Below are 52,851 nucleotides of genomic sequence, written 5' to 3'. Positions count from 1 at the left end.
CAGTGCCTGTCAGAAACCTGCGAGACCTTCACTTCCAGCTGTCCCATTGGGCATTTTCAAGGTGAAATGACCTTCAACAGGGCTGATGTTGATTTTAGGGAGGCCGATTAGTGCCGTGCCCTGACCACCCTGATCAGTGCCGTGCCTTGACCACCCTGATCAGTGCCGTGCCTTGACCACCCTGTTTAGTGTCGTGCCCTGACCACCCTGATTAGTGCCGTGCCCTAACTACAATGATTAGTGCCGTGCCCTGACCACCCTGATCAGTGCCGTGCCTTGACCACCCTGATCAGTGCCGTGCCTTGACCACCCTGTTTAGTGTCGTGCCCTGACTTCCCTGATTAGTGTCGTGCCCCGACTTCCCTGATTAGTGTCGTGCCCCGACTTCCATGATTAGTGCCGTGCCCAGACCACCCTGATTAGTGCCGTGCCCTGACCACCCTGATTAGTGCTGTGCCCTGACCACCCTGATTAGTGCCGTGCCCTGACCACCCTGATTAGTGTCGTGCCCTGACCACCCTGATTAGTGCTGTGCCCAGACCACCCTGATTAGTGCCGTGCCCCGACCACCCTGATTAGTGCCGTGCCCCGACCACCCTGATTAGTGCCGTGCCCTGACTTCCCTGTTTAGTGCCGTGCCCTGACCACCCTGATTCGTGTCATGCCCTGACCACCCTGATTAGTCGTGTGCCCTGACCACCCTGATTAGTCCTGTGCCCTGACCACCCTGATAGTGTCGTGCCCTGACCACCCTGATTAGTCCTGTGCCCTGACCACCCTGATAGTGTCGTGCCCTGACCACCCTGATTAGTGTCGTGCCCTGACCACCCTGATTAGTCCTGTGCCCTGACCACCCTGATAGTGTCGTGCCCTGACCACCCTGATTAGTCCTGTGCCCTGACCACCCTGATAGTGTCGTGCCCTGACCACCCTGATAGTGTCGTGCCCTGACCACCCTGATTAGTCCTGTGCCCTGACCACCCTGATTAGTCCTGTGCCCTGACCACCCTGATTAGTGCCGTGCCCTGACCACCCTGATTAGTGTCGTGCCCTGACCACCCTGATTAGTGCCGTGCCCTGACTTCCCTGTTTAGTGCCGTGCCCAGACCACCCTGATTCGTGTCGTGCCCTGACCACCCTGATTAGTGTCGTGCCCTGACCACCCTGATTAGTCCTGTGCCCTGACCACCCTGATAGTGTCGTGCCCTGACCACCCTGATTAGTCCTGTGCCCTGACCACCCTCATTAGTGTCGTGCCCAGACCACCCTGATTAGTCCTGTGCCCTGACCACCCTGATAGTGTCGTGCCCTGACCACCCTGATTAGTGTCGTGCCCTGACCACCCTGATTAGTCCTGTGCCCTGACCACCCTGATAGTGTCGTGCCCTGACCACCCTGATTAGTCCTGTGCCCTGACCACCCTGATAGTGTCGTGCCCTGACCACCCTGATTAGTCCTGTGCCCTGACCACCCTCATTAGTGCCGTGCCCAGACCACCCTGATAGTGCCGTGCCCTGACCACCCTGATTAGTGTCGTGCCCTGACCACCCTGATAGTGCCGTGCCCTGACCACCCTGATTAGTCCTGTGCCCTGACCACCCTGATAGTGTCGTGCCCTGACCACCCTGATTAGTCCTGTGCCCTGACCACCCTCATTAGTGTTGTGCCCAGACCACCCTGATTAGTCCTGTGCCCTGACCACCCTGATTAGTGTCGTGCCCAGACCACCCTGATAGTGCCGTGCCCTGACCACCCTGATTAGTGCCGTGCCCTGACCACCCTGATTAGTGCTTTGCCCAGACCACCCTGATTAGTGCCGTGCCCTGGACACCCAGATTAGTGCCGTTCCCTGACCACCCTGATTAGTGCTTTGCCCAGACCACCCTGATTAGTGCCGTGCCCTGACCACCCTGATTAGTGCTTTGCCCAGACCACTCTGATTAGTGCCGTGCCCTGGACACCCAGATTAGTGCCGTGCCCCGACCACCCTGATAGTGTCATGCCCTGACCATCCTGATTAGTGCCGTGCCCAGACCATCCTGATTAGTGCCGTGCCCAGACCATCCAGATTAGTGCCGTGCCCCGACCACCCTGATAGTGTCATGCCCTGACCATCCTGATTAGTGCCGTGCCCAGACCATCCTGATTAGTGCCGTGCCCAGACCATCCTGATTAGTGCCGTGCCCAGACCATCCTGATTAGTGCCGTGCCCCGACCACCCTGATAGTGCCGTGCCCTGACCACCCTGATTAGTGTCGTGCCCAGACCACCCTGATTAGTGCCGTGCCCTGGACACCCAGATTAGTGCCGTTCCCTGACCACCCTGATTAGTGCTTTGCCCAGACCACCCTGATTAGTGCCGTGCCCTGACCACCCTGATTAGTGTCGTGCCCAGACCACCCTGATTAGTGCCGTGCCCTGGACACCCAGATTAGTGCCGTTCCCTGACCACCCTGATTAGTGCTTTGCCCAGACCACCCTGATTAGTGCCGTGCCCTGACCACCCTGATTAGTGCCGTGACCACCCTGATTAGTGTCGTGCCCAGACCACCCTGATTAGTGCCGTGCCCCGACCACCCTGATAGTGTCATGCCCTGACCATCCTGATTAGTGCCGTGCCCAGACCATCCTGATTAGTGCCGTGCCCAGACCATCCTGATTAGTGCCGTGCCCCGACCACCCTGATAGTGTCATGCCCTGACCACCCTGATTAGTGCTTTGCCCAGACCACCCTGATTAGTGCTTTGCCCAGACCATCCTGATTAGTGCTTTGCCCAGACCACCCTGATTAGTGCTTTGCCCTGACCACCCTGATTAGTGCTTTGCCCAGACCATCCTGATTAGTGCCGTGCCCCGACCACCCTGATAGTGTCATGCCCTGACCATCCTGATTAGTGCCGTGCCCTGACCACCCTGATTAGTGCCGTGCCCTGACCACCCTGATTAATGCCGTGCCCAGACCACCCTGATTCGGGTCGTGCCCTGACCACCCTGATTGGTGCTGTCCCCTGACCACCCAGCTTCTTTCCTCTCCCACCCACCACCAACCGCACAACCAAGTCCTGTGGTAAAGAGGCTCTGCAATTTTCAAGGCCCTGGTTGCGAGTGATTTTGGCAGGTGGGCTTTGAACACCAGCTCGGATTCCCAGTGCAGCTCGGTGCTTTGCAGCTTCAGGAACGTTATTTGGCTGGGACAGCAGCAGAGAGCTCGGCCAGGGGCTGACCAACAGCTGCTCACATTGTATTTGTGGAGCGAAGAGGAGAATTCCTGCTCCTTCAAGCTCCTCGAAACAATTACCCACACTGGGGGGAGGAAAGACACTGTCAAATAATCGGACGGAGCCTCCCATCCCCTCCATAGGTCCTGATAAATGCTGGTAACCACTTAGTGCCAGCAGTTAGCCCCACCGTGTGGCTGTCATTAAACCTTACCTCTCTCCATGAATTTAATACAGCTGTAAACCAGCACTGGCCAGGGTGGGGGAGGGAGAGAGAGAGGGGGCAAGAGAGAGATAGTTGAGGAGAGAAAGGGGAGAGAGGGGAAAGAGATAGAGATGGGGGAAAGAGATAGAGATGGGGGAAAGAGATAGAGTGAAGAGGGAGAGAGGGGTGGAGAGATAGAGAGGGGGAGGAGAGAGATAGATACAGAGAGGAAAGAGATGGACAGAGAGAGAGAGGGAGAGAGAGGGATGCAGGGCGGGAGAGAGAGGGATGCAGGGCAGGAGAGAGAGAGAGTGAGAGAGGAGAGAGATGGGAAAAGACAGGAGACAGAAGTGAGAGAGAGGAGACAGACACAGAGAGGGAAGAGAGATTGACACAGAGTTGGGAGAGAGCGAGGAGAGAAAAAGATCAATATCACTCCTGACAGATGATCATCTATCCGGAATACTCCACATCCCTACAAGTGTGCGGGCAGACGTTGACTACTTGTGCAAGCAAAAACAATGCCAGTATTGCACTAAATCAGTGTTCAACATAGTGACGGGAAAGTAAGTTCATAAATTAGTCTTATTCAAAGCTGGTTCACAAAAATGCACATTTTTTGCTGTTTTGATTAACAGCAAGATAAATTTCTAATGCTTTTATCTTTCTGAAATTTGCTCACAAGCCCCCCATGTTGGATGAAAATTGTCATGTAGCCCCCTCCACATGAAAAGGTTGGACACCCCCAAGATAAAGGGAATAGAATGAGCACATGATTCTTAAGACAACTGTTCAGTTGGAGAATAAACATGGACTGGTTGGGCCGCACGACCTGTTTCCCTGTTGTAAAACTGATGTTATTCTGCGTTTGCTGTCAGTGTAATGGTTCTGGATCCCGTTGAAGACTTTTCTTTTGACAAGATATTTAATTTTTGGGGTCTTAGCAACATTATACAACTACCTGAAGGGGTGGTAGAGGCAGGAACCCTCACAACATTTAAGCAGTATTTAGATGAGCACTTGAAATGCCATAGCATACAAGGCTACGGGCCAAGTGCTGGAAAATGGGATTAAAATAGATAGGTGCTTGATGGCCGGCACAGACACGATGGGCTGTATAACTCTATGACTCTACTTAAAACTGCTCTGACATGACAGGTTTTGATTTGTGTCAATTTAAGATACGATGTTTTAATTATAGTGACAAAGGATTAAAACTTGATACAATAAACAAACTGCACAATCTGAATTGGTATCAGTAATATCCAGATTGCAGCAATAAATCTCACACCTGTGCCAAATCAGACTTCTACTAACACCACCCATAGTGGTGGCTTTACAGTGACATTTCTGATAAACTGGAACATTAATAATCTGGACTTGTATTTTTTTATTCATTCACGGGATGTAAGCGTCACTGGCAAGGCCAGCATTTATTGCCCATCCCTAATTGCCCTTGAGAAGGTGGTGGTGAACCGCCTTCTTGAACCGCTGCAGTCCGTCTGCTGTAGGTACACCCACAATGCTGGAGGGAGTTCCAGGATTTTGACCCAGTGATCGTGAAGGAACAGTGCTATAGTTCAAAGTCAGGATGATGGGTGACTTGGAAGGGAACTTGGAGATGGTTATGTTCCCATGTGTCTGTTGCCCTTATCCTTTTTTGGTCAGAGGTTCTCAAACTTTTTTGAAAGACCTCTTTTCAAACGGATTAATAATCATTGACCCCTCAAGTAAATAATAATACTATATAACATATGCAGCTGCCTGCAATGAATTTGGCCTAACCATCAGCCTCAAGAAAACGAACATCATGGGACAGGACGTCAGAAATGCTCCATCCATTAATATCAGTGACCACGCTCTGGAAGTGGTTCAAGAGTTCACCTACCTAGGCTCAACTATCACCAGTAACCTGTCTCTCGATGCAGAAATCAACAAGCTCAAGGGAAAGGCTTCCACCGCTATGTCCAGACTGGCCAAGAGAGTGTGGGAAAATGACGCACTGACACGGAACACAAAAGTCCGAGTGTATCAAGCCCGTGTCCTCAGTACCTTGCTCTATGGCAGCGAGGCCTGGACAACATTTGTCAGCCAAGAGCGACGTCTCAATTCATTCCATCTTCGCTACCTCCGGAGAATCCTTGGCATCAGGTGGTAGGACCGCATCTCCAACACAGTAGTCCTCGAGGCGGCCAACATCCCCAGCTTATACACACTACTGAGTCAGCGGCGCTTGAGATGGCTTGGCCATGTGAGCCACATGGAAGATGGCAGGATCCCCAAGGACACATTGTACAGCGAGCTCGCCACTGGTATCAGACCTACCGGCCGTCCATGTCTCTGCTTTAAAGACGTCTGCAAATGCGACATGAAGTCCTGTGACATTGATCACAAGTCATGGGAGTCAATTGCCAGCGATCGCCAGAGCTGTCGGGCAGCCATAAAGGCGGGGCTAAAGTGTGACAAGTCGAAGAGACTTAGCAGTTGGCAGGAAAAAAGACAGAAGCGCAAGGGGAGAGCCAACTGTGTAACAGCCCCGACAACCAATTTTATCTGCAGCACCTGTGGAAGAGTCTGTCACTCTAGAATTGACCTTTATAGCCACTCCAGGCGCTGCTTCACAAACCACTGACCACCTCCAGGCGCTTACCCATTGTCTCCCGAGACAAGGAGGCCAAAGAAGAAGAAGATAACGCCCATGAGAGTGCTGCATGTAAAGAGAGTTTTAATAATGCTTTTAAGCAAACAGCTAAATACTTAAAGTAGCAATTTGAGGACTATTTCACTGATGTAGACAGTGATGAGACACCAGACAAACCAGAGATAAAGGATAAGTGTGATTCCACTAACATTCTAGTGCACACCAGCTGAGCTGCTTTGAATGTGGTCTTACATCCCCAATCAGTTCACAGATCACATCCAATGAGGGAGATGTGGAAGTGTTTTTGGTGTCCTTTGAAAAACTGGCAAGACAGTTAATGTGACCAGCTGAGGCTTGGACTCTGCTGTTACAGAGCAAATTAGTAGGAAAAGCCCATGAGGTTTATTCCCTTTTGCCTGATGAGAGTTCATCAGATTATGAACTGACAAAAAATGCTATCCTCAGGGCGTATGAATTAGTACCCAAAACCGATTGCCAAAAGTTTAGAACCCTCAAGAAGCAAACTAATCAAACTTACCTGGAGTTTGAGAGAAGTAAGCAGCTGGCTTTTGACCAGTGGCTGAGGGCTCTTAAAGTACAGCTCAGCTAGGAAAATCTCAGGGAAGTAATTTTGTTAGCAGAATTTAAAATCTCTCTCCTGCTCTGCATAAAGACGCACGTAGAGGAACAGAAGACTCATAAAGCCCGGCAGGCAGCAGTCCTGGCCAATGAGTTTGCTCTCATTTATAAGTCAGTTTCCCAGGGGAAAACCTTTCCTAATCACTCCCACAAATCTGAAAAAGACAAAGGGTGGGAATGTGATAGAAGCCCCATCAGTCCTGGGAGGGGAAGAAAAGCAGGCGACACAGGGGGACCCTCCTCCGGCCAAAAAGGAAGGTGCTATGAGTAGGAGTGAGACCCAGAGAGCTGTGTGCTTCCATTGTCATAAAACAGGGCATTTAAGAGATGACTGCTGGAAACTAAAGGGAAAACCTGTAGGGTTAATCAGGGCACACCCATTCAGTGACGGCAGGACCCTGATGGAAAGCACAGTAGAACAAGCTGTGGCTTTAACTGCAGTAAGAGTGAGACCCAGGAAGCTTAATGCAGCAAGTGCAGGAAAATTTAATAGGATTCCTGAAGGTTATCAGGGTTCTGTGTCTGAAGAGAGAGTAACCCCATACCCCTCAAGTGGGGCGGGCAAGCCCATAGAAATCCTTCGGGACACAGGACCACTAAATCCCTTTTACTAGGAAAAGGCCTGACCTTTCCCCCAGAGAGTGCAGTAAACTCCAGAATGGTGTGAATGGTACTGGGGGGCAGTGTATGCCTGTACCTGTACACTGGGTGTACATGGAGTGCAACCTAGTTTCGGGAATGGTAACCGTTGGGATTGTCCTTAGTTTGCATGTGGACATACAAACATATGAATTTGGAGCAGGAGTAGGCCACTCGACCCATCGAATCTGCTCTGCCATTCAATAAGTTCATGGCTGAACTGATTACTCCACATTTCCACCTACCCCCGATAACCTTTCACCCCCTTACTTATAAAGAATTTAACTACCTCTGCCTTAAAAATATTCAAGGACTCTGCTTCCACTGCCTTTTGAGGAAGAGAATTCCAAAGACTCATGACCCTCTGAGAGAAAACATTTCTCCTCATCTCTGACTTAAATGGCGACCCTTTATTTTTAAACAGCGAGCCCTAGTTCTAGATTCTCCCACTAGAGGAAACATCCTTTCCACATCCACCCTGTCAAGACCCCTCAGGATCTTATATGTTTCAATCAAGTCACCTCTTACTCTTCTAAATTCCAGCAGATACAAGCCTCGCCTTATCCAATCTTTTCTCATAAAACAGGCCGCCCATTCCAGGTGTTAGTCTAGTAAAGCTTCTCTGTACAGCTTCCAATGCATTTACATCCTCCCTTATATAAGGAGACCAATACTGTACACAGTGTTCCAGATGTGGTCTCACCAATGTCCTGTATAGCTGAAGCATAACCTCTCTACTTTTGTATTCAATTCCCCCTCATGATAAACGATAACATTCTATTAGCTTTCCTAATTACTTGCTGTACCTGCATACTAACCTTTTGCCATTTATGCACTAAGACACCTAGATCCCTCTGCATCTCAGAGCTCTGCAATCTCTCACCATTTAGATAATATGCTTCTTTTTTATTCTGCCAAAGTGGACAATTTCCCACATTATACTCCATTTGCCAGGTCTTTGCCCACTCACTTAACCTATCCATATCCCTTTGCAGCCTCCTTATGTCCTCTTCACAAGTTATTTTCCTACCTATCTTTGTATCATCAGGAAATTTAGCAACCATACCTTCGGTCCCTTCATCTAAGTCATTTATATAAATTGTAAAAAATTGAGACCCTAGCACTGATCCCTGTTGTACACCACTTGTTACATCTTGCCAACCAGAAAATGACCCATTTATGCCTACAGTTTCCTGTTAGCTAACCAATCTTCTATCCATGCCAATATGTTATCCCCTACGGTGTTGACATGCTCCAAGGTAATGATCTGGCGGGGATGAAGGTGGTAGCTTCTCCAGTCATGAAAGAAAGACTGCAGGAGGTCAGTGAGACAGGGCAGTGGCAGGAGATGGTGCCCTGCAGTTTCCCCTGAATTCGTAATGAATGAGGCCATGATCAAACCAGCTCCCCCAGGGGAGACCGAATTGGCATTGCAGGCAGATGACCATGAGGTCTGTCTGTCTGAGACTTTCTTTGGAAAGTTAAAAGACCCAGAGAATGAATTAAATGAATTTTCCCTAGCTGAGGCTCTGTGAGCTGATCCAGTATTGAGAGAGTTAGCACAGTCTGCCCAATCTGAAAATGAAGCAGAGGGAGTCCCTGATTGCTACTATTTAAAGAATGAGGTACTGATGAGGAAATGGAGTTCTCCTCACAGACCTGAGTAAGGAGTAGACAGTGGTTCATCAGTTAGTGGTGCCGCAGAGGTACCGGAGAGAAACAGTAAGAATGGCCCATGACGTTACTGTTGCTGTACATGTTGGTATATGAAAAACCAAAGCCAGCATGAGACAGCAGTTTGACTGGCCAAAGTTCCACAAAAGTGTGATGGAGTACTGTAGGAGTTGCCACATGTGCCAGGTTGAGGGGAAACCCCAACTTACAGTGAAATCTGTAAGTCCTGTATCGGTGTTTGGAGGACCCTCCAGCAGAGGGCTGGTGAACTGTAAGGAACTCCTGCCGAGAACAAAAGGGGACAGACAGGCACAAGACTGGCAAAAGGTTAGAAAAGAAAGGGGAAAAAGGGACCAAAAGGGCAGGTTAAAGGAAGTCTGGGAAGAATCCCAGATGAAAACCCCTACTGTCTGGTGAGCCAACCCTGGAATGTTTAAAAAGTTAGACCCCACAACCTCCTATGTAAATGTAGACACTAGAAGCACCCCATCAGAGTTGCTAACAGCATTTACGGGCACCTGCAGAGATAAGGAAAGTCATCAAGAGGGCAGAGAAACCGTGAGGGTGATGCTTCACCTAGTCGAAGTGCTGAAGGGGCATGCAGCAGAATCTGGACAAATACTTGCAAGCAGGAGTGTCCCAGAGGACAAAGGGAAGATTAGCAAATAGAATCCTCCCCCACAGTCAGGTAAAAAGAGAACCAGCAATCTCCTGCAGCAAAAAGCCCTTGCATGACTGATCAAAGCACTAAGAGTTCAGAGGGCCACTGCCGCCGTCCCTGAGCAGAACTCCCACCTAGAGCTAATTAAACCTAACCCTCCCCCTGTGGACCTCAACAAGAACAAATTCCCCTAGGCAGTCATGGAAATGTGCAAACTGAAAAAACTTCCCCAAAAACCACATGTCTATTGGGATGCCAAAAAGGGCCGTTTAAAGCAGCACTGCTACCAAGAAAAGACAGGCTATAACAATTGTTCAGGGTTCTGAATGAATGAGAGATGCATTTGTGTGTTACTATCCTTATCTTCTCTGTTTTCCCTTTTAGTGAAATGGGTGTGGAGATGTCATGCAGACCTCCACCTGCCAAGAATGAGGCATATTAATTTTGTCCTATGAACATTGATTTTAAACTGTTGCTGGAGTGAAGAAATGACTTGTTTGAAGATCACCAGACACTGGATTGGAAGGACATTTGCATACTAAGAGACACTGCTTGTGGAGACAAAGGACTATTCCCTGCTCCAATGAACCCCAAATGGATTTTAATCACCAGACGTTGAAGGTGTAAGAAAGCGCATTCCAGGCCCTGCTAAGATGATACAACCCACAGAGCCAGGACTGGTTAAACCAGCTGGTCACATGACTAACTGGCTGGACCAGGTTTTTTGAACTAGCCACAGGACAGTTTAAATTCAGAAGGCAGTGTGCAACTCAAGCTGGAACAAGGAAGTCTCTCGCCTGGCTGTCTCTCTCTCTCTCTCTCTCTAGCATGCTCCCAAGCCACTGGATCCATGGAAGACACGTAAACCTCAAGAGAGAAGAGTCTAACATCGGAACAAGTTGAAGCGTGAACTGGGCCCCAACGAATTGCAAGACTTACCAGCAACCAAAGATTCCACATTGAACTTAAAGGACTGTAATTACCAGATATTGCTTCAAACTTTTCCCCTTTATTCCTTTTACTTTTTTCTGTCTCTATCTGCGTGTGTGTTTATCGCGTATGCATGCTGGCGTGGTCGCGTCACATATTTGTAGTTGTTAACTGGACTAGAGTTTAAGATTAATAAACTTCTACCTTTCATGTTTAAATCTAAGGAAACCTGTTTGATTTCTTTGCCTGACAATTGGAGCAGTGTACAAGGATTCACTAAGGGGAAGCTAAAAACACGGTGTTTTAAAATTAAACCCTGTTACAGCTAAACTAGGCAAAGGCTGAGAGGGAACCCCTGGACCCTCTCCTACCTGGTCGTAACAATACTCACATGAATGTGGCATTTTTAGGAATATTTTACATGGCTGTGCAAATCCAGCCCAGTTTCTCAGTGTTATTTAACAATGCAAGGAATTTACATTATTGCAACACTGTGGAAGACGTAAGTAAGTCAAACTGACAGCATTTCCACGATTTCAAGGATCAAACCAGCAAGAGATTAATATCAACAGAAAATGCTGGTAATACACAATGGGCCAGGCAGCATTATAATGGCACTTCCTCACTGTCGGAGTCCAAATTAAATGAACCCGAGTATGACAGTAGCAACTGGCCTCTCACCACCCTGCCCACCAAAAGGAAATGAGAGACTCACTGCTGAAAATCACAGCAGCCAAGGTGCCCATGACAGGGAAGACAACCGCGTATTCAGGAGCATTCTTGTCAGCTACTCATTTAGGACTAACACTAACTACCATTAACTTATACAAAGCAGGCAGCTTGCCTTTCCTTTTCCCCCTTGTGCTTCTCTCTCTCTCTTGCCTGCTAGATATATTCTGCAGATCCCCCGGCAAGTCTCTATGGACCCCCATAGGGCTGTGGACACCAGTTCTAGGTAGTTGAGGTTATGGGTTTGGGAGGTGCTGCCAAAGAAGTCTTGGCAGGTTGCATCCTGTTGATGGTACACACTGCAGAAACAGGGTGCCAGTTGTGGAAGGAGTGACTGTTTAAGGTGGTGGATGGGGTGCCAATCAAATTGGCTGCTTTGTCCTGGATAGTGTTGAGCTTCTTGGGTGTTATTAGAGGTGCGTTCATCCTGGTAAGTAGAGAGTACTCCAACACCTTCCTGACTTGTGCCTTGCAGATTGAGGAATCAGATAAGTCAGTTGCCACTGATCAATAAGCCTCTGAGCTGCTCTTGTAGCCAGTATTTTTTTTGTGTGTGTTTTCATGGGATGTAGGCATTGCTGGCAAGGCAATGTTGTGCCTTGCGCAACCCTAATTGCCCTCGAGAAGGTGGTGGTGAGCTGCCTTCTTGAACCACTGTAGTGCATCTGGTCTGGGTACACCCACACTGCTGGTAGGGAGGGAATTCCAGGATTTTTATTCAGCACCAGTGAAGGAATGGCAATATAGTTTTAAGTCAGGATGGTGTGTGACTTGGAGGGAAACTTGCAGATGGTGGTGTTCCCTGCTGCCCTGGAAAAGGTCACAGGTTTGGAGTGCTGGTGCTGTCAAAGGAGCCTTAGTGAGTTGCTGCAGTGCATCTTGTAGATGGTACATACTACTGCCACTGTGTGTCGGTACTGAATGGCGATGGATGGGGTGTCGATCAAGCAGGCTGCTTTGTCCTGGATGGTGGTGTGCTTATTGAGTGCTGTTAGTGCCACACTCATCCAGGCAAGTGGAGAGTATTCCTTCCCACTCCTGACTTGCGCCTTGTAGATGGGTTACTTGCCACAGAAATCCCAGACTCTGACCTGCTCTTGTAGTCACAGTATTGCTACGACTAGGTGAGAAAGAGGTTTAGGGTTCCCTTTCAGCCTTCACCTGGTCTTAACAGAGTTTAATTTTAAACACACCTGTGTTTTTAACTCCCCCTTGATAAATACTTGTTCACCATTTTCCAATTATAAGGCAAAGAAAACAGCACAAACAGGCCTTCTTAGGCTGAAAGTAGAAATTTATTAAACTTAAACTCTAATTCAGTTAACGCCTACGGATATGTCACACGCTTCACACTAGCATGCATACGTGATACACACCCGCAAATAGAGACAGAAAAGGGAAGAAAAATAAAGTGGAAAAGTTTGAGGCAATATCTGAAGAGTTGTTGTTACGGTTCTTAGAGTTCACTGTAGAGTCCTTGTTTGTAGGTTAATCTTGCTTTTCGTTGGGGCCCAGTATTCTTCTTAAACCTTGTTCGCTGTTGGAGACCTTTCTCTCTTGGGGTTCATGTGTCTTCAGTGGATTGTGAGACAGAGATGGTAGTAGACATAAGAGATCTTCTCAGTCCAGGAACAAACCGCTTTCTTCCCAAACTACAAATTTTAAAAACTCAGGTTTCCCAGCAGGTTCGGCATGTGACTAGCTGGTGCAACCATGTCCATTTGTGTATTCAGCCATCGTAGCAGTCAACCTGGAATGTGAGCTCCCTCACCTTCAACTTTTGGTGATCTGAAGTCCATTGTTGAATGTGGTAGGAGATGGCTGCTTTGTTTTCCAAACAGTCTGTTAATATCCAAATATCTTTTCCAGCCACAGCTAATCTGTTTAACACATCCTTTCTTCACTCCATTGAGAGTTAAAAACTCATTGTTCATGACAAAATTAATGCGCCTCATTCTTGGCTGGTGGGGGCCAAGCATGACAGTATCTATGTAGCTGGTCCAGTTAAGTTTCTGGTCGATGATGACCCCAGGATGTTGATAGGAGATTTAATGATGGTAATGCAATTGAATGTCAAGGGGAGATGGTTAGACTCTTGACGATGATCATTACCTGGCACTTGTCTGGTGCAAATCATACTTGCCAATTATCAGCCCAATCCTGAATATTGTCCAGGTCTTGCTGCATGTGGACACGGAGTGCTTCACCATGCATAGCTAAGGCCTACAAAACAGGCAAGGAACAAACTTCTATAATATTCAAACCTGCTGCTGGCAGTGCAAGAACGATCAGGTGATGAGTCACCCTGTGAATCTGTCCCCCTCAAAAGGAAGGAACCTGGCTTCTGCTCAGTCCTCTTTTCACTAAACTGTTGAGTTCAAAAACTCAGCAAAGTAAGGGAATTATCTCAAACAATGCATTGCTGCTCTATGTATTGCTTTTCATATTTAACACATCCGATGAAATGTTGCATCCTCTATACTACGCAAGCATGGACATAATGGGCCAATGAAGTATGTTGACAAACTCTATTTATGATAATCCACATTTCACTCAAATAGCATTATGTAACTGGAATTAAATGAAGAGGAAATCCTTACCTTTGAAAGTTTACATAAACATTAATTTCTTGAGTAAAATATTACAGACAGAATGGTTACATTTAATCAAACAAATAATGAACTCAAGCTCATCTTATTTAAGCTCTCTCTATTACAACCTCCTAACTCTGGCTAAAATAGTTTTGGGTGCACAGACTGCGTGTTGTCGTTATACACTGAACTCAATGCAATAATTACACTGACAAGAAAGATGGGCAGGAAAAGATGAGCAGCTGCATCAAGGCTGCCCCACCCTTGAAAGCTGCAGCATTTATGACTAAATATTTTCCATCTCCCTGTGTAATCGTCCAGAAGAGGCAAGAAAACTGAAAAAAACCCCAGGGCCATTAGGAAAAAAAACTCTGGAAAATTCCTCTCTGACCCCTCAGGTGACCAACAGCAGTTCAGAAAACATGGACAGAGCATTATCTGAAAACACACTTAACTAAGTAGAGTTTACATTATATTGCTATACTTCTAGACAAATCATCACTAATATCGCATCCTAAATCTTCACTGACTGTAGCTGTGAATTTCCCATTCATCAGACTTCATTCCTAACTATAACCCTTCATTGTATGGTGCTAATATACAAAACACATGCAGGTATGAGTAATTCAGAGTTCATTACTCACACTGAGGTAGATTTTTGGTTTAAAGCTTTTTATTGCATACCACAGCCACAAACGAGATAGCGTAATGATTAAAAACAACAGCTTACTGCAGAGGTTTGAAATACTATCTTATCTATAACACAGTCCAGTTCAAAAGAGAGGCGCTGATCATTTTCTCACTCAATGGGACTGTGGTAGAACACCTTGGTTCAAAAAATTCCCCATAACAGCTGGCTTTCAGGCACATATATGCAAGACCTATTTCAGCAAGGCTCTAACAGAACTCTAATAACTCCACGGAAGTGCCCAATAACGTACTGGTACAGTTGCCTCTCAGTGTTTCATACTAAAACTCCCAGCTTTGAGATGGGCTGTTTTGTGTAGAACATTTCTTTGTGGCACTATGATGTCCCACTCCAGGGACATTAAGAATGGGATCAGGTGGGTCAAGGCCAACTCTTCCCCCATTCCCATCATGTGGAAATATTCACTGTTTCCTGTGAATGATGCTTTTGTTAACTATGATTTCAGTTTGGGCAAATGTTTGTGCAAAGCTTTCCCGTGGACCACACAGGTTTCTCCTCTCAACATGCCATCACACATATGGTTTAATTCTATTTAAAATACATTTCCCAGTGTTTATGTTTTTTTTATTTTTGGTACAGGTCAGCAGTTTAAAAAATTATCTTTGCAGCTTTCCCACACAATAAAGCAATGTGACACTAATATATGCTGGTCCTTCTAGAGTGCAATGAGATAGAAATCACCACAAACATCGCCTCTTCAAGAGCACAAACAAAATTTCATTAAACAAAGGCACTAGTTTGGTTCCCAATTCTCGACCCTCTTTCCTCTCATTTATACAGCTGTTAGGAAATGCAGCACTTTCAATTTCTTGCACTCTTTGGTTTATAAGTAGCTGTATAAAGGGGCTTCTTTTGGACCCGTGATCATTGCTGGTCTGCAGAAGCTGTTAATCAGCTGGATCCAAGACAATGAAAATGTCTCCAATCCGAGCACAGTGCGAGATGGAATAAAGGGGCAAGACACTGAATGGCACAGGCTTGGCTCTGAAATTAGGCATGTATCCTGCTGGAAAAATCCAGTTAAAATGATTTGAATGAGTCTTTTTATACTTTGAATTCATTCCAGTTAAGAAAATTTGAATTAGAGAATTCAGAAAACCAGTCGCCAGTAGTTTGGTCCATCTTCAACACTTGCTTCAACTGCTGGTGCCAGTCTTGCCAGTGCAAATACTAGAAACTATCAGATACAGGATTAGAAATTATACTGCAGACAGGAGGATTAAACAGTCAGTATCTGTCCTGAATTTGACATGTTAAAAAACAGTTCTTCCCTAGAGAATAAAAAACATAAATTTAGATTGTTTGATTTCACTGCCTCTGGGGTTTTTGGAGGGAAGGTTAGTTAGTATGGTATATAAAAGACTGAGCTATTGGAATACTATTCATTTGACTCTTTTGGAATGGAGCTCAGTTGTCTACATTAAGTTGCATTGCATTAGTTGTTTTCGAATTTGGAGTAAGAATTTGGTTCCTTGAATAGACCTGAAATAAAAAGCAAAATCAAGGTTAAGATTCATGATTCTGACTTGCACTTTCCATAAGTCAACTGAAGTCCAATTTTACTTCCCAAAAAACTAGCATATGCGAACGGGCTCCCCAGATAGTTGCTTACAGTGGGTGATGGAGCTGAAAAGGAGTCCTTGCAGATGATATTTTCTGCCCATTAATTGAAATGGACGCTAAATCAGAAACCCATAATTTCCTGAGCAATGCTTCCATTCACAAATGCCCAATTTGGGAAATCAGCTCTACAAAGACAGGCATTTTTCTATTACACAGATACCAATCTAGCAAGTATTTAGTTGGCTGGGCTGCATGCCTTAGAAACTTGGTTGTGTCTACTTCTCTCTCTAGCAGGCCTATATGCTCCCCTTGACATCCTCTCCTCCTCCCCTCAGCCATTTGTACCCACTTCTACATCCTTCCTTGGGTATCTAGGCTCCTGTGTCTCTTCATCTTTTGAAGTCCAATTGCTATGTGTTCAAGATATTAAGTTAACCTCCCATTCATACCATCTTGCAGGTAAATATATAGATAGACTGTAGCATCACACACCCACTGTAGTTACTTTTACAATGTAGACAAAATATATAACACACAGTAGGACTGGAAACCATTATACCATTAGAACTGGATATATGAGAAAGCTAGATAAGTACATGAGGAAGAATGGAATGGAAGGATATGCTGATAGGGGTAGATGAAGTGGAGTGGGACGAGGCTCGTGTGGAGCATAAACACCAGCGGAGACCAGCTGGACCAAATGGCCTATTTCTATACTGTAAAATTCTATGTAATTTTATTCATCTGCCTCCCCAAATATCACTAGCATGACAGCATTAGTGGCACAATTCAGTGACTGTAGCATAGCCAAGCACAGCCATAGTCTGGTTTAATATTTTGTTGTTGAAGGAAACAATGAAAAACAATTTTAAAATACACTTCCTCACCATATTTCTTCCTGATTTCATCATGCCTGATTTTCATTTCACTTTTCCTGAAAGATAAACAAAAGGAAGCTTGAAATAATGCCAAGTGATTAGAGGTTGAGAAGACTGAAAAGTGCAGTATAGCAGTAACATGAGATTCCACAGCAGTGAGGGGTAGGTTCAGTTTTATTTTCCCTTAGGCTGCAGAGGATTGGCAATGCACTATGTCCCAGACTAGTCTTGTCCACTCTTGCCATCCTGAGCAACCGAGCAGATAAGCCAAGAGATTTAGGAAGCCATTAGATTTTGCAACAGATAAGCACGGGCAATGCATTGATGACAAAGGTATCAGTTATTCTCCCTCAGAAATCATAACTGGGGCAGAAAGTGAAGCCTAACTAGAAATCATTAAGTTTCCCCTTTGGCTAAGCAGATCGGTAGATGAACCACATTCCAGGACCATGGAGAGTGGGCAAGTGAATACATCGCCTCAAAATTGCTGAGAATGAATGGCTGACATGTACAGGACACAGTGAATGAAGTCCATGGGATCACCTGGCTCATAGGGAGAGCATTACAAGGCTGGAAAGATATCCAAAAACTCTGGCGACCCAACTCAAACAATTACCAACTAGTTTTCCTTTCGATTCAGTTTTTCTGCTTCCTACCTTTCTTCTTGCCGCATTTTCCGCTGTTCTCTTTCTCTTTCCATTTTCTGGTCTATTATATCGGGTCTAAACGAGTCAAACAAATAGACTTTTAAAAAGACATGCCTCAAAAGAAGTTCTGAAAGCTCATTACTTACACACACACACTGAACAGAACAAGTTAAAAATGTTAGTTTTTTTGGCAACCTATTTCACTTCGCACCAGACTTTTCTGGACACCTACTAATGTGGCCCAAGATCACTTTTGTTCCAGTTTACTGCAGTAATCATATATTCTCCAGAGTGACAAAATATACTGATCCAATGAAGTCTTCCCCCATTACAATGGGACAGTTTAGGCCACTGCTCTCAGAATGCCAGCAGATTAGGTTAGTATGGGGCTCCTCCACAAATGTTCTAATTCTTGTACTCCAATTAGCCAATAGGATGGCAGCTCCTGCAAAGTGGTAATGCTCTACAATTGGTACCATCTCTTATTTCCAGAATAATCCAGAGGACTGGACTAATGATCTGGAGATGAGTTCAAATCCCACTATAGCAGCAGAGGAATTTAATTTCAGTTAATTAAATAAATTTGGAATAAAAAGCTAGTCTCAGTAATGGTGACCATGAAACCTGCCATCCTTACCCAATCTGGTCTACATGTGACTCCAGACCACAGCAATGTGGTCGATTCTTAACTACCCTCTGCAATGACTGAGCAAGTAACTCAGTTGCACCAAACCACTACGACAAAGGACTGCAGTGGTCCAAGGCAGTAGCTCACCACTACCTTCTCAAGGGCAATTTAGGGACGGCCAATAAATGCTGCCCTTGCCAGTGACACCCAAAACCTGTGAATGAATAAAAAAACAGAAACTACACTAAACACAACAGTCTCTCTCATCCAACAAAAACAGAAAATGCTGGAAATACTCAGCAGGTCAGGCGTTAATGTTAACTGTTTTTCTCTCCACAGATGCACCCTGACTGGCTGAATATATCCAGCATTTGTTTTTTAGATTTCCAGAATCTGCAGTATTTTGCTTTCGTATGAGTCTCTCTCATCCCTTTACCACCCCACCCCCCCACCAAAACTACAAAAATAAAGTGTGCCTATCAGTTTTGCATGCTCACATTAGAGGATTCCTCTTATCTGACAGTTCCTGCTAGATTTAAACTTCCCCCAAAGTGCAATGAATTTCCAGTTCCTTCTTTCGCCACGCTACTCCTCCACTGCTTTCTCTCTCATCCCAAACCCTCCTCCCTAAAAAAAAATGCTAGCGCTCTCCGCTGCCTCTGTACAGTCAGGCAATTTAATCTGGGAGCCCAAAATGTGGATGCTTGTGCCACAGTGTGCAAGTTATATCAGTATTTCAGGGGGAAGAGATATACAGGAGAAGCACAGCTTCAGACCTGCCTTAGAACCTGTTCTAGAGTCATCCAACCCCAGTAAACCAAGCAGATGAGCTGGGACAGGGGGAGTTGGGCGATGTTATGGAGGTGGAAATAGGCAGTCTTAATGATGACACAGTTGGGTGGTTGGAAACTCATCTCGGGGTCAAATATGACACCAAGGCTATGAACAAGGTAATCTCAGACAACTGCAAGGGACAGGGATTGTCACAGAACCGTATTTATTTTCTCCTCATATTAAAACAGTATGTCTTTAAGACTCTGTTAAAAACAGTGCACCTTTAAGACAGAGAGAAGCTTTTGGATTTCTGTGGCAGTGTGCCAGCTGCACTTGTTACCTAGGCCACAGCAGGAGAGATCACATGGTGTACTGTAACAATTTAACTGTATGTAAAAACTGGCTGAAACCAGTTTTGAGAGACTCACCAACGAAGCGTGCTAAGAGCTATTTCTCTCAGCAAAAATCCTACATGGAGCTACAAGTTAATTGCCTAAGGAGGAAATAACCCTTTGAAGAGACCGTTTGTATTGCTGAAGTAAAGTTGACAGAAAGACTGTCGATTTTAAAATTCAAGTTGACCTATTGCTGTGCTCATCGTTGAAAGAATGGTTTGATGCCTGCTGCAGCTGAAGTGTTTTGAATGCCTAAAAGACTATTTCATCGAATTCACGTGGAGACTTCGAGTGGCATTTGATTATTTTCTCATTAGAATACCTCACCCATCAGGAACGCAACCCACAAAGACATATGCCAGTTATTTATCTATTCTTAAAAAACAGCTAATTTTTAAAACATAATCACGGTTAACCGTGACTTTTGAGTGTGTGCGCGAGAATGGGGGAGTTAGGTTAAAAGAAGTTAGAAGGTCTTTAGACATAGATTTATCTTAATAGTGTTTAAGATTTCGTTTTAATAAATAATTAATTTGTTGTTGTCTAAAGATACCTGGTTTGGTCTGTTTTATTCTGGGGGTTACTGGAGGGTTTAATTTGGCTGTTTTCTGGTTGGGTGGGAAAACTTTAATAATATGCTGCGACCTGTGGAGTGATGGGACTGAACTGACAGTGCGTTGCGCCCGCCTCAGTCGTAACAGGATGAAGTAGCTAGGGAACGGAGTTTGGAGAGGAGTCCGAAGACAATGACTTCACTCTTCACAATGCGTAACTGGAGGACATTTCTGTTCATCCATTACTGGATGTCAAATAAGCACTCTGACAATCTAGAGACAGTGGAGGATTCATGAGAGGTGGTGGTGAGGTAGAGCTGGCTGTTGTCAGCGGCATGTGAAAACTAATGCTGTGTTTTCGGATGATGTCACCAAGGGGAAGTATGTAGATGAGAAACAGGAGGGGGTCAAGAATAGATCTTTGAGGGACATCAGAGGTAACAATGTGGGAGCAGGAAGAGAAGCCAAGTGATACGCTGGCTACGATTAGATAGATGAAAATGGAACCAGGCAAGCGCAGTCTCACCCAACTGGATGACAGTGGAGACATGTTGGAGGAGGATGGTGTGGTCAACCATGTCAAAAGCTGCAAACAGATCGAGGAGGGAATGTTTAGCTTTGTCACAGTCACACAGAATGCAATTTTGACTTTGGTAACAGAAATTTCAGTACTGTGGCAGGGTCAGAAATCTGATTGCAGGGATTCAAACATGGAGTTCCTAAAAAGATTTGGAGACGACAATACGTTCAAAGGCTTGAGAGAACAGGGAGGTTGGAGATGGGACAGTAATTTGCAAGGATGGTGGGGTCAAGGGTGTGTTTTGAGGAGAGGAGTGATGATGGCAGGTTTAAAGGAGAGAGGGACAGTACCTGAAGTGAGAGTACTGTTAACAATATCAGCTAACATGGGGACCAGGAAGGGAAGTTGGGTGATCAGTAGTGGGAATAGGGTGGAGGAAAAAGGAGGTGGGTCTCATGGACAAGATGAGCTTGAAGAAAGCATGAAGAGGTAGAGAAACTAGAGAAAGATGCGATTTCAGGGAATCTTGTAGCCATCACAGGGCTTAGTAGCAGCTTAAAAGCTGAAATAAAGTCACCCTCCAACCCAAGTTTTGCAATGGGGCCATTCCAAAATGCCTAGGCTAATTTTTCATGATTGGAGCCACCCAAGGAAGAAAACCCAAAGGCTTTATATAGAATTTATAGCACAGCTATTCAGCCCAATTAGGTCTATTGCTGGTGCTCCACTTACATCATCTCACCCTATCAACATGTCCTTCCAGTCTTTACTTCACATACTTATCTAGCTTCCCCTTCGACGTATCTATGCTATTTGTCTCAACCACTCTAGCGTGTTCCACATTCTCAGTTGTGAGTGAAGACATTTCACCTGAATTCTCTATTAAATTTATTAATGACTATCTTATACTTAAGGTCCCTAGTTTTCAACTCCCCTACATATTGTAACATCTTCTCTATATCTACCCTATCGAACCCCTTCATAATTTTAAGAATCGCAATCAGGTCACTTCTCAGCCTTCTCTCTTCTAGAAAAAAAAGAGCCCCCAGCCTGTTCAGTCTTACTTGCCCTGAGCTGAGCATCAAAATTAAAGTTTAGAAAATATTTGTTGAGTATAATTTTCTTTTTACAAAAAGGGTACCTACTCTAAACAAAATATATACTCCCAGTTTCCTTCTTCTCAAAGTGAAACATTATAGGTGCAGCACCACAAGAAGCTACAATGGAAGCAAGGACTATGCAGTGCTGACTGACTAACACCTGGTATTAAGATAGAAGACTGAACACTTACTGCTTTCTCTTTCGGCTCCTGCAGCAGCAATAGCAGCAGATGCACAGCGACAAGATTAGAACTCCACCGACCACTGACATGGCAATGATCAAAGCTTCAAAGTTCACTACAAAAGAAACAAAAGATTTTTAAACATTCAATACATTTGAAATGTATATGGTATATAACCTTTAAACCACATTCTAGCAAACTGGAAGAGAACAGCACACTCATATTTTCACCCATCAGCATGCAGCAAAAAAAATCACAGGCATGTTACTGATGAAGGAGCAATATCTCCCCTATGGGCATGGACTCAGAAAATCAACTCATGTATAAATTCAAAACACCTGTCAAGACAAGCTGGCAGCAGGAGGCAGGCAAAGGCAAACTTTATAACATTCTGACTTGGAAATCCAGCTCAATTAACTAGGAAGCAGGCTTGAGCGAGTACTGACAGGACTCATTATTTTAAATTCATGAAAGGTTACCTCCATGTGCTAGAATTTCAGTAGGTTGGAGACAGTGGGTTATAGCACTGCTTGGCCCCAAGTCAAATGCAGCAAGATTGATGGGATAAAGCCTCACCTCCGCCAGCAGCTATGTTGAAATTAGTTTGGATGTTTGCATTTTCATAGGTCATATTCTTACTTTCCCTGGAAACTTCCCTCACTCAATATTCCTTTCTGGAGAGGTTGATTTATGATGACAGTGGCCTCCTCCAGTAGCTTCTTTTACTTGACTGGACTGATCAACCACTCACACCAACTAAGCCAACAGACAGTTCTCAAACTTTCTTTCAAGTCTGTCTCCGATTTGAAGAGCTTGTATTTTAGCTAACACAGAACTTTGTCGAGTTGATGCGTCCCCAAACCAGTCAAGTATTTGTCCTTTTTTCCTTTGATTCACCTGCTGGTTCAGTAGCGCTACAAGCTAACTGATTGTAAGTTGCTTTAAATGCCTCAACTAGATTAGCAGCAACCGTACTTGCACCAAAACTGAATCCTTGTGACTGCATTTTTAGTTTTCATTGTATAAAACACAATTATGTACATCAGGAGCTGTGAAAATGACACTGAACTAACTGGGAAAATTGATAGTCTATTCCCAACCTCAATGCTGAGTAAGGAACCAAGTTAAAATAAAATCTTAATAGAACATGAATGACATAGTCTAGCTGCTGAAACAATGGGGCATTTATTTTAAGTGTGCACAGAGCCCAGCAGACCTCATGCTACATGGAGCAACATACAAGTTTCAATCAAGTATCAATCCAACAATTCAGCATACCAGTTGTTTTACAGCTATTGCGCTTCAAGTTGACATTACCAGCCAATCAAATTTTAACCTGCTTTTCTACATTCATTTGTATTGAGGTTGAACAGTTGATCAAGATTAGATTACCACGTGCAGTGACTCTCATACTTTGAATGTACTTTAAGCTCCCCATTGAAAACTTCTTGCCTTGGCCTCTCTATTCTCTGGCCTGCAACTGTCTCTTTTTGTGAACATTTAACTTTTCCATTAAATCAACTCAATCTTTTTGCTGTTTCCTTTTAAAGCAAGATACAAAGAAACTTATGTGAACAACAGAATACTTTTGCCAACACCTTTACTTTTGTTATCTCTTGCCCCACCCCCGCTTTATTTGCTTAAAACGTATTACATTTCCAATCTTTGCCAGTTCTGATGAAGGGTCACTGACCTGAAACATTAACTCTGCTTCTCTCTCCACAGATGCTGCCAGATCTGCTGAGCATTTCCAGCATTTCTTGTTTTTATGATGTGTTAGTTTGATGTTTAGTGCTATTAGTTCAGAACAATGGGGAAGTTATGCCCATATTGCTAGAGAAGCTCATATAAGCATGAGCCTTTAATTCTGCCATTGTGGCATGGAAGCTGATTTTGACAACGTAAACATGGACAGCCAGTGTACAGATTCAGTTTCTTGGGGTCCAAACTACAGAAATATAAAAGTGCCTCTGAAAAGAAGGGTGACACAACCGGTTTACATGATGGGTTATTCATTTGTATGTACGCACTGGACCAGCTTCAAAGAATGAGGAAGAACATATCTGGAAATGTAAACTCGTTTTATCAACCAAACGGCATCATCTTCATTGTTTGAATGGTAACAACTTTGGCATTCCATGTGCCGTAACACACCCAGTCTACCTGCTCCTCCTGGTCTGAAAGTTGTGTGGTTTCATGCCTCTCCCACACCACTAATCTCTTGATTTCGATCACATTGCTGTGGGAAGGCGCCTACTACGTGCCTTCTACTGGAGGATGAGAGCAGTATGTGGGTTGGGGCGGGGGGGTGGTGGTGGTGGAGAGAAGGGGGAAGAGAAAACAACAACTCCTAGGCCATGTGGTCCCACGTGTAGACCAAGATAACCAAGAACCAAGTTGGAGCAAGAGTACCTTTGCCCAGCTCCTGCAGATTTAGACTAATTGTATTTGAACCAGTTATGTTAACTAAATTGTGAATTTAACATAACCATTAACCCAAAAGTTGAAATTGTGATTTTTTTTTTTCTTATGCTCTACCCACCTCAGCAATCTCCAAAACCATTCCACTATTCATAGATCATAGATTATAGAGAGATACAGCACTGAAACAGGCTCTTCGGCCCACCAAGTCTGTGCCGACCAACAACCACCCATTTATACCAATCCTACATTTAATCCCATATTCCCTCAATTCTCCTACCACCTACCTACACTAGGGGCAATTTACAATGGTCAATTTACCTATCAACCTGCAAGTCTTTGGCTGTGGGAGGAAACTGGAATACCCGGCGGAAACCCACGCGGTCACAGGGAGAACTTGCAAACTCCGCACAGATATATTCACCCATCTCTAATTCAAATGACCTCAACATTTAAAATCTAGGCTGACATCCCAGGCAGGATCGAGGGAGGTGCTGTCTTTTGGATGAGATTATTAAATCAAAGTCCCGGCTCCTCCCTCAGGTAAACGTAAAAGATCCCACAGCATTATTTTGAAGAACAGCAGGAGAGCTCATAGTGTCCTGCCCAATATTTATCCCTCAACCAAAACCCAACAATGTGATCAATGTCACATTGCTGTTTATGGGAACTTGCTATGCAGAAATTGGCTGCCATGTTTCCTACATTACAACAGTGACTACATTTCAAATAAAATATATGATTGGGTGTTAAATGCCCTGGGATTTCAAGGTCATAAGGAAGTGCAAGTTTTTCTTTAATTGAGAATTATACAACTGGCTTGGCATCTGTGGGTAAGCAGGTCTGTATTATGATTGCAACAGCATAACTCAAACTATATCTCACAGTTAACCAGTAGTTTGTATGAAATGATCCCTATGCCCACATTGCTATTAAGCCACAAAAATTAACATACTCATTATGACAAGTGGTTCAGCCAGCAGCAGTGGCAGAAAATCTTCAGGATATTACCGGAGTTAATGTCTTCATGAGTATGGGCATTTTTAACAATGCTCAATCAGGGAGAACATCACACCTGATCCTGTCCTCCTCTCGCACCACACAGAAAGCACTTCAGAGGTTGCCGATCAGGAGCTTGAGGTCAAGTGTAGCGCCTGCACTGGCATCTAATCCTACATTAGGTAGCTCCACAGAGACCGGAGAATCAAACCTGAAAACCTTCCTCCCAATGTTTAACGGGAGGGAATTGCAGCTCATGCAAAACTAGATTTTAGATAATCTGGCTGACAACAGAGATGGTGGAGAGGTAGAGCGGGGTGCATCAGCATACAGACAAAAGCTGACCCAGTTGCCATGGCGTAATATGAAGATGAGAAAGTGGACGGGGCCAAGGACAGATCCTTGGGGAACATGGATGAAATAGTGCAGGGCTCAAAAGAGATGCCATTGGTGGAAATACTTTGGCCACAACTGGATAGCTAGAAGTGGAAACAAATGAGAGCAGTCCCACTAATTTAGATAATGGAGGAGAGTCATTGGAGAAGGATGGTGTTGGTTGACCATGTCAAAGCTGCTGCGAGGTCGAGGAGCACCAGACATGGAGGATGTCATTCAAAACTTTGGTTAGGGTCATTTCAGTGATGCGACAACAGCAGAAACCTGACTGGAGAGATTCAAATAAGGAGCTGTGGGAGAGGAAGGGAAACATTAAACAAAAGGAAGTTGGAGATCGGACAGTAGTTTACAAGAACAAGAGTGGTCGAGGGTAAGTTTTATTTTGAGAAGCAGGGTGATAAAGGCATTTTTGGAAAGGAGGGAAACAGTACCATGGACAGGGAACCATTTACAAGGTAAGCTAGCATTAAGGAGAGCAATGGAAGTTTGGTAGTCAACAGCTTAGTAGGAATAAGGTCAAGGGAGCAAGACATGGGTCTCATGAACAAAATGAACTTACAGAGGAGAAAGAAACTAGAAGAGGATGTGGAATCAGGGCAAGAGGAACAAAGCAGCAGAGGCAGCTGAACAAGTGGCCTCAATCTTTGTGCCCAAGATGTTCATGAGCTCCTCACACTGACTGTTCGATGGGACAGAGGAGAAAGACTTAGTGAGATGTTGGTAATAGTGAAAACAAGCAGTCATCAGGTTAGGCAGAGGAGAATGAGGCCCGATAGTGCTTGATGTAAATCTAGCAGCTAAACCAGTTGTGCCTTCGAGATAGCTTGAATTCTACGGGGAGGTGATGGCATAGTGGTATTGTCACTGGACTAGTAACCCAGAGACCTAGGGTATTGCTCAGGGAACATGGGTTTGAATCCCACAACAGCAGAAGGTGGAATTTGAATTTAATTAATAAATCTGGAATTAAAAAAGCTAGTCTAATGATGGCCATGAAACCACTGTCAATTGTCATAAAAACCCATCTGGTTCACTATTGTTCTTTAGGGAAGGAAATCTGCTGTCCTTACCTGGTCTGGCCTACGTGTGACTCCAGACCCACAGCAATGTGGTTGACATTTAAATGTCCTCTGAAATGGCCTCAGTTGGAACTAACCGCTACGAAGTCAATAAAGAATGAAACCAGATGGACCTAGGCACTGGAAACGACAACAGCAAACCTAGCCCGGTCAACCCTGCAAAGTCCTCCTGACTAACATCTGGTAGCTTGTGCCAGAGTTGGGAGAGCTGTCCCACAGACTAGTCAAGCAACAGTCTGACATAGTCATACTCACAGAATCATACCTTACAATGCCCCAGACACCACCACCACAATCTGTAACTCATGGCACGGTTTTATTCCCCACTCTACCATTACCATCAAGCCGGGAGACCAACCCTGGTTAAATGAAGAGTGCAGGAGGGCATGCCATGAGCAGCACCAGGCATACCTCAAAATGAGGTGTCAACCAGGCAATGCTACAACCCAGGACTACTTGCATGCCAAAATGTGTAAGCAGCATGCAGTAGACAGAGCTAAGTGATTCCATAAGCAACGGATCAGATCTAAGCTCTATAGTCCTGCCACGTCCAGCTGTGAATGATGGTGGACAATTAGACAACAGGAGAAGGTGGCTCCACAAACATCTCCATCCTCAAAGATGGGGAAGCCCACTGCAGTAGATTAGGCTGAAGCATTTGCAACAATCTTCAGCCAGAAGTGCTGAGTTGATGATCCATCTCAGCCTCCTCCTGAAGTCCCCAGCATCACAGATGCCAGACTTCAGCTAATTCGATTCACTCCACGTGATATCAAGAAATGGATGCTACAAAGGCTATGGGCCATGACAATATTCCGGCAACATGAAGATCTGTGCTCCACAACATGCCACACCCCTAGCCAAGCTGTTCCAGTATAGCTACACTGGCATCTACCCAGCAATGTGGAGAATTGCCCAGGTATGTCCTGTACACAAAAAGCAGGAAAAGTCCAACCGGGGCAATTACCGCCCCATCAGTCTACTCTCAATCATGAGTAAAGTGATGGAAGGTATCAACAACAGTGCTATCAAGTGGGACTTGCTTAGGAATAACCTGCTCAGTGACACTCAGTTTGGGTTCCGTCAGGGCCACTTAGCTCCTAACCTCATTATAGCCTTGGTTCAAACAGGGACAAAAGAGCTGAATTCAAGAGGTGAGCTGAGAGCGACTGCCCTTGACATCAAGGCAGCATTTGACAGAGTATGGCCTAGCAAACAGCCCTAGCAAAACTGGAGTCAATGGGAATCAGGGGGAAAACACGCCACTGGTTGGAGTCGTACCTAGCGCAAAGGAAGATGACTGTGGTTGTTGGAGGCCAATCATCTGAGCTCCAGGTCATCACTGCAGGAGTTCCTCAGGGTAGTGTCCTAGGCCCAACCATCTTCAGCTGCTTCATCAATGACCTTCCTTCAATCATAAGATCAGAAGTGGGGATGTTCACTGATGATTGCACAATGTTCAGCAGCATTCGCGACTCCTCAGATACCGAAGAGTCCGTGTAGAAATACAGCAAGACCTGGACAATATCCAGGCTTGGGCAGATAAGTGGCAAGTAACATTTACGCCACACAAGTGCCAGGCAATGACCATCTCCAACAAGAGAGAATCTAACCATCTCCCCTTGACATTCAATAGCATTAAAATCGCTGACGCCCCCACTATCACCATTCTGGGGGTTACCATTGACCAGAAACTGAACTGGAATACCCATATAAATACCATGGCTACAAAAGCAGGTCAGAGACTAGGAATCCTGCGATGAGTAACTCACTTCCTGACTCTCCAAAGCCTGTCCACCATCTACAAGGCACAAGTCAAGAGCGTGATGGAATACTCTCCACTTGCCTGGATGGGTGCATCTCCAACAACACTCAAGAAGCTCGACACCATCCAGGACAAAGCAGCCCGCTTGACTGGCACCCCATCCACAAACATTCATTCCCTCCACCACCGACACACAGTGGCAGCAGTGTATACCATCTACTTGATGCACTGCAGCAACGCACCAAGGCTTCTGAGACAGCATCTTCCAATCACGCGACCTCTACTACCTAGAAGGGCAGCAGATGTATAGGAACACCACCACCTACAAGTTTCCCTCCAAGTCACACACCATCCTGACTTGGAACTGCATCGCCGTTCCTTCACTGTCACTGGGTCAAAATGCTGGAACTCCCTTCCTAACAGCACTGTGGGTGTACATACCCCACATGGACTGCACTAGTTCAAGAAGGCAGCTCACCACCACCCTCTCATGGGCAATTAGGGATGGGCAATAAATGCTGGCCTAGCCAGCGATGCCCACATCCCATTAATGAATAAAAACAAAGGTCTGCACACCCTTTAGAATTCAGGGAACAAAGATGGGGGCTATACTGGGGAAATAACCAGAGAGTAAAAGTTTTATTGCCTCAGGTGAGAGGGGCACAAATGGCAAGGAGAGGCAGCAGTTGAATAAATCCAGAGCTGCAGAAGTATCAGAGGAAATGCAAGGTCAATGACTCAGCAGTTTCCAGATTCGAAATGCACCTGGAAGTTAGCAACGGAGCGGGGCAGGGTAGGAAATAAGAGTTCTGCCTCCCCTTGCCAAACACGGAAGGGAGTGGGTCGGAGGATGTTTCAGGGGGGTGCAAAAGCAAATGGAGTTGGCCTTGTTTATTGTCGAGATCCTGGGATTAAAGAGGTAACATTAAAGTAATATGAGTAATAGACTGAAGTAATATGAGAACTCATATGCAGTCAGGGATTTAGGGAGGACAGGAGGATAGTAAAATCAGAGGAGACGAGGAGAAAGGAGTTGGGATGAAGATTGAAATCAATGAGAATGAGGAACTGCTCAGCACAGGGGCCAAGGGCAATAAGGCCAGGATATATTGCCTTATGGAAGATATATTAGCACTTCACTAGGTGCTTTATCCAAGAAATATTGAATAAAGAGGTATTTCACAAGATTGAAAATAAGTGAAGATGATAAATAAATTCTAGGCCACTTACCCCAGCAGACTCCCCATCGTGCATCAGACAGTGGGCACACAGACTTGGGAGGCAGGATTTTCTTCACTGGGTAGTCAACACATTTATGATTGGCATTACACCAGAGACACTGCAACGTAAAAGCAAACCACTTAAAACATGCATGCACGGATACACGCAAGCACACGGAGCAACTCACACTGATTTGGTAGGTAGGTATGTGTCACTGAACTGAGAAAACACGTTGCACATTTCAGTAACTGGTTTAGTGTGACTCCATTAAGACTTGGCAGTTCTCTACTTTAAACTGAAAAGTTTGCTCACTGCTCAAAACAAATAAAAGAGCTGCGGTGTATGAGCTTTCTAATTTAAAATCCAGTTAAATGTGCTTATGCTAAACATTCTGTAAAAATAGCTGTTGCTGCTATTGAGTGTTTCAAACAGGCTCACTGAAGTTTCATTTTGCCTTGTTCTAGGGAAACAACCTAGACAATCTAAAATCATTGATAATGGTGATATATAATTTGGCTGGTTAACACAGATCAGTTTAGTTTAGTTTAGAGATACAGCACTGAAACAGGCCCTTCGGCCCACCGAGTCTGTGCCGACCATCAACCACCCATTTATACTAATCCTACACTAATCCCATATTCCTACCACATCCCCACCTGTCCCTATATTTCCCTACCACCTACCTATACTAGGGGCAATTTATAATAGCCAATTTACCTATCAACCTGCAAGTCTTTGGCATGTGGGAGGAAACCGGAGCACCCGGAGGAAACCCACGCAGACACAGGGAGAACTTGCAAACTCCACACAGGCAGTACCCAGAATTGAACCCGGGTCGCTGGAGCTGTGAGGCTGCAGTGCTAACCACTGCGCCACTGTGCCGCCCCAAATTTGTTTGTTTTACTCAGCAATTAAGGTGATTATTTTACAGTTCATGAAAACAGAAACACCTTACAGTATCGCACCTGAGTACTGTGAACAGTTCGGGTTTCCACACTGCAAAAATATAGAAACTCTGGAGAAAGTACAAAAAAAGATTTACAAGGATGATACCAGAACTGAGGGGGTTACAGGAAAGGGTGAACAAGCTGGGCTCTTTTCTCTAGAAAAGAGCAGGGAGAGGCGACGTGATAGAAGTCACTAAAATTATGAAGGGATTCAAGAAGGTAGATTTAGAGAGGATGTTTTCACGTAGTGGAGTCCAAAACTAAGGTTCAGAAATATAAAATAGTCACTAATAAATCCAATTAAGAATTCAGGTGAAACTTCTTTACCCAGACAGTGGTGAGGATGTGGAATTTGTTGCTACCTTAGGCAGTGGTTGAGGTGAATAGCATAGATGCCTTCAAAGGTCAGCTAAATAAGTAAAAGGGAGAAAGGAATAGAAGGATATATTGATAGGGTTAGATTAAGTAAATAGAGTGGGAAGAGGCTCATGTGCCATATAAGCACTTGCATAGACCAGTTAAGCCAAGTGGCCTGCTTCTATGCAATATATATGCACAAGCAACAGTGCGGTACATTGTGTGCACACACATTGCTGATAAAGTACGTGAACACATGCCAGGATGGTTTTGAAATTTCACAGATCTCTCAATGCAAACACCAATATCGATAATACTACAAACTCTAAACCCCTGCCCTCTAGATGTGAAAGGTTTACCCTCAATAGTTTTAATTTGTCTGGCTTTACAAATGAGATCCTCTTTAGGAAAACATCTCATTGCAGTTTAACTGCTCAGTCTCTGCTGTGTCCAACTTCTAAACACAACAGCAGAGATTAACAAAATCACTAAATTAACATTACCAAGAGAATGAAGAGTTGAAAAATTTCTCAACAGAGAGGGGGTAACTGGAACATAGAAAGATTTGTCACAGTGATTGATTGAGTCATTGTATATCTTTGGATAAATATTTGAAGCAGAGGAAGATGCAAGGTATGGGGGTAGAAAGCAGGGCAGTGCTATCAGTTTTAGATTTCTCTACACGGACACAACAGACAAAATAATCCCTCTCCGGTCTAACGTTAGTGGGTCAATGGTAATTCTTTGGCATATTACATCAGCCCAACTGCTCTATGCCAGTGCTTATGTTCCACACCAGTCTCCTCCCACCTTACTTCATCTCACCCGAATGATATACCCTTCTATTCCTTTCTCCTGCCAGTTGTACCAACCATACTTGATATCAGACCCATCTAGTAAAATGGGCTATGGGAATGCAACAATTAATTATGTTACTCACCGAAACATTCCTCAGACATTGTTCACAATTATCGTTACTGGAAGCTGAGCAACCTGAAAGAGGGATACATATTTAATACTTTTTTAAAAAATTCAGAATGGAAGAAATGTTTCATCTGCAAAGCATTAAACTATACAAAGAATCACAGAATTGTTACAATGCAGAAAGAGGCCACTTGGCCCATCGTCTCCACACCGGCTCTCCTAAAGAGCAATTCACTCAGTTCCATTCCCCCACCTTCTCCCCGTAACCCTGCAAATTCTTCCTTTTCATATAACAGTCTAATTCCCTTTAGAATGCTTCAATTGAACCTGCATCCACCACGTTCTCAGGCAGCACATTCCAGACCTTAACCACTCACTGCGTGAAAAAGATTTTCCTCATGTCACTTTTGCTTCTCTTATCAAATACTTTAAATCTGTGCCCTCTCATTCTTGATCCTCTCACAAGTGGGAACAGTTTCTCTCTATCTACTCTGTCCAGACCCATGGTTTGAATACGAGACATGCAAAGTACACCCTTCCTCCTCCTCACTCCTTCCCCCAAACCATAAGCATTTTTTTTCTCTTAGTCCATCTCCATGCAGCTCTCATTAACTATGCATATAATCTTCAGCTTTTTTTTTTTAAATTCACTCACGGGATAAGGCCAGCATTTAGTGCCCATGCGTAACTGCCCTTGAGATGATGGTGGTAAGTCATCTTCTTGAAGACAACAGATTAAAATGGCCTAGCAAGCTAGAGAGCAGTTAAAAGTGAACAACACTGCTGTGGCTTTGGAGTCACATTTAGGCCAGACCAGGTAAGAATGGAAGATTTCCTTCCCGAAAGGACATCAGTGAACCAGATGGGTTTTTAATGACAATCCTGTAGTTTCATGGTCACCATTACTGATATTAGCTTTTTGTTCCAGATTTATTTATTTAATCGAGAGCAAAAGCAAGAAGGACGAGTGCGGAGGGAGAGAGAAAGGTGAGAACGGAGGGGCGGGCAGGTAGGAATTGGACTTAGACTTAACTGTAACATTCTCTCATCAACTAGATTTGCAAATTAATTCAGGCCATTGGGCAACATTCCGGAGAAACCCGTAACACTGAGCACTTTGTAATACCATGAAAATCATAACTATGGATTGCCCCAAGCAGAATGGTGCAGTTTAAATTCACCTTCTCAAAGGTCAATGCACCAAATACATTTTTGAAACCACTGCCCCACTATAACTTCTGAATTATGACACCAAACTCACAGCTACAATTACAGTTCATACACTTTAAAAATAAACTTTACACACACAGACTATGCTCACAATGGTACTAAGCAGACTCTGTGCCACAAATTTCTGCCAATAACTAACTCTAAATATCAGCGAGAGTGCGGATTATGGATTGGTAAACACGATGTACGCTTACAAAGGTCACACTCAGATACAGCACACCCAATAACATTTAGCAAACAGGCAGCATGACAAAAGAATTTCCAAACACCAGTGCCTACCTCACAAATACTTCAAACTAAAGAAGTTACTTTGATCCAAACATTAACCTGTTGAGATATTCTATCTTCACTCATGAGTTCAATGCAAATTCACAGTTTTCCTTTCCTAAACACATGTATTCATCAAAAAATCCACAGTAGTTTATTTTTCAATAAACCTACATTAATGACCAACATTATTATAACTCGCAAACATTATGCATCATGTTATACCTACTCCCAGAATCCACATAGACAAAGTAGGACCTTACATTTTACGTGCTCAAGTCCTGGAGTGGGGCTTGACTGAATCCGCAATCTTCCTTCCTCGAGTGCTATTAAATGAGCCAAGTTAACCCATAACTAAGGCCTAGCAACCACCCAAGCCTTACTATAGCTCAGCGATGTATAGGAAGAGACAACTCAGTTGCACAACAGTGAGAGAACTCATATAACACAGTTCAACTACATTCACACAGATGATCCCTCAGGATAGGGCAGCACAGTGGCGCAGTGGTTTGCACCGCAGCCTCACAGCTCCAGCGACCCGGGTTCAATTCTGGGTACTGCCTGTGTGGAGTTTGCAAGATCTCCCTGCGTCAGCGTGGGTTTCCTCAGGGTGCTCCGGTTTCCTCCCACATGCCAAAGGCTTGCAGGTTGATAGGTAAATTGGCCATTATAAATTGCCCCTCGTATAGGTAGGTGGTAGGGGAATTATAGGAAAGGTGGGGATGTGGTAGGAATATGGGATTAGTGTAGGATTAGTATAAATGGGTGGTTGATGGTCGGCACAGACTCGGTGGGCTGAAGGGCCTGTTTCAGTGCTGTATCTCTAAATAAAAAATAAAATTAAAAAATACATGCTGTATGGCTCAAAATTACTTGGAACTGGGGGATAAACAAAAATCCCTTCAGTACATTCAAACCCTAGTTTAAAAAAAAGAGCCATGGATATTTCCAAAGAAACATCTGTCTGCGTCAGCCATGAAACTAGACGTTTAGTACAAAGTGAACAATTCTTACCAGTACTTGGAGCAGTTGTAACCTGCCCCCAAACTCCAAGGTTTAATCCAAAAAGAATTCCGATAATTCCCAGCAGCCAAGTCCTCGGCTTCATCCTGCTCTTCAGCAATGAGTATTCAATAATTCAAATTCAAGCCCTGAAATTTTAAAAATATATCAGGATCATCAAGACTCCCATACGTAGTACACGTAAAAGCACATGATTACAAACCCACAATTGCCAACCTAAATGTTCAAGTTAACATATATTAACTCTCAGTTGACAGCACGCTCACCCGCGAATCAAAAGTTCATGGGTTCAAGCCCCACTTCAGCGCATAATTTAGGTAGGCACTTCAGATCAATGTTAAGGGAGTGCTCAGAAGACACATTAAACTGAGACCCCCATCTCCAATTCTGGCCTCTCATGCATCCCAGATTTCCTTCACTCCACCGTTGGCAGCAATGCCCAGTTGCCTAGGCCCTCAGCTCTGCAATTCCCTTCCTACACCTCACTGCTTCTCTACCTCATTCTCATCCTTTAAGATGCTCCTCAAAACCTACCTCATGATCAAACCTTTGGTCACCTGTCCTGGTATCTCCTAATGTGGCTCAGCATCCAATTTTGTCTGAAAAGGCTCCTGTGAAGTGCCTTGGAACATTTTTATGTTAAAGGCACTATATATATATAATTGTAGTTGTTAAATGCATGTAAAGGATCCATGGTGCTAAATATGAAGCACTTTGTGAAATATCTAGAGGATGTGATTAGACACTCACCACTTTGCTCCTATATTAGATTACTGCTACTTCCCATATTAGATCACTGCAATCTACAACAGACTTGGCTTGTGTATTTTTAAAGGGAACTACACCATTTGCACACATTTAAAATGACTATAATTCAGTGTAACTGGTCCCCACTGATCATTGCTCCCAATTAGCAATGTACGTCAATGACCTTGGCAGAAATATTAAAGAAAAAAATACAGGGCAACAGCACTTTCCACTTTAAATGCCCCAGTTCTGACGGTTCAGTAGAAAAATAACTCTCCCAGTGTGATACTGAATCATACAGTTCAGGAGGTCCCAATTTACACACAGCAATGAAATAATGACCAGATAATCTGTTTTAGGTGTTGGTTGAGGGATAAATATTTGCCAGGACACTGGGGAGAACTTCTCTGCTCTTTTTCAAAACAGTGTCATGACATCTTTTGCATCCATCCGAGAGGGCAAGACAGGGCCTTGGTTTAACATTTCATCCGAAAGATGGCACTGCTGACTGTGAGGCATTCCATCAGCGCTGCACTGGAAGTTATCGACTTGTGGTCAAGTCACAAGGGTGACTTCTGGTTCAAAAGTGACAGTGTTACCCACTGAGCCACAGATCACATTAAGAATGGCTGCTGGTATGAAATACCACAGCAATGGGAACCAACACCTATTCCAATCACCACCTTCAGAAGAGGAATGGAGAAAACGGAAGAAAATGACTGATTTCTCCTGTTTACCAATACCATTGCGGTTTCCTAGCTGAGAGCTGTTCCACTGGCATAAATCATCATTCGGCAGGGAACTCAATTAGAGCATGGATCTGTATCATCCTCATCTGTATTAGATTTATTTCTCAGTACTCCATCTTGAAATAGTAAGTTCAGTACCCAGCAAGACTCTCACTTCTTACACCTTCAATTTATAGTGCACTGTTCAAATCATCCATCACTAAAAACATACCAAAGTTAATAGCTACACCTTCCTTGTGTCCTCAGCCTGTAAACTACACTTACATTTTTCCTATGAAGTCAGGAAAAATCTACAGAAAGCACAGGGAAAAAAAAAAGTTCACTTTGTTAACCATTTAATTTTACAAAAGGGAATTCTAACAGCAAGACTCCTGTTTAAAATCAAATCATAAACAATTGTTCCTTTTAATCAGAAATTATACATCAGATGCAAGCACATAACACTGTATGCTTTGGGAGGGAGAGGCTATTTTCTGCCTTTCAGTCCACCTTTGTCTCTCTTCCTGTCCAAAGTTTGACTCTTCAGTCAGACTGTGTGGCATACAGTTGCTCCAACCAAGACTTCAAATTGTTACTTATAACAGTAAGAATTCTTCAAATTCCTGGCAATTCCAACAAATATTAGCTCTAATTAATACACAGGATGCCCCTTCACTCTTTTGCTGTACCTTCAACCCACTGTTCTGTATTCTGAATACCCGCCTTTAAACCACTAACTCTAGTTACTCCCCTTCTTTCCACTCACCCTTTCCCCGCCTGTTACTCTCCCTCTAATTCACCACCCTCCCCCGTAATCCCCACATCAGCTCATCTCACCCTCTCCCCCTTTCACCACCAGACACACTCCCATTAACACTGGTTAACTCTGGGGCTAGTCTACCCTACACCCGCAGGCTCAGGATTAACTTCTCTGCACCCCAGCCCCTCTCCTGGGGGGGGGAAACCCCTCTCCCTCCAGGGGCTCACCCCACCCCCAACTCTCCCTACCGGAGCTCACCCCACCCCCAACTCTCCCTTCCAGGGCTTATCCTCCCCACCCCCAACTCTCCCTTCCAGGCTTATCCTCCCCCCCCCCCCCACTCCCCACTCCACCCCCCCCCCCACTCTCCCACTCCACCCCCCCCCCACTCTCCACTCCACCCCCCCCCACTCTCCCACTCCACCCCCCCACACTCTCCCACACCACCCCCCCCCACACTCTCCCACTCCACCCCCCCCCACACTCTCACCACTCCACCCCCCCCCACTCTCCCCACACCACCCACTCCCTCCCTCTCCACACCACACCACCCTCCTCCTCCTCCTCCCTCCCTCTCCACCCCACCACCCTCCTCCTCCTCTCCCTCCCTCCCTCACCACCCCACCAACCCTCCTCCTCCTCTCCCTCCCTCCCTCTCCACCCCACCACCCCATCCTCCCTCCTCTCCCTCCCTCTCCACCCCACCACCCCCCCACCACCACCACAACCCCCCCCCCACCCCCCCACCACCCCACCACCCACCACCCCCCCCCCACACCCACCCACCCCACCACCCCCCCCCACACCACCACACCACCCACCCCCCCCCACCCACAACCACCCCCACACCACCCCCCCCTCCCCCTCCACCACACCCACCCCCCCCCCCACACCCCACCACACCACCCCCCCCCCTCCACACACCACCCTCCCACCCCCCCACCACCCACCCCTCCCCCCCCACACCACCACCCTCCTCCACCTCCACCACTCCCTCCCCACCACCCCACCCCCCCCCCCCCCACACCACCCCACCAACCACCTCCCCCCACCTCCCCACCACCCCACCACCACCCCACCCCACAACCCCCCCCCCCTCCACCCCACCACACCACCCCCCCCTCACCCTCCCCCCACCACACCCACCCCCCACCCCACCACCCACCCCCACCACCACCACCCTCCCCACCCCAACCACCACACACACCCCCTCCTCCACACCCACCACCCACACCCCACCACCCTCCACCTCCCCTCCACCACACCACCCACCCACCAACCACCCACCCCACCCCCACCAACCACACCCCCACCACACCACCCACCCCACCCCCACACACCACCCCACCCCCACCCCCACCACACCACCCCACCCAACCCCCCACCACCCCACACACCACCCACCCACCAACCACCACCACCCCACCACCCACCTCCCACCCACCCACCCCACCACACCACCCACCCCACCACCCCACCCCCCACCCCCACCCACCACCACCTCCCCACCACCCACCCTCCCCACCCCACCACCCTCCCCCCACCCACCCCTCACCCACCCCACCACCCCACCCCCCCCCACCACACCCCACCACCCCACCCCACCACCCACCCCACCCACCTCCCCCACCCCCCCTCCCCCCCCACCACCCCACCCCCCTCCTCCCCACCACCCCACCCCCCCCCCACCCCCACCACCCCTCCCCTCCACCCCCCCCCCACCACCCACCCCACCCCTACCACCACCTCCACCCCCACCCCTCTCCACACCCCACCCCCACCACCCCCTCACCCCACCACACCCACCCCCACCCTCTCCTCCTCCACCTCCACCCCACCCACCCTCCCTCCACCCCACCCCACCCCTCCTCCACCCCTACCACCCCACCCCACCCCTCTCCTCACCTCCACCCCACCCCCCCCCCTCCATCCCTCCACCCCACCCCTCCCACCCCCACCCCACACCCCTCTCCTCCCTCTCCCACCACCCTCACCACCACTCCTCTCCTCCTCCTCCACCCCTCCCCTCTCCACCCCACACCACCTCACCCCTCCCCCCCTCTCCTCCACCCACCCCTACCCCTCACCCCTACCCCTCTCCTCCACCCCTACCCCTCTCCTCTCCTCCACCCCTACCCCTCTCCTCTCCCCACCCTACCCCTCTCCTCACCCCACCCCTCTCCTCTCCTCCACCCCTACCCTCCTCTCCTCCACCCCTCCCTCCTCTCCTCCACCCCACCCCTCCACTCTCCCCACCCTCCTCCACCCTCCTCCTCTCCTCCACCCCTCTCCTCCACCCCTCTCCTCCACCCCTCTCCTCCACCCCTCTCCTCCACCCCACCCCTCTCCTCTCCTCCACCCCCACCTCCACCCCCACCCTCCACCCCTCTCCTCCAGCCCCACCCCCTACCCTCCAGCCCCACCCCTACCCTCCACCCCTACCCTCCACCCCCACCCCTACTCCACCCCCACCCCACCCCTCTCCTCCACCCCCACCCTCTCCTCCACCCCCACCCCTACCCCTCTCCTCCACCCCTCCACCCCCACCCCTACCCCTCTCCTCCACCCCCTCCTCCACCCCCCCACCCCTACCCCTCTCCTCCACCCCTCTCCTCCACCCCCACCCCCCACCCCCACCCTACCCCTCTCCTCCACCCCTCTCCTCCACCCCCCCACCCCCACCCCTACCCCTCTCCTCCACCCCTCTCCTCCACCCCCACCCCCACCCCTACCCCTCCTCCACCCCCACCCTCCACCCCCACCCTACCCTCCTCCTCCACCCCCACCCCTACCCCTCTCCTCCACCCCCACCCCTACCCCTCTCCTCCACCCCCACCCCTCTCCTCCCACCCCTACCCCTCTCCTCCACCCCTACCCCCTCTCCTCCACCCCTACCCCTCTCCTCCACCCCCACCCCTACCCCTCTCCTCCACCCCCACCCCTACCCCTCTCCTCCACCCCACCCCTACCCCTCTCCTCCACCCCACCCCTCTCCTCCACCCCCACCCTCTCCTCCACCCCCACCCCTCTCCTCCACCCCCACCCCTACCCCTCTCCTCCACCCCCACCCCTACCCCTCTCCTCCACCCCCACCCCTACCCCTCTCCTCCACCCCCACCCCTACCCCTCTCCTCCACCCCCACCCCTACCCCTCTCCTCCACCCCTACCCCTACCCCTCTCCTACCCCTCTCCTCCACCCCTACCCCTACCCCTCTCCTCCACCCCTACCCCTCTCCTCCACCCCCACCCCTACACCCCCACCCCTACCCCTCTCCTCCACCCCTACCCCTCTCCTCCACCCCCTACCCCTCTCCTCCACCCCCACCCCTACCCCTCTCCTCCACCCCCACCCCTACCCCTCTCCTCCACCCCCACCCCCACCCCTCTCCTCCACCCCTACCCCCTCTTCTCTTCTTCTTCTCCTCCACCCCTACCACCCTCTCCCTCTCCCTCTCCCTCTCCCCCAATTCCCTCTCCCTCTCCCCCAATTCCCTCTCCACCATTCCTACCTCTTGCTCCGCCACTTCTGCCGAACGCACAATAACAACGGAAGCTGCGCGAGGTAATGCGTCAGCACGCAGTGGGCGCGGCGCCCCGGGAGCGCGCACGCTCCGCTGGGACGCAGCTCCGCAAACGGGCGCGCACGCTGCGTAGTGGCCGAGGGTGGGGCCTAGTCTGGATGTCGCTCCAGAGCACGTTATTCCCGTTTAATTGATTGGAATTCGGGGATTATTTTTCCTGCTGTTTTGGAGACACATTATACAATTCTTGGATTTACCTTGAATCTAGAAGATGTAATAGTCGTATTTTGAAGAGCAGTTGTTCTGGCCAATATTTATTCCTCGAAAACATCACTGAAAACAATTATCTGGTCATTTGCATGATATTTGTTGGGATCTCGCTGCGTGTGAATTTGTTGCCACATTGCTTACATGACAACAGTGGGATCTGTCACATCGTCCTGTGAGGGCAGACAGCGCTTCTGACACTGCAGCACTCTCTCAGTGCTGCACTGGGCCTGGATTTTGTGCTCAAGGCTCTGGTTGAACTTAAACTCACAAACCTTTTGGCTTAGAGGTGAGGGTGTCACTGTGTCACGGCTGGTACTTGCAGACTTACACGTCTGTTCTGTACTTTTACTGGACAGTTTGGTGATTTCTGAAATGTGTGTTGGGCACCAAAAGCCTGTAGTTATTTTTGGAACAGAAAGCCATTCAATGCATTTATATTGTCATGGAAAAACCTAAATTATCATCCATTAACAAAGTAACAATTGAAACTCAAACTATAATCCCTTACACGTGCCCGAAAAGTAACCTGTTCTCTGTCTAATGTCTAAACGCTCCCCGCCCTTACAATATCTTTACACAGCAGCACCCACACTCGCATACTTAGAGGTTGTAGGGATAAGTGTAGATAATCACTATAGTTCTCGGCTGACTGAAACCAAAGAAATGTCAAATTGTGGAATGCAACTCATCTGGTTGGAGTGATAAAATGTTAGATTGTAAACTCATGACGTTCAGAAATACTCACTTCCCTAGAGACAAATACAAAGAGCCATTTTAGACAATATCGGTTTAGGGGACCAACCTTGTTTACATGCTGCAAATAAAGAGGAATAAGCATCCAAAGGGTCACATGAACTCTTGGGTTCAGTCACATTGAATGTGATGAGTTGGTCATGTGAAGTCTTAACATAGCATTTCCTTGTTGGCTGGTGTAATGCCTATGTGATCAAGATCTGTCTTGAGCAGAGCTTGGCTGGGAGTCACTGTTGCATATTAACCATGCTGTGAAAGAGACAGCAGTCAACTCTCAGCACATATATGAGAAAAGGAACACAATGAGGTTATTAATTCTGAGTAATCTGAGGAGAAGGTGGAAGCACAAAAATATTTTCGGGGATTTGTTTTGTTCCAAATGGATCCAGAAGTTTGTTAGGAAGCTGGGTGGCTGAGCACCATTCTGGGTGAATGAGGGTCAGGTGACAAAAGAAGGCTAGGTGTCTAAGAGAACCAGGAAACTAGGAAGACAAGGGATTAGGTGACTGTGAAAATGGAAGGCTAAGTGACCAAGTCACTGAAGGTGCAAATGAATAAAGGACTGGGAAACCAGATGACAGAGAGGACAGGAGGCTGGAGGGAAGAAAGTTGATTGGTTGGATGGTTAGAAAGTTTGAACATGAAGAACTGCAACGGGTGAGGTATCAGAGGACTGCGAATGCATTTGGACCTGTAACCCAGTAAGAATCAGAGCCCTTTAGGAGAAGAGGTAAGAGAAAAGGATAATAGTGGAAAAGCGAAAGTGTGTCCCAGTACACTGGGGAGAACGCCCCTGTTCTTCAAAATAGTGCCATGGAATCTTTTACATCCACTTGAGAGGGAAGACAGAGCCTCCTTAATATCTCATCCAAAAGACTGGACCTCTGACAGTGCAGCATTCATTCAGTGCTGCACTGGAGAATGACCCTAATCAGAATTATATATTCAAGTCTCTGGAACCAGTCTCTGGACTGACCATTGCCCCACTCTAATTTCAAGCACTGCTGAAAATGGGTATTCCCCACTAAAGATATCAGTTTGCAGTCTATCTTTGGCCCCTTCCTATTTTTTCTTGGTGACGTCATCCAAAAACACAGCATCAGTTTCTACATGTATGTTGACAACACCCAGCCTTATCTCACCATCACCTCTCCCCACCTCTTCACTGTCTTTAAATTGTCAGACCACTTGTCTGACATCCAGTACTGGATAAGCAGAAATTTCTTCCAACTAAATAATGTGAAGACTGAAGCCATTGTCTTTGGTCCCCCTGACTTAAAATCCATTCCCTAGCCATCGACTCCATCCCCCTCGCTGGCAGCTGTCTGAGGCTGAAACAGACTGTTTGCAATTTGATGTTGTAATGAGCTTCTGACCATGTATCCTCGCCATCACTAAAACTGCCTATTTCCACATCTGTAACATCCCCTGACTCCACCCCAACCTCAGTTCATCTGTTGTTAAAACCCTCATTGTTACCTCTAGACTTGACTATTCTAAGGCACCCCTGGCTGGCCTCGCATCTTCCACCCTCCATAAACTTAAGGTCATCCAAAATTCTGCTGCCCGTATGCTAACTCGCACTGAGCCCCATTCAGCCATCATCCCTGTGTCCGCAGACCTATATTGGGTCCCAGTGCGGAAAGCCCTGATTTTAAAATTCTCATTGTTTTCAAATCCCTCTGTGGCCTTTCCCATCCCTATCTCTGTAATCTCCTCCAGCCCTACAACCCTCCGAGATCTCTGTGATTCTCCAATTCTGGCCTCTTGCATATCCCTGATTTTAATCACTCCACCATTGGCGGCCTTCAGCTGCTGAGGCCCTAAGCTCTGGAATTCTCTCCCTCAACCTCTCCGCACTCTACCTCCACTCCTTCTTTAAGACGCTCCTTGAAATCTACATCTTTGACCAAACTTTTGGTCATCTGTCCTAATATTTCATTATGTGGTACAGTGTCAAATTTTGTTTGATAACACTCCTGTGAAGCACCTTGGGATGTTTACTACTTCAAAGGGGCTATATAAATACAAATTGTTGTTGCAGTTGGTGAAAGGCATTCTCCTCCATGACTGACAAATTCTTTACTTCTATTGTCTGGAGATGGAAGGAAGGATATACAGTACGGTATTTTTAAGACTACTGGAGTTTATCCACATTGATAATTTTAAATGACGGAAACATCACTGAAGATAATCCCAGTACTCCATTGTCATCCAAAACGGTAACTCAAACATTTCAGCGGCAAAGCTGTATTTCTGCTGGTGGATGAATTACCTATTTAATCAGCAGGCGTCTGCAATAGTTGGAAACATCTCTCTTATCCCCTAAAAGTAAATCATTTGACTTTTCCACGCCAAAAATGGGGTCAAATTCATGTATATGCAACCAACACAATCCTTTAAATGTACCATCCAAAGATTTCAGAAAGACTTTATTTCTAGAGAGAAAAAAAATCCAGACTTTCAAAGACATCAAAACACTATCGCTAAAATGAAGCTATAAGAACAAGATGTGTCTCAACAAAGTACAAAAGTAAGAATGTTATACTAAACCATTATTAATACATTTGTTAGGTCTCAACTGGAGTATTATGTAAAATTCTGAGCACCACACTTTAGGAAGGATGTCAAGGCCTTGGAGAAGGTGCAGAGGAGGTTTACAGAATATTACCAGGCGATCAGGGTCTTCAGTTACGTGGAGAAACTGGAGAAACTGGGATTGTTCTCCTTACAGTAGAGAAAGTTAAGGGGAGATTTAATTGAGTTGTTCAAAATTATGAAGGGTTTTGATAGAGCAAATAAGGAGAAACTGATTCCACTGGCAGGAGGGTTGGTAACCAGAAGACACAGATTGAAGGTAACTGGCAGAAGAACCATAGGGGAGATAAGGAGAATTTGTTAATGCATAGAGTTGTTCTTATCTGGAATGCACTGCCTAAAAGGGTGAGAATCCTAGTGTCCTTTACAGCACAGAAGGAGACCATGAAAGAAGATTCAATAGTAACTTTCAAGAAGGAATTGGATAAATACTTACAAAAATTTTAAAAAAAGTGATGAGCTGTGGGGAACGAGCAGGGGAGTGGGACTAATTGGATAGTTCTTTCAAAGAGTCAGCACAGGCATGATGGGCCGAAAGGCCTCCTTCTGTGGCTGCACAAAACAAATACAATGTAGATCAGATGGCCAAGCAAAAAACTGACTCAACATCAAAACTTACCTTGTTAAGAACTAGACATGACGACAATGTCTTGTTTATCTTATGCCTCCAGTGATGAATCATCCACATTTGTATCCTCAGGATTCGAACACTGTATTCCATCACGATGTCAAAAGATACATTGGTCCCCATTCACCCCCACATCTTGTGTTGTTGTGGAATGTGTGTGGAGTGAGCACGTGAGCAACAATGTCTACATGTGAAGCAGATCGCAAGGTACTGATGGATAAGGAACGCCATTTCATCCATCCCCCTAAAACACCCTACCCTTACTGCTACCCACCCCCCTTCATGTGCTGCTCCTGGTTGTTTCTTAAAGGATTTCAGAGTTTTTACTTCTACCCTCTGTCTGGAAGTCCATTTCAAGTGTGTCACTGCATGAAAAAGAATCTCCTGATATCAGTCCCAGAATTACCTTTTACTACTTTAAACTGGTGTCCCCTTGCCCTACTCACACAGTTTAATTTAAGTACTATTCTGAATTATCCTTTTCCATACTATTTACCACCTTAATACTGAACTATCAGATCATTTCTCAGCTATCCTTTCTGGGTAGAAAAAGCAAGACTCTTCAGTCACAACTCAGACCCCTGACACTTGGGGCTGAATTTTATTAGCGTGCCGCACATCGTGGCGACACGGAAGCACCACCGCTGAGCCCCCGCGGAGTGGCCACCCCAAATGACGTAGAGGGGGCGCAGCTCTGTCATCGGCAATGGCGTCAGGTGCCACCGCGCAGGCGCTGGTGCCATTTTTAAAGGGCTTCAAGCCCTATGAACAAATTAAAATTCTTAAAGTCACACTGTGGGCATAGTAAAACGGAATAGTAACAGATCGAGGCCCCTTCCCCACCCCCACAATGGCCATTTCATGTTATTTATACACCGGAAAACCTCTTCTTCCTAATCCTCAACTTTGCCCCCCGAACTTTGTAACTTTGTTCCTCAACCCCTTCCCGTCATCCCCACAACCAATAGAAAAGGTTCTCCCCGCTTCCCCCCCACCCGCCCTGATAATTTCACTTCTCCCCCCTCCCCACCAGTGTCTCGCCTCAGAACTCCATATGGAGTTCCAAAGATGTGCGAGTTGTGGCCGGCAGCCATAATATCAGTGTGGGATGGCCGCCTGGACAGGATAAGTATATGTAAATTTATTTGCATTGATTTTACAATTTAAATGAAGGCCCCGCCGCCGAGCAGCAGGGGGGGCCACACCGAGGTCTCGTGCCACTGGTAGAATGCGGCAGGGCCTTCTCGGCATCGGGGGTCGTGATGGGCCGCTCCCGCAAGTATTTTACAGGCCCCTCCGCCATGACCCTTGACGTCAAGGGGCTGGTAAAGGCCCTTGGGATCAGCCTCATGGCGCCTCCTTGCATTGACCAGTGCTTGAATGTCCCCCCAGTTACTCGGTGACAGAAACTGGGCACAGTACTCAAGATGTGGTCTGTCTCCAGTCATGATTTTGACTGAGATTTTTTAACTGTATTGTCTATACAGTACAGCATTAATCAATTGCTACTCTGCATTGGTAGGATATGTTGAACCTCAAATCTACTAAGGTCTCCCTCACCTATTTCAGCTATTGCAACACCTTTCACGCACTACATGTGTTGCTCATTTCTCCTTTGTTTGTGCATAGCTTTACATGTAAATTCGATTGCCTTTGTCTAGCTCACTCACCTGTTTTGTTTGCTCGGTTTGTAATTTCCGAGCTGCACCCTTCAATTCCACCGACCTCTGGGTTTGGCATCATTGGCAAATTTGATCAGTTTCCATCGAGTTTCTGAATCCAAGTCAGTGATGTAAACTGGATACTGTGGTGGTCCCAGCACTGAGCCTTGGGGGCACCCCACTTGCCCTCACTTTGACATTACTCCTCTAACTAGTACCAACAGTATTCTATCCTTCAGCTCAGGTCCTTGAGCATGGTCAGGAAATAAATTTCCCCATATATATGTGCCTGTGTATTAAAGGGAGGAGAAATAAGTGCAAACCAACAATATTGTCCCTTCAGTTACCAAAGACATTAATAACAACTACTTTGAGATGGAGAAGGAGTTACATTAATAATTCCAATACATGATATTTATTACTTTAAGTGCAATTGTTCTGTTGACTGATTGCAATATAATTCCTATAAAGATGTCAAGTACAGATATGATCAGCTTCAGCAGGGTTTAGATTGTAAGTAAGAGATTACTGGAATCATGGAAAGTAAGGCAGTTTCTTTGCCTTGAAGCTTTGTACACATCACTGCAACAGCCTGATAACAAAAGAGCCCCATGGCCAATGCAGGCCATGTGATGATTTGATATGCCAAAAGATTCTAATAATAATTGCAGATGTAAAGTGAGAAAGCTTCCTTGTTATTCTTCAGATGATGTTTAAGCTTTTTCCTTATCCAGGTTCAGTATTACCATTAAAATGTGAGGATTTGTGATTAATGTCATATCTTAGAACAAGTATTTATGATTAATGTGTTGTATTAAAACCATTGTGGATGATGTATTGGAGTTACCAAGGTCTGTCTGTGTCTGATGTATTCGAGTTATTGTGTGCTGACGGTGAATGATGCTTTACTATATTCACGCTTTCCTATTTTTGATTTGGTACCATTTCTTTTACCAGATTAATATCACTGAAGCTCTGATCAATATTCATCCGTGACTTTGTAACAAAGACTCAGCCAATAATGAAGAAATGAAGGAAATCACGATTCAGATATTTCCGGAGTAACTTTCAGAATAGCCTGACTGGCATGGAAACTTGAATTATCTTTTAGGACTGAGATGAGGAGGAATTTCTTCACTCAGATGGTGGTGAATCTTTGGAATTCTCTGTCCCAGAGGGCTGTGGAGGCTCAGTCATTGAGTATGTTCAAGACTACGATTGATAGATTTCTACACATTAAAAACATCAAGGAATACGGGGATAGTGCAGGAAAATGGTGTTGAAGTAGAAGATCAGCCATGATCTCATTGATCTATTGCCTTCCCATTCCCCTTTAATTTAGTCAATATGCAGATTCAATAGTAACTTTCAAAAGGGAATTGGATATATACTTGAAAAGGAAAAAGAATTGTCAGGGTATGTAGAAAGAGCAGGGGAAGTGGGACTAATTGGATAGTTCTTTCAAAGAGCCAGCACAGGCAGGATGGGCCAAATGGCCTCTTTCTGTGTAGGATGTGACTAGTGGTGTCCCACAAGGAACTGTCTTGGGCCCTAAACCATTCACTATATTTATTAATGACTTATATGATGGGATAAAGAGCCATATATCTAAATTTGCTACTGACATAGAGGTAGGCAGAATTGTAAGCAGGTAGATAGAAGCATAAAATTACAAAAATATATTGATTGATTCGCCAGAGCTGGCGGGCAGCCATAAAGGCGGGGCTAAAGTGTGGCGAGTCGAAGAGACTTAGCAGTTGGCAGGAAAAAAGACAGAGGCACAAGGGGAGAGCCAACTGTGTAACAGTCCCGACAAACAAATTTTTCTGCAGCACCTGTGGAAGAGCCTGTCACTCTAGAATTGGCCTTTATAGCCACTCCAGGCGCTGCTCCACACACCACTGACCACCTCCAGGCGCTTATCCATTGTCTCTCGAGATAAGGAGGCCAAAGAAGATTGATTGATTAATTGAATGAACAAAACTGTGGCAAATGGATTTCAATACAAGTAAATGTGAGTTCATCCACTTTGGACCTAAAAGGGATAGAACAGGGTACTTTCTAAATGGTGAATGGATTGTGACGGAAACCCCACATGCCAAATGGACAATATTAATTTTGTCGTATGGAACATTGCCTGAGACTTTTTACTGGACATTACAAATAACTTTTAAAAAACAGAACAGAACAGCTAAAGATGGCCGTGCACAATTTGCATATGAGAAGCCAAAGATTGGCTGAGAGACAGAGGTAATTACCCATCTAGCCAGAACAATAGGGGTGTCCTCTGATCCAATTATCTAGAATGGGTTTTGTCAATATGGGTCATCAATCTATCGACACCCATTGACTTTGAAAGAGCCAAACCACACACACCACCCCCCCCCCCCCCCACCAAGTATGTCTGCACAGCTTGAGAGAACTTTGAATTTCAAACAACCTTCCAGAAACTTCTGTTTTCAAATAAAGAGGTGGTCACATGACATACCTGCCTGTGTAACTATGAGTTTGTGAATTGTGCCTCAGAACTGACCTCCAAGAAGCACCTCTCTCTCCCCAGCAAAGTCCCAGGAAAGCTCTGGCTGCAGCTAAACCCCAAATCTACAGGCACACACAGGCAACAACCAAGAAGACGAAGAAAGCCTCTCTTCGGCCTTCTGGAACCAAAGAAGCAATCCCAAATTGTGCATGGACAAGCGAGGACTTCAAGACAAGACTTTAACTTCAACTAAAGGACACTGAAACTCAGTATTTGAATTCCATTTATTACTGACTTTACTTCAACACCCAACTCTTTTTACCCTCTGTATCTATTTGTGTGTGTGCACCTCTCGTATGAATGTGAGCGTTGATGCGTCACGTATTTTAGTAATTTTAGGCGGTTTAGAGTGATAAGGTTAATAAACTTACATCTTTCTTGTTTAAACTCAAAAAAACCTGTCTGATTGGTTCATTATATTCGAGGAACAGTGAGCAAGAGCTCACTGAGGTGGTAAGCTAAATCACTGTGTTAAAAGAATAAACCCTTTTGCGGTCAAATCAGAGAAGGGGTGAAAGGGGAGCCTGAGACCCCTTCCTCACCTGGTCGTAACAAGATCAAAACAGTGGAGGTCCAAAGAGACTTAGGAGTCCAGGTACATAGATCATTAAAGTGCCATGAACAGCTACAGAAAATAATCAAAAAGCTAATGGAATGCTAGCCTTTATATCTGGAGGACGAGAGTACAAGGGGGTCGAAGTCATGCTTCAGTATACAAAGCCCTGGTTACACCACACCTGGAGCATTATGAACAGATCTGGACACCACACCTGAGGAAGGATATATTGGCTTTGGACAAAGTGCAGCGTAGGTTTACCAAAATAATACCGGATTCCAAGAGTTAAATTATGAGGAGCGATCACACAAACTAGGGTTGTATTCTCTGGAATTTAGAAGGTTAGGGGGTGATTTGATTGAAGTTTTCAAGATATTAAGGGGAACAGGTGGATAAAGAGAAACTATTTACACTGGTTGGAGAGTCTAGGCCTAGGGGACATAGTCTAAAAATTAGAGCCAGACCTTGCAGGAGTGAAATTAGGAAGCACTTCTACACACAAAGGGCGATAGAGGTTTGGTACTGTCTTCTGCAAATGGTAATTGTTGCTAGATTAATTATAAACTTTAAATCTGAGATTGTTAGATTTTTGCTAACCAAAGATATTAAGGGATATGAGGTAAAGGTGGGTATATGGTGGTGGGTCACAGATCAGTCGTGATCTCATTGAATGATGGAACAGGCTTGAGGGGCTAAATGACCTACTCCTGTTCCTATTACATTGAAATAGCCAACTCAGCATAGATGGGGGACCAAACTTGGAACCTTTCTGGTCTGTAATGGTCATGATCACTTGATAAATTTACTGGGGCGTCATAAAGAGCACCTTAAATACCTGAAAGCAACTGAATAAGTCAGCTGTTCTGAGATGGGAAAACTAAACCTCTCATGATGAGAGCCCATCCCAGTGAACATGAACCAAACTGCCATACATTGCAACAGACTGTTCACCACACAGTTGCCAAACTGACAAGGGAAAGTATAGAATCAGAGAATGATGCAGCACAGAAAGAGGCCTTTCGGCCCATTGTGCCTGTTCTGGCTCTTTGAAAGAACTATCCAATTACTCCCACTCTTCTTGCTCTTTCCACATACCCTGTTAATTATTTTTCCTTTTCAAGTATCTATCCAATTCCCTTTTGGAAGTTACTATTGAATCTGCTTCCACCACCCTTTCAGGCCGTGCATTCCAGATCACAACAACTCCCGGTGTAAAAAATAAAGTTCTCATCTCCCCCTCTGGTTCTTTTGTCAAGAATTAGACCCAGTTTACATCTTTTGAGCATTGGTACAAGAAATATTAATTTCAGCAGACACATTTTGTGGATCCAACAGTACTGTCCTAATTCTCTCTTCCGGAAATGCCAAAGGTTTAGCTATGAGGAAAGATTGGATTGGCGAGGGTTGTTTTCCTTAGAACAGAGGAGGCTGAGGGGTGAATTAAAGAGGTGTACAAAATTATGTGGGGCCTTGAGTAAACAGGAAAGACCTGTTTCCCCCAGCAGAGAGGTCAATTACCAGGGGGCACAGATTTAAGCTGATTGGTAGAAGGATTAGAGGGGACATGAGGGGAAACTTTTTCACCCAGAGGGTGGTGGGCGTCTGGAATTCACTGCCAGGGATGGTGGTGGAGGCAGAAACCCTCAACTCATTTGAAAGGTACCTGGACATGTGCCTGAAGTGTTGTGTAACCGGCAAGACTACGGACCAGCTGCTGGAAGGTGGGATTAGATTGGGCGTCCAGCTTTTTCGGCCGACACGGACACGATGGGCTGAATGGCCTCCTTCTGTGGAGTAACTTTTCTATGGTTCTATATTATTTTGCGTTCCTCAGCATTAGTGTTACCTAGCCTCCACAGAAAGGTAGCAAATTAGCTGTTTGGGTTTGGGGGCATCTTGTGAATGGGGAATGGGGCGATTGGTATGTTCTGTTTTGTTTCTTTTGATAGTGGGGCAATACCCTCTGATGACTTTTGAGTGCTTGCAACGAGTCCATCAGAGTTAAGAGACAACCTGTTGGTAATTTCCAACTGTCTCCGCTGGTTGCTTGGTTGATTTGCTTTGGTCAGTTGAAGTGTGAGTTGGTTAATGGTCAGTTTTCTGCAAATGACACCTGAAGCTGATCTCCCAGCGTCACAATGGGACAATGTCTAAACCATCAGACACCGCTCAGCGTCCGACCGAACTCTAAGTTCCCATGGGGACGCGTCCTCGGTGAGAGATTTCAAATTTATGCCGTCTTCAATTGAGGTCATTGATCCATTTTTTCGAAGTGACAAAAGCGGCCCCTCGCTCCCCCTTTCGCCCCGGTATAGAATGCAGCGGCTGCCGCATTTAGGGGCAGGGCACACCCACAATATCATCATTGTGAATCCAAATGGGTTGCCTCGGCTCCCTGGCAGCCAGCTCAACCAGGCGCCAAGTAGATCTATCGTACACCAGCACCAGTCTCAATCGGCTGGGATGTCCCGCCTACATCAACATCCAGACCCGGGATTGAGAACAACCCTTCTGCACCAAGATCCAAACCAACAAGCAAGGAGGGCTATCTCACAGCAACAGTCAAATCGGCCAATGGTCACCTCCATCATGCACCAGCGCTCTCTCCCTTCGACTGCTCAAGGTTAGCAGTTTAATTTACCTGTTGCTCCCACTTTCTCTCTCACAGGGGCTACTCTTCCCTATGAAACCTCAGGTGGAAGAGTGGAGCAATTCAATTGGGATCACAAGGCATTAAAAAGGAGGGGATTCCTTTGAGAGTTCACTTCTCTAAAGATTCAAGGCAACTGAAGAAACAACAAGCAGAGAGTTCATGCAAAGTCCTTCCGTGCAAACTCACCAAATTCTAGGCGATGGACACAAATCACTAGAAGCTAGCGCACAGGTACAAAAAGTAATCAAAAAGACTAATGGAATGTTGGCCTTTAGCGCAAGGAGGTTAGAATTCAATTGTGAGGAAGTGATGCTTCTCATGTACAGGCCCTTGGTCAGATCCCATCTGGAGTACCGTGTTCAGTTTTGGATACCGCACCTCAGGAAAGAAAGATTGGCATTGACGGGGTACAGCATATATGCACCACAATGATATCAGGGATTCACTGAGTTAATTAGAAGGGCATATTACTTAAATAGTGTTAGTTGGTAGCCATCTCACCGCTGAGTCAGGAGATTGTAGGTTAAGTTCCCAGCATGAAAATGTGGGCTGACATACCAATGCAGCACTGAAGGAATGCCGCACTGTTGGAGGTATTTAACCAAGGTCTTGTCTACCCTCTTGTGGATGTAAAAGATCTCATGGCACTATTTCAGAGAAGAGCTGTGTCCTGGCCAATATTTATCCCGCAATCAACATCACAAAAAACAGATTACTGGGTCATTATCACATTGCTGTTTGTGGGAGCTTGCTAAATGCAAACTAGCTGCCATGTTTCCTAGATTACAACAATGACTGCACTTTAAAAGTACTTCATTGTCTGTAAATTGCTTTAGAATGTCCAGTGGTCATGAAAGGTGTTGTATAAATGCAAGTCTTTTTTTCTTTATAAACTTGAGTCATAGAGACATTACAGCAAGGAAGCGGCCA

General features: G+C 46.0%; 1 protein-coding gene across 1 annotated transcript; it reads right to left on the bottom strand.

The window, feature by feature from the left end:
- Nucleotides 1-14,582: 14,582 nt before the first annotated feature.
- Nucleotides 14,583-40,339, bottom strand: pttg1ipb (PTTG1 interacting protein b). Its single transcript, XM_068036012.1, has 8 exons — nucleotides 40,252-40,339; nucleotides 34,498-34,634; nucleotides 32,003-32,055; nucleotides 29,768-29,876; nucleotides 21,887-21,992; nucleotides 17,734-17,799; nucleotides 17,087-17,133; nucleotides 14,583-16,118 (listed from the first exon to the last, which is right to left on the bottom strand). The coding sequence occupies exons 2-8, from the start codon at nucleotides 34,589-34,591 to the stop codon at nucleotides 16,072-16,074; spliced, it is 522 nt and encodes a 173-aa protein (XP_067892113.1). The 5' UTR covers nucleotides 34,592-34,634; nucleotides 40,252-40,339; the 3' UTR covers nucleotides 14,583-16,071.
- Nucleotides 40,340-52,851: the final 12,512 nt, after the last annotated feature.

Source organism: Heterodontus francisci, chromosome 7, assembly GCF_036365525.1.
Source record: "Heterodontus francisci isolate sHetFra1 chromosome 7, sHetFra1.hap1, whole genome shotgun sequence".
NCBI classification, from domain to species: domain Eukaryota; kingdom Metazoa; phylum Chordata; class Chondrichthyes; order Heterodontiformes; family Heterodontidae; genus Heterodontus; species Heterodontus francisci.
This window is presented reverse-complemented; position numbering and strand designations above follow the sequence as displayed.

Excerpts from the sequence above, each read along its gene's own strand:
- pttg1ipb (XM_068036012.1), bottom strand. The coding sequence starts at position 34,591 with ATGAAGCCGAGGACTTGGCTGCTGGGAATTATCGGAATTCTTTTTGGA. Across the intron at positions 29,877-32,002 it reads AATGTCTGAGGAATGTTTCG|TGTCTCTGGTGTAATGCCAA; the intron begins GTGAGTAACATA and ends TTTACGTTGCAG. Across the intron at positions 17,800-21,886 it reads AGGAGCCGAAAGAGAAAGCA|ACCCGATATAATAGACCAGA; the intron begins GTAAGTGTTCAG and ends TGACTCGTTTAG.